Source organism: Capricornis sumatraensis, chromosome 3 (genome assembly GCF_032405125.1).
Source record: "Capricornis sumatraensis isolate serow.1 chromosome 3, serow.2, whole genome shotgun sequence".
Classification (NCBI taxonomy): domain Eukaryota; kingdom Metazoa; phylum Chordata; class Mammalia; order Artiodactyla; family Bovidae; genus Capricornis; species Capricornis sumatraensis.
In genome coordinates, this window is record NC_091071.1 from 69,202,954 (window position 1) to 69,275,042 (window position 72,089).

General features: G+C 36.2%; 1 protein-coding gene across 3 annotated transcripts; it reads right to left on the bottom strand.

Annotated features, from left to right (window-relative positions):
- Window positions 1–761: 761 nt before the first annotated feature.
- On the bottom strand, window positions 762–55,660 carry DYNC1I2 (dynein cytoplasmic 1 intermediate chain 2). 3 transcript variants are annotated; one of them, XM_068968190.1, is made up of 18 exons: window positions 55,550–55,660; window positions 54,099–54,215; window positions 51,801–51,918; window positions 41,605–41,622; window positions 40,887–40,977; window positions 35,204–35,263; window positions 32,703–32,818; window positions 22,251–22,346; window positions 21,862–22,024; window positions 21,657–21,756; window positions 21,043–21,168; window positions 20,010–20,156; window positions 19,545–19,658; window positions 19,108–19,241; window positions 18,068–18,212; window positions 5,540–5,680; window positions 3,570–3,695; window positions 762–2,030 (listed from the first exon to the last, which is right to left on the bottom strand). In XM_068968190.1, exons 2-18 carry the CDS (start codon window positions 54,204–54,206, stop codon window positions 1,917–1,919), a joined length of 1,917 nt encoding a protein of 638 aa, XP_068824291.1. In that variant the 5' UTR covers window positions 54,207–54,215; window positions 55,550–55,660; the 3' UTR covers window positions 762–1,916. The 3 variants fall into 3 exon arrangements, 2 of the variants coding, with proteins under 2 accessions (XP_068824291.1, XP_068824290.1); XM_068968189.1 differs by lacking the exons at window positions 35,204–35,263; window positions 41,605–41,622; XR_011144672.1 differs by lacking the exons at window positions 18,068–18,212; window positions 35,204–35,263; window positions 41,605–41,622 and having other exon boundaries at window positions 1,903–2,030.
- Between the last annotated feature and the right edge of the window lie 16,429 nt (window positions 55,661–72,089).

The following is a 72,089-nucleotide window of genomic DNA, read 5'->3' on the forward strand; positions in this document are numbered from 1 at the left end:
GTTACTAAATATGTAGGCTAAAGTTAAATGGGCAAAGATAAAGGCCTACATTGTATTTTGGGGGAGAGGAAAGAAAGTTATTTCCCAAAAGCAAGAACTCTTTGATGAGAAGTATTTTTTACTAACACTTACCAATTTTATTCTTTCACAATTGGATGCATCAACTTGAGTCCAATGAGCATCTGGGTTTGCCATATCTCGTGATTTCCAACCTTAATCATAATTGTGTCTTCTTTTTTTGTACTCATTTATACAAATGGAGGGCAAGAATACAATAACTATTTTAGAGATTACATGAGTTCTATACTAAGACAGTGTGACCCTGCTAAGATTGAATTTTTGGCTCACAGACATTACTACCATGAGGTAACTTATTTGCTGCTGATATAAAAAATACTCTGGTATACAATAGGAAATTATGGGGTGTAAACCTATGAAAATTGAATATATAAAAATAGAGAGTTGCCTGAAGTAATTACAATCAATAATTTTAGAGGTGGAAGGAAATTTAGAAATCATCTAATCTTAACTCCTAGATAAAAAGTCAGATATAAAACTTGGTTGGCAAAAACCACACTTCTCATGAGTGCCAAAGCTAGAATTTGGGGTTAGTATTCCAGGTGAATTATTCCTCACAGTATACAATACTCATGGTTAAGAATAAATTACTTGGAAATTTATTTCCCAACAGATCTTTGTTAGATTAAGAAAATCAATCCAAACAAAAATGTTCAAAATCTGCTATCTATTCTTCCTTCTTAGTTCATGTTGCTGAATAAATGACAGTTAAACTTTAGAAGGACAAAAGGTCAAGGAACTAGACAACTTAAAGTGAATAAATTCAACATCTGAGCATAATCCTTTTCTCCAGTCCTGAAACAGGTTGATTTCAACACAAATTCTTGGATATTTGCCACTTAACTTTCAGGCTTATAGACCAAGTTGTAACAGACCTCAAGATGTGGAGTTGATTCAATGACAAAAACTTAATTTGAGCACTTTGCTTCATGGCTACTACAACCACAACCACAAAATCAACTTCTCTCAAAGGAGGTTTCAGTCTCAGAGGGCTCACATATCATCTCAATTAGCAAAAACAATAGGCAGCTTTCTGTTTATTCTTTACACCATGTATATCTTAGATGGGAAGAAAAAGGGAGTAAGACAAAAATTAACCTAGAAGAAGTTTTTTCACTTAGACAGATTACCTAGACATCAGCTCATAATGAACTGGGAGATCTACAGTATACTGTATGGTAATTTAAGGCACCAAGCTTTACAGGACTTGAAGTAGCTGCTTACAGCAGGAGCTTAAAGCAAGATGAAGATAGGAAACCTTATAAGAGAGACAGAATTTTATAAAATTTTAATTGCAAGGAGTAAATCAAAATGAAAATTTGAAAAGTTAAAGCGTATTTGTTTTTATTTATAGACACTTATCACAAGAAATGTAAAGAAAAAGAATATCAGAATGGAACTGGATAGTTTTCATGCTATAGCTACGAATAAACAGTGTTCCTACATATTATGGTTAGTGAGCACATTATCAGTATAACAGTGAATGGTGGTTATTTAAAAATATGTAGACCATAATCTGTGCTTTAGAAATAACTGTATATAGTGTTATAAGCTGAAAAGACATCAAAAGAATACCAAATATACACCTGTGTATAAGAATTCAGAAAAGGTTGCATTCTGTAAAGTCAATCAGCTGTATTAAAAATGACACAAATTCAAAACAAGATGCATGTTATATAAAAAAGGATTTTGTAAGACTTGCTTGCTGCCTTAAATCCATAGTTTAATCCACGAAATTTCCTTTTAATTATCATTTAGACAGATGCATGCAAATAGTTCTAGGATCTACTTCGAGTCTTCCCCAAATCCACTAAGGCTACATATTCTCTCTTCAGGAGCTAAGCAGGTATTCGGGTAGCTGCTTCCTCCTCTGCATCCGCTCGGTTTGCATTAATTTCTGCAAGTGTTCGGCCAAACCGTGCCCATTCATCATTTCGGGGGACAGCAATCTGCTGTTAGAAGAAACACAATGCTTTATGTACAATGAAATAAAAGATCATCTTACCCACTATTTTTCAGTGTTTTCAAATAATTTTTCCATTAAAAAGTAATAATTGACTTGAATGTCCCTTCCATAATTACAGCTACTATACCAATAATTTATAACATTTCAAAACAAAAGATAGTGTTTGAGAAGTGTGTTGTGACAGCCTCAGAAATGATTTTGCTATTATCAGCATCTGTGCAAGAGAGAATGACAATGATGCTCTGTAAATATAACTCCTACGCACTATCTCATGGATTTTCTGGTGAGCAGGAATTCCTGAAGAATTTTTACTTCTTGCACATGAGTATGAAGTAACTTTTGAAACATGGTTCATAAAAGGCTGGTTTCTTAAGTATTTTTGTTTGGAGTAAAAGATAATCTTTCTTGATGTATCTTAAACGTTTTGTCAAAAGGTATGCTGCTACTTACCAATTCAGTGACACACCAAGAGTAAAAGGGGAAAGGACGCTTGTGATATATTTCCCTCACTGAAGCAGTTCAATAACCAAAAATTTTTGACAGCTGTTATTATAATATTAGAGGAATCTAGTACGCCATATTAGGGCACAGAGCATTCAGTGTGGCAAATGGATGTGCCTGCTTCTAAATCTACTGTACGAATTTAGACTAGATGGGACAGTGATACCCAGTATTGTAGCTCCCAGACAAATGTACTATTTAAATTACTTGAAATAAAATTGAAAATTCAGTTATTCAATTGTTCTAGCCACATTTTAAGCGTTCAGTAGCTAATGGCTACCATGTTAGATGGTGCAGATACAGAGTAATTCTATCTATGCAGACAATTCAACTGGCTGCTCTAAATGATCCAATTTACCTCTCTCCAGGTGCAGTTGCTAGAGGCTGTGGGATTTCCAGAGAGGATGGAGAATCATAAGGCACAGCAAAAGAAAAGAGTGACTAAGGCACTAGCCAGGGCTAAAACATGAGGAAACCACCCCTGAGCATTGTGCACAGTCAACCCAAACAGTAAAGATGCGAGGGCTGCAACTCATCCTGTTGGGTTCACTCATAACGGCTTTGCAACAAGGCTCAAGGAGTCAAGAATGACATTTCACGTAGTCATTAGATAGCTCTTAAAAGATACTACTTTTTATTTGAGCTACCTGGTCCAAACAAATCTACGAATACAAAAAACAAAATCTTATCTCGATGTCAATTCTGTAAAGCCCCCAAGTCCAACTATGACTAAATTTCTTCTGCTCGAAGAATTTCTAATTTCCAGCAATGCATGCTGGAAAGTACTTTCAACATATGATACTACCCTCAACATTTGTTGCATAGGGACACAGGACATTCAGTTTAGAAAGGAAACTAATCTTAAGAGTTGCTTCTGTAATGAAAAGTAAGTTTTATCTTTATAAACACATGGGTTATTCAATTCATGAACCTCAAAGACTAGATTTAACCACAAAGATACTGTCACTATAGTTCCATGAAAGCTAAATAGATGTGTCAAAATTATAGGCAGTGAGCCCCATACCTCTCCCACATCATATATAACAATCTGTCCTTCAGAATCACCCACGGCAATCTCTCTTCCAGAATGGGTCCATCTTACACGATTAAGAGCAGGATTACCTTCCACAGAAATGCTTGCAGTTGGCACCTAAAGTCATTTAAAATACAGTTCAGTGTTAAAAGTTTCATCAGGATTTCTATAAACATGTAAAATAGTAATTCCTTTTTCTTCCAATCTGGCTAGGTTTTTGAAAACAAAGATGAAAATAGATAAAGAATTTCCCCAACTTTCTTCCTGTTCAGTGATACATTCTGAATGACATTACAGTCAATCCTTGAAAATGGTTTGGGAAAATAACTTAAGTCCTTTCGTAAGAAATCTTCACATGACTGGACACATCATTTTGAGAAATCTTCTCTTTAATAAAGGATTCTTTGTTGTTTTAACTTTTTTAAGAAGTCAAGCCGTTTGAAAACAGATGGCCAAAACCTCATTTAAAGAAACATCTCAGAAGCCCACATAAACAGATTACGGTTCAATTTTAGAGGACAGGAGTTACTTTTGTAGCTTGTGTCTCTGTTAGCTAAAACCTGTGATTTGATCCACAGATTCTACAGTTCATACCAAAGATGCGTATGGGTCAGTCCAAAGCCCTTGTCCCATGAACCATCTGGAGCAAGGCCAGAGGACAGCACCAACACCGTGGCACCACCCCTTGGATATGGCTGTGCCCTCTGCTATGCAGAGGGAAAAGAAATTATCTGCCACTCACAGAGCAAACCTTCAATGTCTGACTCAGAACAGAATCACAATAGTTTTAAATTTTTGAAACCTGATTAAAAATAATCCTTCTATTTGACACAAGTCATCCCCAAATGACTAATTTAACCTTCTAGAATGCCAAAATAGTTTAAGAGAAAAATTATAACTTAGCTTTATTGTGAGTTAAATTATAGAACAGATCCAAATTTAATTGTAACCACAAATGCCTAACATGAAAATCCAAATTAAGAAAATTGGTACCACTCTAGGTAACTAGAAATGTATAATTAAGTCCAGTCATGTATCCAGGACTCAATCTCTTTCCCTAGCAGTATCTGAATGTTGCTCTTCAAACTACTAGAGCAGAAGTTAGCATGATGTTAAAATACTTGTATTTCCAATATATAAATTCCTTGTCTTGTATAATCAACTAACTTACTTAGAGGATTATGATAACATATATTTAGCCACTAGAAATAAGAAGAGATGTGAGAAACAGTGGCTGTGGGAGAAGGCACCAAGAGACTTTCTCCTCAACAACTTTTATTGATAGAACTGCTAATGTTACTTCTTAACCACCACATTGCAATACAGAAACTCTAAGAACACTCTAAGCCTCTGCCTACATTAGTAAAAACAAACATAGTTAAAAATAAATAATAGCTGCAGTTAAATTTCATTCCAAATAAGTCATTTTAGTATAATAATTAGGAAATTTGATTATTTCTATATTAATTTTATAGTAAGAGTAACACTGTTTTAATCTTTCACAGAGCAAGTCATGAAAATACATTTTGTGTCACTCAAGTCAGCCTACAACTAATATTTATTGATAATATATACTTCTACCAAGGCTAAGAGATGATTCAGAAATTCAGAATTAAGGTTAACGTATGTCAACAGCCTGAAACTATCTGCTTTCTAGCCTATGAATGAAAAATATCCCAGTTGCCTTATGAATGAGACTTTGCCAGGACATGAAGAGATGTGACAATGCTTTCAGAAGTAAAAGGAATGCCCCAGTGCTCCTGGCAACAATATTTCTCCCTTCAGTTCTGCACAGCAGGCTGTTTATTATTTAGGGTACAAAGCTTATTTGCTTTCTTTGTGATGAAGCTACAATCACAGAGTCCTTTCACATTCCTTGGGATAAAAGGAATTTCACAAATTATTCAATAAATCTCCAATTTTCTATTTTTCAGTGCAATTTTTGTTATTTTCTTGCTCACCTCTGTGTCATTATTGAGATTCCACAAATCCAGCCTACCCATGCCATCCACACAGGCAAACAGGGCTGGGTGAGTGGGTGACCACATAACATCATAAACATAGTCTGAATTATCTTCAAATGAGTACAAAGGCTTGTTATTCTGAAAGGGAAAAGTTGATTTTTAGCACAGTCAAAATATGACATACATTCAACAAGTATGATAATATTTTATGATACTTAACTCAACCTAGAAAAAGTTCCTATAATCTGTTTCACTATAGAATTACCTGGAGTTATGAAGTACGAATCAACAACTGGATTGCATTTTCTATTTAACGTGTAGACACCATACTGTTTTTAAAAAGGAATAGGATGTGCTTTAAAAACATTTCAATGAGAAGATTCTGGAAAGATGAGAGCAATGGCAGTATGCTTTTTGAATCTCCTCTAAATCTCCCCATAAACCCAGACAAAGCACTGAGGATAGCAAAAACCAAAGATTCATAAACAACATCTACAACAAAATCAGGAGACAAAACTTCAAATGTTAACAGGTGGAAATCTTGGCCAACTATGAGATCTGCACGGCACATCTCTGTGAGAAGAAGTACAGGAAGGCACGAGGGCTTCTCACAGCTGGAGAATAGAACAGAAAAGCCTCACAGTACACAGTGGGTGATCACTGGACAGCATGGGGGTCAGTCTGAGAACAGCAGTAGAGACTGGGAGGGAGTCAACACAATTCCATTTACACACCGAAGGGAGACTCCATTATGATAGAAGTAAGGTCTAATGATGCAGTCTGAGCCCCGAAAAACTCGCAAATTAACAAATCAAAGCTCCCTTTCCAAGACCAAGTCTCACCAAAAAGAAACTGAAGGGAATGGAGTCCAAGTTGTGGAATACAGCACAATAGGGACAAGGGAAAGAGAAGGTTCAGATTAAGGTGGTGGAGAGGAACGGAAAAGATACATTTCAGCAAGTACAAGACACAGAGAGATATATATCCACTTTGCAAAAAACCCAGGAGAGCTTTAACCTAGACTACGAAACTAGAAAGCACTTCCCAGGTAGCTCAGTGGTAAAGAATCCACCTGCCAAGGCAGGAGCACAGGTTCCATCCCTGATTCAGGAAGATCCCCTGGAGAAGGAAATGGCAACCCACTCCAGTATTCTTGCCTGGAAAATCCCACGGACAGAAGAGTCTGGCGGGTTATAGTCCATGGGATCGCAAAGAGTAGGACACAACTGAGCGACTAAACAACATAAAACTAGGAAAGTTATCTATGCCCGTTCCCTCCTCCTTAAACACAGAGAAAAACTCATTTCACTACTAGATAATAAGGAACAAAAAAAAGGATCTCAGTCAAACCTCACACAAAGTTATTGTGACAGATCTTTAACGAGTGTAAGGATGTCATGACAATTAAATGTGAAAAGAACAGTCTTTTCAACAAGTGATGCTGGGACAACTGTATAGACACATGCAGAAGAATGAAGCTGGACCCCTCCTTCCCCACATCAAACCCAGAAATTAACTCAAAAATATCTTAGATCTGAATATAAGAGGTAAAACAGTACGTCTAAATACAAGAGGTAAAAACAGTAAAACTTAGGAGAAAGCACAGGAGTAAGTCATTGTGACTTTGGACTTGTCGATGATTTCTTAGATGAGATAAAAGCACAAATGACAACAAAAAAGTATATATATTGGGGTAAATCAAAATTTAAAACCCTTGTGCTTCAAATAATGCCCTCAAGAAAGTGAAAAGAGAGCCTATACAATGGGCAAAAATATTTGGAAATAATATATCTATAAGTAACTTGTACCTACAACTCTTAACAAAACTTTAATAAAAAGGCAAACAACCCAATTACAACTTGGGCAAAGTTTTAACAGGCATTTCTCCAGAGAAGATCTACAAATACAAATAAGCACTTGAAAAGATGTCCAATATCATTATCCACTATGGGAATGCAAATCAAAACCACAATGGAACATCATTTCATACCACTAGGACGGCTTAAATAAAATCCCCAAACCACTGAATTGTACACTGTAAAATGATGAATCTTATGGTATCTGAATTATATCTCAATAACACCGTTATTTTTTTAAAAAAGAAAAGATAAACTGAATGTTTTTGAAAGTGATAGACAGATGAGATTAACATAGACATACCTGTAACGGCAGGCCCTCAAAAAAACAAATCAAAGCAATATTATAGAATACAAAAATAATAATTTTAGAGAACTCTCCTAAAATAAAAGACAGCCTGAAATTCATATTAGAGTATCTTGTGTATCTACACAATCAATCCTTAAAAAAAAAAAAGAAAAAAAATTTTTATCATTCAGATTTTTAAAGACCAAGTTATGAGTGAGGTAATGAAAAAAAAATAGGATTGTCATCAGACTTTTTGACAATGCTTTTGCCAGAAAACAAGAATAACATATTTAAGGTAATCAAACAATGTAAACTGTAAATTTTATATACAGCCAAACTGGTTTCCCCAGTGGCTCAGTGGTAAAGAACCACCTGCAGTGCGGGAGAAACAGGAGACATGGGTTTGATCCCTGGGTCAGGAAGACCCCCTGGAGGAGGCCATGGCAACACACTACAGTATTTTCGCCTGAAGAATCCCATGGACAGAGGAGCCTGGCGGGCTACAGTGCCTGGGGTCACGAGAATTGGACATGACGGAAGTGATTTAGCAGATAGCACAAACTGACCTTCATAAACAGACTCTTGTGAATACAGGAATAATGCACCCATGAGCACCTCCTGAGGAATCTATTGCAGAAGAAGCTCCCGATCACCAAAAAGAACGAAGAGACGTCAACATAAGGACTGGGGGACACCAAGCTTCTCCTTACAGAATTATAAACAATCTGCAACTATACACAACAGTATGGACAGTACCACAGAATGCAAAATCCAGACTGTGAGAAACTAACAGGACAACCAATCTGGTTTCTTCAACAGCAGTAGCAGCAAGACAACAAGGCAGAGAAGGAAACCCTGTTTTTAAGAGAAGGGCTCAAAGGATGGGTCAATCACAAATAAATGAACCTCATCTGGATTCGGCTTCAAACAAATAAAAGGTAAAAAGAAAAAAAAATGTTTTAATTGAGCACCGATCGCCTATTTGATGAAATTAAGGAATCACTATTCATTTGGGGGGAGGGTACAACAATGATATGGTAGTATTACAGGTTTTTTGTTTTGTATATATAATACTGCATACTATAAGTCATTGTTTAAAATAATCCAGTGGTACAGAGGGAATGTATATAGGAACAGATCAAACAAGGTTGGTCATGTGTTGATAATTTTAGGAGCTAGGTAATGAGCACAACAGTTTAATTATACTCCTCTTTCTGCTTTTGTATTTGGAATTTTCTATAATAAAAAGCTTAAAATTATAAATCTAAAATTTTCCAGGTGTCAAAGTAAATGTCAACTGCAGGATTATCTTAAAAGCCCAAAAAAAAAATGTTTGTAATTAAGAAAATAAAAATTTTAACCGAACTTAAAATTAAGCTAAAAACAGTAAGAGTTTTCTTCCTTTTTAAGATCAGTATTTTCCTATAACTCCCCTCGGCAACAATCAGTATCACAATCATTTGCAGAGCTTTTAAGAAACCCAGATGCAGGGTCCCACCTTCAATGTGCATCATGAGTCCCTCTGGTGTTGCTGCACTAAAGGTTCTGATGCACATCACTGATTAACAAACACCCTGCATAGAAAGAGCAAGGAAAGATTAAAAAAAAAAAGCTTTCTTAAGTGAACAATGCAAAGAAATTGAGCAGAACAATAGAATGGCAAAGACTAGAGATCTCTTCAACAAAACTGGATACCAAGGGAACATTACAAGAAAAGATGGGCACAATAAAGGAGAGAAGTGGCAAGGACCTAACAGAAGCAGAAGAGATTAACAACAGTGGCAAGAATATACAGAAGAACTACACAATAATGTCTTAATGACCCGGATAACCACAATGGTGCGGTCATTCACCTGGAGCCAGACATCTGGGGTGTGAAATCAAGTGGGTCTTAAGAAGCATTACTATGAACAAAGCTAGTGGAGGTGATGGAATTCCAGCTGATTTAAAATCCTAAAAGATGATGCTGTTAAAATGCTGCACTCAATATGCCAGCAGATTTGGAAAACTCAGCAGTGGCCACAGGACTGGAAAAGGTCAGTTTTCATTCCAATCCCAAAGCAAGAAAATGCCAAATAATGCTCAAACTACCATACAATTGTGCTCATTTCACATGCTAGCAAGGTAATGCTCAAAATCTTTCAAGCTAGGCTTCAATTGTACTTGCACTGAGAACTTCCAGATGTATAAGCTGGATGTAGGAAAGGCAGAAGAACCAGAGATCAAACTGCTAACATCCGATGGATCATAGAAAAAGCAAGGGAATTCTAGAAAAAGCATCTACTTTTGCTTCATTTTCTACACTAAAGCCGTTGACTATGTGGATGACAACAAACTGTGAAGATTCTTAACAGATGGAAATACCAGACCACCTTACTGCCTGCTGAGAAACCTGTATACAGGTCAAGCACCAGTTAGAACTGGACATGGAACAATGGAGTGGTTCAAAACTGGGAAAGGAATATGTCAAGGCTTATTTAACTTATATGCAGAATACATCATGTGAAATGCCGGGCTGGATGAATCACAAGCTGGAATCAGACATGCAGATGATGGCAGAAAGTGAAGAGGAATTAAAGAGCCTCTTAATGAGGGTGAAAAAGGAGAGTGAAAAAGCTGGCTTAAAACTCAACATTCAAAAAGTAAGAGTGGGGAAAATGTGGAAAACAGTGAATGATTTTCCTGGGCTCCAAAATCACTGCAGTGACTGCAGCAATGAAACTAAAAGACGCTTGCTCCTTGGAAGAAAAGCTACGACAAACCTAGACAGTGTTTTGCAAAGCAGAGACATCACTTTGCCGACAAAGGTCCATATATACTCAAAGCTATGGTTTTTCCAATAGTCATGTACAGATGTGAGAGTTGGAACATACAGAAGGCTGAGTACCAAACAATTTGATGCTTCTGAATTGTGATGCTGGAGAAGACTCTTGAGAGTCCCTTGGTCAGCAAGGAGATCAAACCAGTCCATCCTAAAGGATAGCAATCCTGAATATTCACTGGAAAGACTGATGAAGCTGAAGCTCCAATACTTGGGGCACCTGATATGAACGCATTGGAAAAGACCCTGATGCTGGGAAAGACTGAAGGCAGGAGAAGGGGGCGACAGAGGATGAGAAGATTGGATGGCATCACCAACTTAATGGACATGAGTTTGCGCAAACTCCGGAAGACAGTAAAGGACAGGGAAGCCTGGCATGCTGCAGTCCATGGGGTTGTAAAGAGCTGGACACAACTTAGCGACGAACAACAAGGTCTATAAATCCTGAGGTGATTGTATACTTCAAGAAAATCCCATTTTTAGGCAATTTTATGGTCTCTCACCAAAGACTTGAAACAGCTGTTCACAGTCATGTGCACATACATGTTCAACTATGTGGCCAAGTATCTCCCTCCTAAGTATATGCCCAACAGAAACATGTGCTTATGTTCACCACAAGACACCTACAACTATGCTCATAGCAACATTATCCATAACCCAACCCCAAACTACAATTAACCCATATACCATCAGCAGCAGAATGGATAAATTTTAGTATATTTACATAAGGGAATACTGTATATCTGAGACAATGAACATCTATCTACAACTACATTCAACAAAATGCAATGACTCTCACAAACATAATGAACAAAAGGGCCAAACACAAATAAGTACATATCATGATTCCATTTTTTATAGAATATGAAAAATTTAATATACTAATTTGATTAAAACCCATAAAAATTATATACAGAGTGAAAAAGAAGACTGTGGAATGTCTCAGGAAATTATTAATAAAATTCTCCATCTAATTCAGACTATGATGCAGCCAGAGGAAAAGAGCAGGATGCATTAAAATTGGGTAAAAGATTATATTAAAAATAAAAATACAATAAATGGCAACATGTTTCCAAATTTATAAAATGTAATTAGAAACCTTTGGTAATTTTTTCAAGTTTAATTTAGAAAACACAGTCATCCAAGGATTAACAATTTTCTGCCTCAAAGAGAAAGAAAGAACACACACAATACCAAAATTCTTCATTAATATATTAATCTTATATATGACACTTCAAATTTAAAATCCCCAATGGATCATTTGAAATACTTTTTAACAGTAATATCTTTTCTTAATTCTATGAGAACTTCTGCCTCAATGGAAGAGAAGCAGCAGAAAAGAGCTGAAGAGGGACACAGGACCCAGACTCTTATTTCAGGGCTTTAAGGCTTTGGAGAAGTCATCTCATCATTGCTGGCCCCTACTTCCTTATTCGCAGAGCAAAAGTTCTGTATCAGTGGTTCTGAACTTTGACTATACATTGTAATCCCCCTAATCCTGGAGGGATTTTCAAAATTATGCTGTTGCCAAGTCTCCTTAGATATTATGATTTAATCAGTCTCAGGTGCCAGGTGAGCACTAAAAGTTTTAAAAATTGCCAAGGTGATTCTAACATGACCAAAACTGAGAGCTACTGAACTAGATGATGTCTAAAGGTCACTGCCGCTCTAAAATTTTTACAAACAAAAGGTCTGCAAATACATTTGCCAAAAAGAATAAATCAAAAGTATTGTTTCTTGAAAAACAGATAGCATTTGAATAATCAAAGGCAGCTCATTGTAGTACATGGTGAAAATAAACACTGAATGGTCAAGAGACAAACCATATATATATATTTTTTAGTTCTTTACAGTTGTGTATTGGGTTAAATGGTGTCCTGCCCACCCCAACCCCCCAACTCCCTGTCAAATTCAAGTCTGTTTGGAACTTGTAAATGTGACATTATTGGAAAAAGGGTCTTTTGCAGACTTAATTAAACTGGGGTTATACTGCTTAGAGTAGGCCCTGAATCTAGCATGACTATTGTCTTAAAAGAAAAGAAAAATCTGGACAGACATGTAGGGAGAGTGCGATGTGACGACAGAGGCAGAAACTGGAGTGATGCAGCTGGAAGCCAAAAAGCACAAGACTGTTGCTGCTGCTGCTGCTGCTAAGTCACCTCAGTCGTGTCCGACTCTGTGCGGCCCCATAGACGGCAGCCTACCAGGCTTCCCCGTCCCTGGGATTCTCCAGGCAAGAACACTGGAGTGGGTTGCCATTTCCTTCTCCAATGCATGTAAGTGAAAAGTGAAAGTGAAGTCACTCAGTTGTGTCCAACTCTGTGCAACCCTGTCCATGGGATTTTCCAGGCCAGAGTACTGGAGTGGGGTGCCATTGCCTTCTCCGACAAGATTGTTAGCAACCCTGAAAACTAGAAAAGAGACAGGGAAAGAGGGATAGATTCTTCCTCAGAGCCTCCAAAAGTAACCAACCTTGCCAACACCTTGATTTCAGACTTCTAGCCTCCTGTGAGAGAATAAATTTCTGTTGTTTTAAGTTCCCCAGTTTGTGACAATCTGATATGGCAGCCCCAGGAAATGAATACAGAAATTCTATATTTTTCTGGGGGCATCTGGGGAGTTCTAGATTAATAACCAAAGAGTCTCTATAGTAAATCCATGAACATAACAGTGAGGTACTCTCCAGAGAAGTGGGAAATAAGTACATCCTCACTTGAATCAAGATGGAAATAAACAGATTCTCATGAAAAAGCAACAATTCCAAGGGCAGAAATACCTTTCTATATAACCTTAAAGAAGATACTAACTTTTTGAAAAGGAATGTATGTATCCATTAAAAGAAATGGGAATATAAAGAAGCACTCTTATAAGAAAACTGAAGAAACACCTAATTCAAGCACTGTCCTGGAGACTCTCTATCAATGGATTCTGAGGGTTACCACCTATGGCAGGGTTCTCTCTATGTGAAGATGAATGAATCAGGCTATCTTTGCTTGATGCCATTAAGCATTCAAATTAAAAAACGTTTTTTGCTCCAATTCCTTGCTCACCAAGCAACCTTTTGATTATAATCTGGCTTCCCATGCGGGTTGTCCAATACAGGAACCAATGAACCGGTCAGGAAAGTAAGAGCTTCTGGGCCTTCTGGTAGTTGTTTCTCATTGTAAATTAATAAATTGACCTTCTCCCACATATCAGTGTCTTAGAGACCTGTGAGTGCTAATTAGCATTCTCTAGCTAATTAACTCTGCTGCTGCTGCTGCTAAGTCGCTTCAGTCATGTCCGACTCTGTGCGACCCCATAGATGGCAGCCCACCAGGCTTCTCCATCCCTGGGATTCTCCAGGCAAGAACACTGGAGTGGGTTGCCATTTCCTTCTCCAATGCATGAAAGTGAAAAGTGAAAGTGAAGTCGCTCAGTTGTGTCTGACTCTTAGCGACCCCATGGACTGCAGCCTACCAGGCTCCTCCATCCATGGGATTTTCCAGGCAAGAGTGGGGTGCCATTGCCTTCTCCGAATCAACTCTAGTAGACTGATAAAACTGAGTTTCTGAATATGCAAAGGACAGGCTGGACACTGGCCAACAGCAAGTTATTACAATAAATGTTGCCCTGGAGGACTGGGTCCTGATGGTCAGTCAGCATTTTCCAAGAAACATCCCAACTTCAGAGCATTTCTTCATTTTAATTTGTCTAATAGGTGCATAGTTGCTATTAGAAGCATTAGTAAAATCTCTTTAACCCTGTTTTAATGCAGATATTTTCCAAGAGTTAAATAGGTTGAAGCTTTTCAAATAACAAGGGAATTTAAGACATCAGAAACTGTGAAACAATTTTACGGTGTATATGGACTATAAAAGTTCAAGAACTACCTATTCTGAGAAATACATTAATGATTTTAACTTTATCACTTTATGGTAAATATGCTCCTGAAAGGCATCAGTTCTGAAATTAGAATATATTGTGCATATATTAATACACTGTGTCCTCCAAATAAATAATTCTTATATTTTAAGAGTAATCTGTAGTAAGTACAGTTAAATGTGGTTGGAATATTAAGCTCATTTATCAGGTCTACCCCTAATCAAGTGCTCATGGAATCCTCAAGTTATCTTCAAGACAACTATTCTATTCCTCCTACCATTTTTCAGGACTGCCAAAGTACTTCTGTTGTGAATTTTCAAATTTGGTATTTTAAAAAGTAAACAGTGTCCTTTAACTATTTTAGAAGCAATATCTTGGTTGGTTTACATTAAACTTCACCAAAATGCGGAAAACTATCTATCTTTATCTTCTTTATTAAAAATAACTGAGTTCAAAAAAGAAAACAATTTGATGATCCAGAACCCTGTCACTGCATTAAAATCCATGACTCTGCAAAAACTAGAAGATGACAGAAGATAGATTACTTGAAACTAAATTTGAGGCAGTACCAAACTCAGATTTCAAGTGATAGACAGATGACTTATAGAAAGGGAGAAAAAGAAAGAATCTTGTTTCGCTGCTGGGGCAGAGTCAGATCTTAAAGGATACAAAGATACAGCAATATCTAATGATTCATTCTTCCAGTTTATGGGGACCCAATTCCTAGAGTCAGAAAACACTTAAAAAGTAGAGGCAAAAAGAAAAACATTTAAAGTCTGTTAAATTTATGAATTTGAAGATACTGGTTTAAAAAGCTTAAAGCTTTTTAAGCTGGAACAATGTTTTTAAGAAGAGATTATCTTAAAATTTTGCCTATTATTCATTATCATTGTATTAGAGAGCAGAGAGGCTCTACCAAGTTTTTAGAGAAGAAATGAAGACCAGTAACACAATTAACCATGAAGTGTAAATCCAAGATCAAAGCAATAATGACTTTGGGAGTCATAATATGGCCAAATAAAAAAATACTTCGCAGATTGTTGCTCTTTCTTCCTTCATAGACTAGAACTATTTGTGTGATGCAGAGTCAGAATAAAAAGGTAATTCTTCTGATACAGTTTTGAGGGTACATGATTTATCTTCTATAAAATCACCCTGTTCTGTGTTGTCCTATTCTTCGGTCACTAACATTGGAGTGGCCGAAGAATAGGGTGGTGGGGGGAAGGGAGAGCCTTGTATTACAGTTGGATGAATAAATGAGCCTTCTATATGAAGCTTAAGAAGGAAGCAATGTCTAGCTCCATTAGCAAAGAAAGAGATATGGCTGGCTGTCATTCTTATTCAGTAGGCAGTTTTATGTTGAAATACAGGAAAATACAAAAACAAAAAATATCAACCACCAATCAATCAGCTGTGTTGTACACAAAAGCAAGCACCAGTCAGTCCACTACCACAGATGTAAGTACTGCTCTTATTTAGGCAAGATGAATTCTTCACTTTCTAGTCCTATTTGGTGGTATATTTAAGAATGGAAGCCTCAAATTTAAAGATAAAAAGGATGGCAAACTGAAGCCCTGAGATACTAAAAATAACAAATCTACAAATAGATAAAAGATTCTTTTCAAATACTGAAAGAGGGTACTGGCCAACAATCTAAGATGTAAGGTATCCAGATATCCAGAAAGCTAGCCACTTAGGTGGCCACCTACAGCGCAGAGAGAAACAATTGGCTTCATCTCTCCAATTCTGCATTTTGCTTTGTTTTTGCTAGCTGGATTATACATTTCTTTGCTTAAAGACATGAGAATCTTCTACCTCTACCTTTCTCCACTGTATAAATCTCATTCAAAAGCAAAAATTCAAGAGCAATCCAGGAAAGAAAACAGATGATACACTAAATGCATTAACACTCTGCCTGATCTCCATGGAGGAGAAAAGGAGGAACTGAATGAACACTGTGAAGTCTCTATCATGCTAGACAGACACTGTGTTAAACAGTTTTTAATACATTTTCCTTCATTAGACTTAAATGCTGTTTTTAATGCCTGCTAATTAATCCCAGAGACATTACTGTGCCAACTAAGGTCCGTCTAGTCAAGACTATGGTTTTTCCTGTGGTCATGTATGGATGTGAGAGTTGGACTGTGAAGAAAGCTGAGCACCAAAGAACTGATGCTTTTGAACTGTGGTGTTGGAGAAGACTCGTGAGAATCCTTTGGATGGCAAGGAGATCCAACTAGTCCATTCTAAAGGAGATCAGTACTGGGTGTTCATTGGAAGGACAGATGCTGAAGCTAAAACTCCAATACTTTGGCCACCTCATGCGAACAGTTGCCTCATTGGAAAAGACTCTGATGCTGGGAAGGATTGGGGGCAGGAGGAGAAAGGGACAACAGAGGATGAGATGGCTGGATGGCATCACTGACTCAATGGACGTGAGTCTGAGTGAGCTCCGGGAGTTGGTGCTGGACAAGGAGGCCTGGCGTGCTGCGATTCATGGGGTCGCGAAGAGTCAGACACGACTGAGCAACTGAACTGAACCGAACTGAATTAATCCCAAACGTGCTTAGTCGCTCAGTCATGTCCAACTCCTTGCAACCCCATGGACTGTAGCCCGTCAGGCTCCTCTGTCCAGAGGGATTCTTCAGGCAAGAATATTGGAGTGGGCTGCCATGCCCTCCTCTAGGGGATCTTCCCAAACTAGGGATAGAACCCAGGTCTCCCGCATTGTAGGCAGATTCTTTACCATCTGAGCCACCAGGGAAGCCCAAGAAAACTGGAGGTGGGGAGCCTATCCCTTTCTCCAGGGGAACTTTCCCACCCAGGAATCAGACCAAGGTCTCCTACATTGCAGGCAGATTCTTTACCAGAAAAGCCAATCCCAAACATGAAAACTTTGAATTTTAAGAGACAGTTTGCTACTTCACTTCCTAGTACACTGAAAGAACGCATCAGGAAAGGACAAGAGTGAGTAGTGAGTTCATCCCTGATTTCCAAGGTCAACATTTGATAAATAAATGATTCCACTATAATAGTGAAGAAAATCTCTTAAAAGCACCAGGTTTTCTCAAAGAAATTGAAGAATCAAAGTTAAGATAAGGCAGATGAAAACATGAAAAAACACAGCTTAAAATTTAACTTAAATAGAATATGATATTCTAAGGATGGAACTTCATCACCAACAATGTAATACTGCAGAAAAGCTAGACAGCAAAGTAAAGGCACTTTGGATTTGCCTTGAGACTTTCAATAATTCAGGGCAAAGTCACATATTTCTGGAATTGCTGGAGGATCAGCTCTGTGAGTCACTGCAGTTCTGAACATCTTCTAAAAGCTCTTCAAAGAGCAAATGCACAGCTTTTGTGCCAGGCTATAGGGGAGCTATATGAGAGTCATGCGAGATCTTCAGAGGCTTTTCCCCCAGCTCAGTTCAGAATAACAATTTCTATGCTTGAAATGCCAGAAGTGGTGGGACAATTGGTCTTGGTTATGAGTGGAGTTATCATACCTGTGAGCATATTTTTTAAAAACTTCAACATCTAGTTTTCACTCATGTTCTGTGTAACTTTCTAGGTTTGATTTATCAGTAAATCATTCCAAGCTATTAGGAGGCTTTTCATCTTTTCCATGTGGTATTAGAGCACCACCTTGTGTCAGAAACCTGAGCACCTGACCAGACATCTGTTTTTAGATACCTTCGTTGTCCAAAGTTTTACTGTCCAGTCAAATGATGAAGTGACAAAAAGATGTGAGAAGTCCACTGCTCCAACAGCTGAATGGCAATGAATGCCAGTAATTGGTCCTTGATGTCCCTCGAACATCTCACTGATTCCAGCTTTGCTATTTCATAAGAGTGAAAACAGGGAAATCTCTTGTAAGTAGACCACTTACAAATATATGTTATAGGTTTACCTATTATTATACTTTGACACAATTTCAACAAACTTAACTCTGTGCTCATAACACATCAAAATAATTATGTTTGAGTGTTACTCTATCCATATTTGATAACACCACTAAAGCAGCAGTAAGTACATTTTGGAACCATAATCATGATGCTATTGATGACAGAACTCAAAAGTCCAATGTGCAAGGTTCTGAGGTGGTGGAACAGAGACAAAGAGATGCTACATGTAAGAGAGAGAACCTAGGTTACTTTTAAAACAAAAGCTTTCAAGTGAAGGTGATCTGTATTTGCGATGAAATCTGAACCCTCAATTTTTTTTTTTTACAGGATGCAATTGATAAGGTACAGCTAGACAATTTCAAAACAGATTGAACAGCAGGAGAAATACTAGTCAATTTAAAATGTGTACGTGACATTACTGTACAATTATCAGGAGAAGTGAACTTTGAGCCAAGAAGGCTCAATGTCCAAATAAATCGAAATAGAAAAACAGTTGAAAATCTTATTTACAACTTTAAAGGCCAGTATGTGGTATATGAGTTTTTGTATTTGTAACTGCGGAATGTTACTTCCTACCACTAACTTTTGTGAGCAAGTCCACATATATGAAAATCACAACATACCACACCCCTCAAAATCTATTGCTAGAACACATTATGATCTAAAATGACCTTTTATTTTTAAAAAGGATTTAATTTTACATACCTGAACTTAAATAACTTTAAGTAGCTCTAGGAGAGATTCCTACTTGAATTAAGAGGCAAATTGTTTTAATGAGATTATTCAAGGGAGAATTTTAAATAATTGCAAATTCCAGTTTAGATTTACCTGCCATGGCGACATGCTGTGTACACAGAACCTTCCTCACTTCCAACAACAAAGTTGTTGACATCTCCAACAGGGAAGGACATAGATGTCACAGCAACTGCCTTTGACTGTTTATGAACCAATTCCATGCTATCCTACACAGAAAAAATTGACATTATTTTGTAAACTTACAATTTTTAAATTTTTAAGAACATTTTCTAATCTTAGTTTGTAAACCTTCTTTTACTATACTGCTTATATAAATTTAATTGATTAAAAGAAGCAGGTTTGAAAATGAAGTATATATATCACAGATCATATTTAATACATGCTTAGATTTATAAACTGTTACTATAATACTATTATAAAACATTTATGAAAAATATATGGATTTATATAGACTTAAAAAAATACCAATACTTGCCTCAAAACTTCAGAGTTTTCCCAGTTTATCCTACCTGTGGATGGGAAAGCATGTCCAGACTCCACGAACAAATTTTTCCATCAGTAGAGATACTAATCAGATTGTGAGCATTCTGTGTTCCAACAACATTTACACAATATACAGGATGCTAAAGAAAGAAATATTAAAGAAATTATTATCTGGAATTATTTTCACCAAAAAGATGAAATAATTTTTACTGTATCATCACAGATATTCTGTTTCATATCCAAACAGTCTCACATCATAAGGGCATTTTTAATGTGAAGTTTGATCCTATTCTGTGGATTAACAATAGATTATTTTAGAAGAGAGATGTTTCTAATAAAATAGATTTCAAAAAAAAAAGAGCCCTCATTCTTAGTTGCTAAATGATGAGGAATTCATACATCAAAGGAAACATATTTTGAGACTATTTTGACAGACACGATTAAGTATTTAATGATGAAGGAAATCTAATGGAAATAACCTCTTTACTTACTGTGTGTGCTGCAGCTGACAGTGGAGTTCTTTGCACTGGAGTTCTTTTATTGCTACGGTTATCCCACAGCACAATTTGGCCTGAATATGTACCACCCACAACCAGATTTGGATGAAATTTTGCAAACGTAGCAGACATAACGGCTGACTGCAAATAAGTAAGATTTTTACATTTAAGGGTCAAATGAAAGAAAAGTGACAAGTTATAAGAATAAATCTATAACCAAAAACATTTTCCCTTTTATTATAAGCTATCAGAGATTAAAACCACCAGTAAATAAATACACTCAAAAATGTCATTTTGTTTAAGAACATAAAGATACAGCTCTAGAATAGTTTTGCTTAAAAGTCGAATGTAATGACTGTTTACAGAAATATTTAAGCAATTTATCCAACAAAGCAAAAACTATTTTATTACAGCATTAAATCAAAAGATAACTGGCTCTACTTTAGCCTTTGACAGAAATCTGACAACAGAGTATAATGCTAGTTTTGATTCAGTTAAGTGTTTTGCAGAATTATTATTAAAAGATTATAACTTATGCAACCAGAAAGGCTGGCAAATTCTAACCTCCCACTAAATCCACTTTAAAAATCTGCATCTGTTTCCTACTTCAAACATATGTTTCTACTTAAAACTATCTAGTTCCAACTCCTCAGGCCATGTATAAGTAATTCAGTGGGCCAACCATCTAATTGTACATTCAGCAAGTAAGTTCCTGAGAAACTCCCTGCAGAAAAGACATTTTATAAAAGATTCCTTTTATACAATCAATCACAATAACAGAAAATCACAACAGCAATGGACTTTAGGTGTGATTAAACATAAGAGACATCAAAAAAGCTAGAAAACACAGATCATGTTGAATAGAGAAATCTTCAGTTTTTTGTTAACATCTGTTTGCAAATATGGGGTGGTTTAGTAAATGCAAATCCAATGAAATCATTCTGTTGACAAGAAAAGAAAAAAGGCACTGTCTAAATTCATTAGTGAATTCTTAAACTGGGAGAAGACTGCTAAAAGACTATCTTACCTGGCAGTGAAACACATACTCTGGAGTCGTTTTTTTGTATTTCATATTCCATACAAGGGCCACACCATCAGGCTCATGAGGAGCATCTTCGTTGTTGTTATAGGAAGCCACCAGTAATTCTGGATACTGCTCGCAAGAATCAAGTGGGGAAAAAATGCTATACATAATAACTGTTTTACATTCCCAGTTACTCAACTGTTTTTATTAAATTATTCTGAAAATGCAAATTCCTAACACTTCATCAAGAAATACATCTCTAGAGTTATTCTGCAACATTAGTAAAACTTTGAATTAGTAAGGTTATTTTAAAGGTTTTAATGTTAAAACATTTTATTAAAATGTGTTGCAATTCTATCCAAAGGACAGAATTAAAATAGGTAAGCAATTAAAATAAGTAAAACTAAGCTGTGGCATAAATAAAACCTTGAGTTTTAAATAGTGTTCCAATCCTTTCTTCCTAAGTACATAAGGCAACCATAATATTAGAGCCATCATCCATTGTTATAATTTACACGAATTTAATTATACAAAGTTTCCATAATTAAAATACAACTACCTGCTTATTGTAATTCAAAAATGGGTAAATATAAACCAATTTTGTTATTGTAATTTACCTGAGATGACCAATCCAAACAACTAACAACCCGATGCTTTGACCAACGTTCGTCAAAAAACTGTCGATTTAATGACAGTTTAGCACCTGCTTGAATCTCTCTACAGAAAAAAAACAAAAACCAAAAACCAACAACTGTGTTATAACTTCCCACTCTTAAAGTAATTAAACACTGCTGACACCATAATTTTAGCAACTATTCTTACCCTTCTTTGTCTTCCAAATCTCTTCCACTGTAGTCAAAGAAGATGTTAATCTGCTCTGAAAGAGCTCTTTCTACAATTCTTGTGGAATGGTCAAAGAAACTTAAAAATTCCTCAGAGTGCAAGATTTGCTGCTTTTCTTCTTCAGTCAGCTCATGAGGAGGAGCTGTAAAACAAATGTTTTTCTAAAGTCTGATATATGCCACTCAGATCATGTCACCTCACCATCACAATTTGGATCAATGAATGCAACTCATTTTTCAAGCAGATTCACCTCTTTGATTTAGAGCATTTTATTCTACTTTAGTGTATAAATAATAAAAAAACAATCTTAACAGGAATCAATAAAATTTTTTAAATTCTTTTTTTAAAAGTTAAGTTCTTTAAGATACCTTTACTATCACTTTCTTCATCTTTCTTTAAAGTTTTCTCTTCCTCAGGTTCAATAGGTGGTTTAGGAGTCACCACATCATCATCTTCTTCTTCATCTGAATAAAAACAAAACAGTAACACAAAAATTATTTTTATGAGAATAACTGAAAGCTCTTGAGGTAATTACTTCAGAAAGTATCACAACTTTTTAGGTAAAAGCACAAGTGAACCACTCATAAGATAGAATGAGTAGAAATAATGTAAATTTTATCAATACGATTTTTAAAAAAGAATTAAGTAGAACTTCTTTATGCATACCTAACATGGTAAGTCAGCAACAGCCATATCAAATTCTGTAGCTACATAAACTGAAATAAGATATATAAGCAACTAGGATGAGTTCCTCATGTAAATCTCTAAAAGCTTGCAAGCATTTATCATTCCAGACAGAACAACATGCAACTCCTACATAGTTTTATGTAGCATGCTGACACATTAATGCTGTAAAATGAAGAAAATCAAATGTCTAAAACAGCCTACAGAGTTGGCTGCTTACTTGTGATCTGAAACCATCAGTGTCTAATGGATCTTCATATGGCATAAAGACGGCTTACATTAACTCTCAGGTTGCTATTTGAGAGGCAGATTTTAAAGCTAATAGCTACGAGACCACATTTTCTATTCTGTCATTTTAAATGCAAGTCTCATTATCTACTGTTATATGATGTGGCAATAAGCACTTAAAATAATGTTTTCTTAACTTGAATAAAAATACACATTGAGACAACAGACAATGTTTATAAGACTTTTAAAAATGACTAACTCTCCTCTTATACAACCAAACCAGGAAATAACTTTAAATTACTTATTTTAAAACGTTATAGAACATACAACTCTGCATACCTTCTCTTTCACTACATACAGAGATGGATTTTTATGAAGATAATGCTTATTTTTATTGCCTAAACAGATGCATCATTTATCTATGAGGGAATGGCAGCAAGCATCTGTGGCAGAGTCCATCTCAAGTAATGAGAGCCTATTCAATAAGGGGACTTTACTTGTTATAGTCATTTCCCCGACCCATGTCCAAAATTATCTAAAACACACTAACATACGACATACACAAAAGAATGGTAGTATGGGAACCAGCTGCCAAGTCATGGTCCCAGCAGCCAGGCCAGCTGACTAGATAGCAACAACCAGATGGCACTGCTGGGATTGTGTCTTTCTGCTACAAGGTGGCAATGGGATGGCATAACATTCTTCCGCTTGACTGCTTCCAATCCTGTCTCTCCCCAATGGCGAGCCTGTGCAATTACCCACACTCCAGGAGGCCTCCAGATAAGCCTTTACCCTGCAAACAAAATGCGGCTTGTAGGCCACACCAGCTGCCAAACCACACACATAGTGTTAGGTTTGGAAAGCTATGAAAATCTTTCTAACTCTATAGTATAAGCAATAAAAATATAACTGTACCTTCAGGAAAGAAAGCTTTAAATGACACTGTATAATGCACACAATGATACAACCTCCAACTTAATCAAAATGATAATGACGTATGCCAATCCTACATTACTTGAAATTGAGCGATTTTTACGTTCTGACAAGTTTACAGAACTAGGATAAATGGCACGAATGATTTCAATATATGCTCATACTTTTGAACCAAATGGTGAAGGTTAAAATTTTTCCTTTCAAGGGCCTCAATCAGCCACAAAGGAAAACAGTAATCACTGTCTTTTCAGCCAGCCCAACCGCATTTGTCAGCCCTTTCTCCGTCAATGCAGCCAGAGCAATCAACCTGCCAAACATTCAGAATGGAAAAACAATCTGAAAATACAGGGTATAATGCACCTGCCAGTGAAAATGGCCATTTCAAGAAAAGCTAGTGATCTCAGTGACCCCGCTGAGGAGGCGGTGGTGCAAAGGGGAAAGAACACGCAAAAGAATTCTTAGTGATCGCCACTCTCTTGCACACTGACACTTCCTTACAAAGCATGCCAATTACAGCTTTTGTGCTACTTAAAAAAATGAAAGCTTTTTTGGGGGCAAAATAATCACACAGAGAAACAGAAAGACAGTACTCCCTTTTAGATGAATTCTCATATACAATGGATTATTAATCTGAGAACAGTGTATCTGGTAACAATTCTATACTGCACTGCTGAAACATTATGATGAAATTCTACCATCAAGTCACCTACCAGTATAATGTAATGAAAATAATTTAATTACACTTAAGCTGACTTTTAGAATAACAAGATATTTACTTTAATTAAAAATTTAGTCTGAAAATATGTATTTTTCCATTTTCTTCTAATACCATCAGTTATCAATTTTGTTGACTAGTAAGTTCACTGTATGTAAATCCTAAAATCAAAGACATGGAATCTGAGTCACCCTGGACAGGTCATCCTGAAGCATTGTGAATTATAAATTACAGCCTCCTATCCACATCATATCTTCCTCCCTCAACTTTGTTGCATTATACGGCTTCTAAGTACCATTTCCAATGACAGGTGTCAAATTCCTGTCATAATGCATATGGTCAGTACTTTAGTGCTAAGTGACCTCATAATCTACACATTTAACAGAAAAGATCATGCTTACAGACACTCTTTTCCTTTTAAAATTTAAAATGTAGATGAAGTATGGCAGACAGGGATCTGGATCTAACTCTGCCTTCTTCATGGCATTTGTCATGCTTATTTGCCCATATAGTTTAGTTGCAGCTGAATGATGACTATAATCTATTTAATACTTGTTTTCAGGATTTTATTTTAGAATGAAGGTACTAACTCTTTCTATTAAAAACTGACTCAAATTAAAATTAAAAACTGATTCAAAAACTCAGATACTTAAGAATCAAGCTTCATTAAATGGCTAACACTAAGAAAAATTCCGAGAACGTTACAAAAATGATCTGCTTTAAAAATATTTTTATTATTAAGCTGATTATCTACACATACCAAATATTTGGCAAAACAATGCCAAACATCAGTATTATTAGACTGTTCTCTGAAACAAATACTCTTATTAAAAATGAATACAACTAGCTACTAAAAAAGTATTAACATGACCAAAAATATAATATTACAATTCTAAAGATTCTCTAAGCTAGTCCCTATTATATGATAAACCGTAATATATTTAAAACTGAAAAACACTACAACAGAGCAGAAAGACTGAAAAATGTGACTGCCATGTCACATCAATTTATTGATGAATATTCATTGCAATATGCTAAGTAGTTAACTCCATGCTTTCTCTGACAGGGAATCTAAGATTATAAACTGAGCAATAAAGAATGCATAAAAGTAGCAGTTACTTTTAAAATGACAAACCTCTTGTCAATGAATGCTAAGATTAGGTTTAATGAACCATTGAATTTTTACTGAGTTAACATCAAAATTGTGATGTATTTTGGTGAGATGGAAAGAAAAGCGGTCTATAAATTAAGCTTCACCTAGAAATAACATGAAAGAATGAAATTCCAGTTGTTGGAATAATCTGTTACAATGGAGTAGGTTAATCAAAGTTAAATCATCTGTGAAATGGGTGGCTTTTGTTAAGCTGAAGGAAGGACTCTTCAGAACAAGTTTTCTCATCTGTATGTCATGCTGCGTTAAAGAGACATCTACAAATAAGCCACAAAGCACACTTTGAATTATTTAAAAATATTGTAACACATAACAAGGAATATGCAAGATCCTAGAAAATACTCACTAAAAACTGATACTCTTTAATCTATCACTTATCACAATTAATTCTTAGCATGAGGTCAAAATCTGTATCATTTGTGCCTTAATGCTATTTAGGAAACAGTTGTCTATAAATTTATTAACTAGTTTCATCATACTGATTTGTACTCTATTTCAAAATAGTTTAATATCTAATGAAGAATTCCTAATTTACAAAGTAGCATAATTACTCACTACAAAGGAAATTGCCAATGAATTCCAAAAGTCAGGAAAAATGTGTTGCACATAAAGACATCATTTAATTTAAAAAATTCTACTTATAAGTAACTTCAAAATGAGACTATTAGAGGGAAATATTTCAATCATAAGTTTAAAATTACATGTTAGACATGAATGATTTTCCTTTAATATTTTCAAAATAATCCTTTCTTTTCTGGTTCAATATCCTTTTGAATCACTTCATTTTGATCCATTTGTCCATAATTTCATATTCTTTACTCTTTAAAAATCAATATTAAGAAAATATTAGGACAAAACTTTAGGAATGTATCAATGGAATTCATTCCTTTTATTTTTTTAAACATCTAGAATCAAATGCAAGGTCATTTGTTTCTTAACAATTTAGATATTTAACAAGGGAAAATTTTAATCAGGAAATATTTTGAATACAGATCTAATGCTAATTTGCGAGATAAATAAAAAGTAATACTTTAATTATACCATTTATTTTAACACAGAATTTGTCTCTCTACATTGTCTCATTTTATGTAAAATTCAAATTTTTATTTAGGCAGTATTGGCATCATTAATACAGATCCTGTTATCTGTGATCTCATAAATATTACATTTTTCTGAGGCCACAATTTTAAATATGCTGATTAAAGTCTTTCAATCATGGTTAAGAACAAATGCTTCAATTTTCAATTATTTTTATATTCTCACAGATTCTTTGAGGGTTAAAACTAACTTATTACATATGTTATTTATTCCAAAAATTTTTTAAAATCCATTTTAGACAAGAATAATATTAACCAGAAGGCCTAACAATTTAGTCTACTTGGGAAGTGTGGATTCCAGATGTTAAGATCATGTAATAAAAAATTAAGAGCTATTTACATATAACATTTTTCTATACATTATATATTCTAATCAACATGTACTTGAGGAAAAATATGATTACTAAGTCAATACCAAAAACCATTATGAAACTCCACACAGATAAGAAAGTAGAATGATATGAGAAACAGCACTCCAACGGAAATCAAGAACCAGGTTCTGACTGTAGCCTGATATTCTTTTATATTGTGACCATAGGGTCATCAATGAACATTCTTGGGTCTCAGTTTCCTCAGGTGTAAACAAGCTGATTAAACTCTGGAATTTCCTCTTTAAAAATCTGTGTCTAAAAATTGCAACAATAACAAAAAATCCATGCTGATGATTTTTGGTGAATAAGAAAAGACAATGCCAAAAGAGAGTTAAAAACTTCTAAAAGATAAGGGAAGAAAGTAACTTTTCCAGGCGTGTATCTATGGGTATTACACTCCTGCCATGAGAAGTTTTTTTTAACCTGCCGGGAGTGAAATTGACTAAGGTCACATGTTCCTAGTCAATTTCATTCACAGTAGGTGCTTTAAGACAGCAAAGCAGCTCAGTTCACAAATGGTACTATCAACTTACAGAGTAAACTTGAAAGCAAGAACATGTGCTTTTCAAAAGAATAAATTCAGCCATTTTTTAAAAAATGAAAGAGAGAGGTAAGTCTAAGACCAATTTTTATCTTCAATTTGATAACTAACATTACTTCTGTACTAATTACACTGCCTACCCAAGTTCAATTTACTGTCTTTTACACTCAAACTGTGAATTTCACAATTTTGTCTCATAGTGAGTTTGGGAATTTATTACATATTCTTAAATGAGAGCCAAGGAGGCTAAGTTTGAGAAGCTCTGTATTAAACCAGTGGAAAAGCAAGAGGTAGAGTTAAGCACAAAGTGTTCTCATTATAAAACTTTTAAGTGTAGGGGTTTTTTACCCCTCTTTCTGTAACTTCCATAAATTGGGAAATGAAACAATGTAAGAGCCCTGGACATGAAAATAATTGTAATGATACAGACAGGAAATCTCATCTTTATAAATAGTTCTAAAGGCTAAGGACAGCCCCATGGTATTACAGTATGTTTCTCATTCTCCTTCACTTATATACCTCAGTAGTAGTGTAGTCTTAGTCGCTTAATGACGTCTGACCCTTTGCGACCCCACCGACAGTAGCCTGCCTGGCTCTTCTGTCCATGGGATTCTCCAGGCAAGAATACCAGAGTGGGTTGCCATTTTCTTTTCCAGAGAATCTTCCCAACTCAGGGATCAAACCTGGGTCTCCTGCTTGGCAGGCAGATTCTTTTTCATCTGAGCTACAGGAGGTCTATATACCTCAACCTTAAACTAAAAAAAAATAATCAAGTAGATAGCATACACTCAATACACTAATAGAATCACTGAATTCTTGTTAGGTTGCAAATGAATAAACATGGATCTTTATAAGATGAATATCTAAGTCAGTCCACAGAGGAAAATTTTAAATAGAGTGGTACATAGGTGTACCCATTAGAAACTGGGCTCAGTTTATGTATCTTGCCACTTTTACCCTCTATTAGTGAAGATAAGAAAAATTCTATTTAACAACATGAAAGATCAAAGCTGTTTATTAATTACTCTGAGCTAATCACTATAAAATATTATCTGATGCAAATTTACCAATAAATAAGTAAGCCATGCTATCTTTTTAATGAAATGTTCTTCAAACTACAGGTCAAAGCCAACAATTTAGTTATGGCCAACAATGAAAAAAATGAAATACAGTAACAGCAGAGAAGGTATTATTTCAGAAAACTTTTGTATCAGTTACAAGACTCCCCTCCCGCTATCCAAAAGTAGAGCAGTCCTTGAAAACTGTCTTAAGCTGAAATGGTGTAAACTGAAGAAGCGATTACTTTAGGACACAGCTTGTTAACATGTGCACAGACTAAATACTGCAGATGCTCAGAGACAGTTTAAAGCTATGGCAGCTTTCTGCTGAGATGCTGAGTGTAGTTTCCAGGGAAGGAGCTTGGGTTTGTCATACTCCCCAAGTGGCATAAGTGAACTTTTGAAATTCGAAGGATGTCTGTACACATCTGTATCTACATTTGTACTAGACTGTAATTAATATAAATTGAATTTCTTACCACAGGTAACTATCATAAAAGAAGGAAAGTGCTGCTTCAGTGACTGCCTAAGAGAGAAAGGATATGTTGGAATCAGCCAAACTTGGTTTAGAATCTTACCCTTAATAAGCTCTCTTTCAGTTTCAGCTTCTTCATATGTAAACAGAATTGGTATTTAACTCTCAAGGTTTTGGTAAGAGGATTAGAAAAGTGTCTTACACGATACCTGATATGTAGTAAGCACTCTGCTGTTACAATTTTCAGTCACCAATTTAAACATGAGGTTTGAAGAACTGTAACAAACAAGTAGCTAAGATAAAATATTTGAGAGATGCTAACAGGTCTAATTTGCTCACAGCATTCACAGGGATACACAGAACACAGAGTAACAGCATATGTTTGTATCTAGGTCATCATGGAATCAGAAAAGGCTATAAGGGAGGATGTATGTTTCATTTATGGATCTAAGAGCAAATAATGATTACAACATGATATAGTCATATTAAAATCAAGAACCGAGACTATACTTTCTCACCCAATTTCATCAATATTGTTAACGTAGTATTAACACTGGAAAATAATATTTTCCCAGCAGTTTCCCAAGAAAAGGCATGGGAAAAAAAAAAAATCTCAAGTAAGTAAATCATTCTCCTAAGTAGGCAAAAGCAATTAATTCCTTCACCAAATATTTACTGAGTTTGTACTCACTACACATCATGCACTCTCCAAACCAGGCATTACAGCAATGAAGAAGAAAACAGTCCCTATTGTGTTATGGAAAATTTGGCAAAAAAGCTGAAGTACGATGGTTGCTAAAAGCCTTGCCCTAAATAGAAGAACCTGTCTGCAATGCAGGAGGCATAAGAAACACAGGTTCAATCCCTGGGTCAGGAAGATCCCCTGGAGGAAGGCATGGAAACCCACTCCAGTATGCTTGCCTGGAGAATTCCATGGACAGAAGAGCCTGGCGGGCTACAGTCCATGGAGTTGCAAAGAGTTGGACACGACCAAAGTGACTTAGCACTCATGCAACTAATTTTCAAGTGAAAAAATACAGTTTATCTTGAACTTCTGGGTAATTAGCCTACTTTACAAATCACAATCTTTAAAATTTTCCCATTAATTTCAAAATAAAAATGGAAAAAAAGCGTTTTTTACAAAACTGCCAGTCATATACTATGTAGCTATACATTCAAATTAGCTCAAAGACATTATTACATGTTCACTTTAAAATTTATATGCATGTCAAGAATAAGCAACTAAAAATGAAAATTTCAGGTAGGATATAAAACCATATGTGTGCTTGTATATGTATACATATATAATTTTTGAAAAAAATGTATCATAGAAAACAGACTGGAAACAAAATATTAACAATGGGTACTACACAGTGGTATCACAGGCATATTTCCTATTCTTTCTGTCTTCTCTAAATTCTCTATGATATACTACAGTAATTAGAAAAATTAGAAAAATTTTTTTAAAAAATGGAATTTTTCATTTAAACGATATATATAATTATAGGTGTGTTACAACAGGCATTACCTAAAATTGCTTCAGAATTGCTTTATATTCTAAAACAATCTAAAATGCATTTCATAAATAAAAGTAAATCTTCATATTATTATTATAAAATTTATTTTTTAAATGAGATACTGTACCCTCATTTTGGCTATTTTGTTTACTTTCTATTTAACATATCTAGCTTTTCTCATTTAACATATCTAATAATATAGCTCCCAAAAGACAGACATTTCAGTACTTTGAACATATTAGTTAGTAAAATAATATTTTCTGGAAATTATAGAATCCTACAGTATCAGTTTTCTCCATACTGGTAGTTCAGCACTATCTTTCCTCTTTTTTTAAAATGGCTTATGCCTCAAACAAATCTGTCATCAAGGAGTTTTTTTCTGGTAAGATGAGGGATTTTGCACATATGAAAGCTATTTTACCAACTGATGGAGCAGCAGGAATGAAAAACATGTATCCATAGAAATGAATATTCACATGGTCAAGTTATAAAAAAACTATTGGACAAAAACTTATTCCAATTTCCTCAAAATTTTTGAGTTTAATTGTATACATGATAATGTCAAGTCCTTTTGGGAATAAGAAGAAAATCAAAGGAAAAGTTTATGATATTTATTTCATGTCCATCCTTAGGGGGCAAGGAAAGGAGAGTTGTTAAAAGTACATGTGATGATCTACTATTAAGTTTAAAAAGTCTACAAAGAGTTATAATGGCTCATTTTCTTTTGAAGTATATATAAGTATGAAAATTTAAAGATTTTCATTGGTAATAAGCTAGGAATTTCAAGGATTCCCTCCACCCCCACTCTTGCTTACTTGTATCTCGGGGTTTTCTGCAATGAATATTAATTTACTTCTCCTTAATGGAGAAATGTGGAAATTTAATTGAAATTTTAGAGATAAATTAACTTAAACATTTGATAAAGTGCTTATGCTTGATATTCTATAATTAAACAATAATAAATTTTTCTGCCTGAGGAGAAAAAAAATGTTCTTTATGTACAGACTGCTAAAAGGATTACAATAGGCCCACAATTCCAAAATATCATCAACTCTAAAATCCGTAATTCTTTTGGTGGTAAACCCTAACATGACCAAAAGTAAAGGTATCTATAATCATTATTTATCTCACTCAGTTTGAATATTCATATCTTTTGCTGTTGAATATTTATGCCCAAGATGCTGCTGGAGTGTTTACATACGGTACATATAGTACTTAACTACTTCTTTGAAATGTAAAAAATTCTGAATCCCTATATATATATATATATACAACTCCATAGGTTTCAGATAAGAAATTGTGAAACTGTATTAGGGATCTTAAGTAAACTTCTTTTATATCAAACATAAATTTATTAGCTTCCCCTGGAAAAACAAGAACTATCATATTAAGTTTATGCTTAAATCATTAGCTATTCAATGAGATTTTTAAAATTAGTCCCCACTGTAAAAATGGTCAGCTCCTTTTGATTTAAGACACAAAAGACTCCACATTCAATATAATGTCTATGTATATTCCTTCTGTTTCACAGAGATTACAGGCTGCTATATAATCAACACAGTAGACCCCTTAGATCATAAAATAGGAAGTTTATGAATTAGGTCTAGATTTGTTCATTAATACAGATAACTGGCAGTATATAGGAATATAGTATGCACCAAAGAAAATAATTTACATTATTTCATTTACTATTGGATATACTCTCATTTTGGGAAGAATTACGTTCATGACACAGAAACAGAATATTCTTATTTTTTGCTTCTAAAGCAGCACATAGCAACAAAATGAGAATGGAAATATTTGTATTTATGCCAACATAATTAAAAACATACATATAGCTTATACTTCTATTAAATTCTACAAGAAAAAGTTTTCAAACTCTAAAGAGCAAATACATAAATATCGAAACCCAAAGCATTATTTTTATAATGTTCCTCTAAGAAAATATGCCAAACAACAAAGGAAAAAAAAGAATTCCCCTTATTTAACATGGGGATTAATGACAATCATATTTAAGGACAGATACTCACCTTCTTTGGGTTGAGCCATTACTGGAGTCTGAGTTTCCTTTGTGTATGTGACAATTTCACGAGGAGGAAAGTCAACTTGTGTAATTTTAGCCATTCCAAGTTTAATAGGTCCTCGTCTGAATAAAGTGAACACAAATACTTTCAAACACTACAAATGATACACTTTAACTACATCAAACCATGTTTTTTGGGAAAAGTAAGAATTAAATATCGTATATCCAACAGTGTAATTTAAACCCCTGTTTTATTCAAGAATATTTAAATAAACAATTAATTGGCTTTATTTTAACAAAAGAATTAGAAGGTAGCAAGAACAAAAGAAATTTCTGAATCATTCAAGGTGTTTATTTTTCACTTTAAAAAAGCAAATAATTTAGTTTCTTAGAACAAATGTGTGGGTAATAACAGAGGAAGAGGATGGGAATTTCAAAGTAGACTGCTGAATATGGTTGGTTATGAGGAATGTTTTTAGCAGGGATATGATTCTGGAATTGTTAAGAGTTAAATATATGGATCTCACTCATAGCACATTTAGTCTCCCTTCACCATTAGAAGACATCAGCTTTAAGAGTGAGAAATAACTTTCTGTTGAAAACAACTTTTTCTACTTGTATTTTGCAGAAATTGAGAAGCATACAGTCAATCTAGATTATAAAATAAAATATTTAAACTTTAAGTCTCTAATCTCTGTGTGATCAATATTGTCCTTGATTCACACATGGACAAACTATTGTGTAGATTATTTTAGATTTAAACTAAAGCTACATATCTTCTGAATATCATGAAATTACTCAAGTCACTCCTATCTTAAATAAGTGAAATACATTATTTTTTGACAAACAGAAGAAGAAAGGTGTGGATAATGAAAATGTACCAAAAGAAAAATTTATTTTATTCTGTATCTGGGGGAATTTTTTACTATAGTAGATGTCTAAATTCTAAACCAAATATAGCACGCTTCCAAACTCCCAAAACTCTCAATAATGAATGTCTCACAAGAATATAAAGCTGGACATTTGAAATATATATACATATATTTGGTAATATAACTTTGTTCTTATATAAACATCCTTTTCAAAATCCTGTACAAAAAAGTTTAATAAAATTACTACATTTAAAGAATTAATTTTCTCTAAGGTCCCAAATGTGGGCCACAAGAGATTTTTCATGTGTTTTCTACCTTTTCATGTGTTTTCTAGCTTAGAGAAAAAAAAGCATAATCAAAGAATTAAATGGAAAAATTTAGTAAGATCTGAAGTAACTTAGCAATCTAAGAACAAAATCTGAAATAAATTTTATATTCTAATTTTCAAGATGTAAACCATATGAAAAATAAATTACTCGTATCTGAAATATAATTTCAGTTATTTTTCATATCTGAAAAAAGTGCTTGAGTCAACAACATTAAGAATAAGTTACTAACCTAAGTACATATAGGGTTTAATAGATAAAAATCACAATACTACAACAAACAAAATAAGATTTAGGGATAGATTTGGGGAGATAATACCTTACTTATCCAAAGCCACTTTTACTGAGAACAAGCAAGCAGTTGAGGGTGGAGGAGCCTCAGGGGCAGCCAACACACAGAGGACTTCCAGCTAACATATAAGAAGCCCATATACTTTTTTTACATGGCCTAATTCAAGGTTTATTTAAGGGCTTCCCAGGTAGCACTAGTGGTAAAGAATCCACTGCCAATGCAAGATACATAAGAGATGTGAGTTTGAGCCCTGAGACATAAGAGATATAGGTTCAATCCCTGGGGTCGGAAAGATCCCCTTGGAGGAGGGCATGGCAAACCATTCCAGTACTGCCTAAAGAATCCCATAGATAGGGGATCCTTGCAGGCTACAGTACAGAGTCGCAAAGAATTGGACACAACTGAAGCAATTTAGCATGCACGTAAGGCTTATTTACTCAGACATAATTTCTAAAGGTATAGGGACATATGTTTTAGAAGCTTCAAACTATCAAGGGAAAAGAGCTATCTGAGTCAGGCACAGTGGCAGAAGTAAACATTTATAGTTTGCACTGGAGACTAGAATAAATAAGTAAATGAATAAATGAATAAATCAACAGCAATCTGGAGCCACAGTGTAGAAACCGACAGCTCTGTTCCTCTCAAAACCTTAAATATCATCAGGAAATTTTAATATAGGAAAATAAATTTTCATGTTGAGTAACCTAGAAAAGATTGCATGTAGAGTATGTATTTTTAAAAGTTTAGGAAGTTTGTAATACGCTGCAGAAAAACTTACAAAAAAATATAGCAATAATAAAAGTAATTTAGACATTTAAAAGTAATTTAGACTTAGGGTACCTATAAAATCAGATATGTATTTCTTTCACTAATGACAGAGGATAAATGAGGTGTCACAGTGAAATATCACTCTTCGTATTATCTGCATGTTAGAAATTTAAGAAAAATAAAATTAGGACAATTTCACAAAGAATCAAATTAACTATAAGAGAGGGAAGGTAATAAATCTATTCAATACCCCAAATCGGAATCTGAGTGAAGCTGAAGAACTGATGGATCTGTATCCCAATGCAGCGTCCTAAATGGTTGTAGGACAACCATGAAGCATTAGCAAAAAAGGCCATAAGTTAGTCAAGCAAATACATTCTATGAATAGCTAAAGTACTGTTCACAATTTAAAACCACATGTTCCGGTTAGTACAAAAAAAACATGAGATATCACTCAAACGCTTTAGTTCATGCAATGCAAACATACAACCTAGAATAGTTTAAAAAAGACAGTATTTTCAGATTGTAAGAAACTAATCTTGCAAAATAAGGAATAAGAACAGACAAAACATCCAACATCCCAAATACATTATTTTTGGATGATAACAAGCTAGGCTATACATATAGTTGAAATTTGAAGTTTCCTAATGAAAAAAGCTTTAGTAAAAACATCTTAGTTAACATATCATAATCTTGCCCAAAGCATTAAATGTGTGCAGGAAATTGTCATATTGGTAAAGGAAATGAGTCAACACATAAGCCTTTTGGTAAGAAAACCAAAGACTATTCCACTGGGATACAAAATAGCTTAAGTTTCCAAAATGTGACCCTTATGTAATTTATGGGTTAAGCACTGCCTTGGGCTTACATGTCATCTGCTTTAGAAAGCAACTAAAGATTTCTGTCTCTAGGAAAAAGCAGACATTTTTTTTTTTGCCAGGAAAAATATTTGATGTTCCAAGAATTTATCTAAACTAACTAAGCTTTTGGAGAATATCAATCCTAAATAAATATTTGGTTGTGTTTAGCCTTGCCTATTGGGTAAACAACTTCCACGGGATCTTTTCCAAAAGATATAAGGAAAATTTGGTCATTACTAGAATAAAAGGTCCTTTCTACACTGGTACTCCTGTAGATTAGCAATATGTAGGATAATTATGAATAGTACTATATGATGCTAGAATCCCTATTAAAAAGTTCAGCACAATACATTCAGTGCTACCATCTTTGTCAAATATATTTGTTTCTCATTTATGCAACAAATTATAACGTACAACTAAAACTACTATAATATTTAAAAAAAAGAAATGAAATCTTTACTTGCCTATAAACTTAACAGTAAAAGCAATCAAATGAACTAGAGAAATGCTTCATTTTAAAAATATAAAGAAAGATTTTGGGATTTAAATGGTAATGTGTGTATACAAAGAAAGAAGAGGCCACAGTGAAGATTTACTTTATACTAAGCAATGAATAGCAACAAACTCAGGCTTTGTTAAACCAGAAGAGGTTCTATGAGATGCTCTCCAAGGAATGTTCTGTACATACCCTTTACATTCTCTAAGAGTTCGAGCTGTTACCAATGACATAGAGCTCCTTGTTAAGGATGTCATTTTGGTCTAAAATAGAGTAAAACTCTACCTCAGAACAGAGCCAGTACTGAAAACATATCGCACAAAGTACGGGATTATATTACAGGCATCTCCAGACATATAAATTAAAATTTTAATATAATCCTGACACATATAATCAAAAGCCCAAGAGATAAACTGATCAAGAATGTAAAAAAGGAATAAGGAGCATGGATTATTCATTGAATAACTGTTATCTAAATCTCAGAGTTAACAGAAGTGACAGAGAAAGTAAACTGGAATCTTAATGATATGCAACTTGCCAATCAGCAAAGTTACAGAAATATCATTTTTCATGGCCTCCTACGTACTTATTCATAAATTACCACCAGGCCGAATAGAAACTTTTGGCATTGAGAAACTGTGATTCAGATGTTTTGATATCATACTTGGTAACGTCTAATGTTTTTTTCCTACTCCCCAAGTGCAGAAATCGTCGACTGTCTTAGCCAGCTAAAGGAGTTGAGTGTATAGGTTTATACATCTCACACATCTTCATGCATTTTGCTGTTTATTTTTTATCATCATGCCAGCTCAATTTATATCCATTCTTTTTCCTTCTCAGACTCTAGCATTCTTTTCAAAAGTCACATATTTTAAAATGGGATTACTTCACTGCCAATATCATCAATTAATCAACAATATTAATTATTTCTCTATTATGGGATCTGGAGATGATTTAAAGGAATTCATAGTTTTCTCGCTGTGTGTACATATATATTAAAAAGTGAAATATTTAGTCCTCTTGAAAATGAACAATTAAAAATTAGTTTGGGTTTTCAAAGGAGATGACATATATATTAAGACTAAAAAGATATCGTCATCTCATTAAAAAAGAATTCATTTTTCTCACCCATTAATCTTATACTCATTCTCTAATAAAAAAACAAATATCCTTTTAAAAAAGTATCTTTGATATTAATTTCTCATTTTGAATTAATTTCTCAAATGCTTTTTTCTCTGCAACCACGCTGTGTGATCTTTCAGTCTTTTAACTTTACTGAGGCTTTCAATAGCTAAGTCAAAGATCTCTCTTGGTAACTGTCACATTGCATTTGAAAATATGTGGATTGTTATAATATATCTTTTGATCATGATTTCTAACATAATTTCACAGTGATAACAGACTTGAGAGCACAGGATTGATTTCAATACCTTTAGACCATGACATTTTTGCATCTTGTTTTATGTCCCTGGATATGTTCCAGTGTCTCCAGGTCTATAGTCTATAGAAACTTGAATAGAATTTGTATCCTGCTGTTGTGTGAAAATTGTATAAATTTTAATTATGTTGAATTGGTTCACAGTGCTTTTCAGGTCTAGTATATCCTTCTACTTTCTGCCTGTTCATTCTACTAATTTTTGAGAGTTTGACATTGCAACTCCAACTAACAATACGTATTTTTAAAAATTGCAGTATAGTGGAACTATATGTAACTTTGTTCTGTATTTTCCAAGTCTCCTGTAAATTTTATCATATTTTCATAATTTAAAAAATAAAAAATAAAAACACGTATCCCTAAAGATACTCAAATACTCGTTTTCTTGTTTTACATCTACAAATCTACACTTTAAACACAATTTAGCACATTATTCTTAGGATTTTTCAATACTGCTGCTGCTGCTTAGTCGCTTCAGTCGTGTCCGACTCTGTGCGACCCCACAGACGGCAGCCCACCAGGCTCCGCTGTCCCTGGGATTCTCCAGGCAAGAACACTGGAGTGGGTTGCCATTGCCTTCTCCAATGCATGAAAGTGAAAAGTGAAAGTGAAGTCGCTCAGTCGTGTCCGACTCTTCGCGACCCCATGGACTGCAGCCTACCAGGCTCCTCCGTCCATGGGATTTTTCAGGCAAGAGTACTGGAGTGGGGTGCCACTGCCTTCTCCATTTTTCAATACAGTGAATACTATATTTAAGTTATGTAAATTAATGAGCATTAAAATCCAAGTTCCATGAAGGCAAGGACCAGGAACATTATTTTCTCTGACAGCCTATAGCACTTAACATTAAATTGGCAATTCAATTAATATGCATTCTAACAAAATAAACATATTTCTTAACAGTTATTTACTTCCTATACCAATTTACAATATTCCAATTGGGTCTAATAGTCTTTAGGTTTTCCAATGAAACTCAGGTGGTCATATTTTAATTTGCATACATGCTACACAGTATTTTTGAAAGCAAACTAGCTGATGCTGGATTACAGTAACCTTTCTATTCCTGTTCAAAATCAAGAACAATGAATTAACACAATACAGTATAGGCATTAAAATATAATGTCAAGTAAGGAAATTTAATAAAATTTTTTGTGTTTTTTACCTTGGGAAATACTTTTACTTTGGTAATGTATTATAAGGGGAAAATAAAACCCTTCTGAAAATGCCCTTTGTTTTACTAGGAAAGGAATACTAACATATTTGTATAAAAATACAGAAGTACAAAAGCATGAAACAAATTTAGCCTTTAAAAATGAATTTAGACTAAATAAATTCAGCCTTTTATCTATAATATATTCTTTTATCATGTCACTTAACGTCCAAAAAGAGTATTGTTTAAATCTGCAGTTTCAGTTCTATAAACAGAACAGGTTTGGAAAGCACATCTCAAATTCAGACTGGTGAGCCTTTTGTGTCTTCTAATTGTTAATGACAACTTGATTATTCAGAAACTGATTAAAGGACTGAGTTTATGGATTAGTTAGCCCCTTTTCTTCTTTTTTTGTCTTGTCTTTTAGATACTCATTACTTGTTTGCAACTTCAATCGAGGTGCCTGGGCACAAAGAAGATAAAACTTCTTAGCTTACTTCTCATTAAAAGGTGTGTTTAGGTTTTCCTGAGGTAGACATTTAACTTCCTAGCCCAAAATAAGGATTCTGAATAAAGATTTTTAACTGGCTATGTTTAGTCTCATTTCAGTTGCCATAAGAAATAAAAATGTAAGATGTTGTTAAATAAAGATTCGGTATTATTGGGAGTGTGACAAAGAGAAATACTTTTCTCAGTATGGTATTCGCAAAGAAGTTGAAATCTTACTGAATGTTTGAACATCAAGTCCCAACATGTATGCAGGATGATAAAACAAATGTGAGATACTGTTTTACAACGAAGATGCAAGTTCAGGAAAACTTGGCAGTGACTTTTTAAAATTGAGGTATAACTGGCATATAATATCAGTTTCAAGTATATAACATAATGATTTAATATTTGTATATATGGTGAAATGATCACAATAAGTCTAGTTAACATCCATTTTACATAGTTACAAAGTTTTTTCTTATGATTTTCTCTTTCTCTTTAAGACCCAATCTCTCAGCAACTTTCAAATATACAACATATTATTGTTAACTACTGGAGAAGGAAATGGCTACCCACTCCAGTATTCTTGCCTGGAAAATCCTATAGACAGAGGAGCCTGGCAGCCTACAGCCCATGGGGTCACAAGAGTCAGACATCATTTAGCGACTAAACCACCATAAGGTGTTTTTTAATATATATATATGAACTGTTAACTACAGTCTCCATGCTGTACATTTATACCTCCATGACTTATTTTATAACTGGAAGTTTGTACCTTTTGACCCCCTTCACCCATTTTGCCTACCCGTTACCTCCCCCACCTCTGGCAAACATCAAAAATTTTTAAAATGAAAATAAAAATGAACCAATCTCTTCTCTGTATCTATGAGCTAGTTTCATTTTTTAAATTTCACTTATAAGTGAGATCATACACTATTTGTCTTTCCCTTTGATTTCTTTCACTTAGCATAATGCCCTCAAGCCAGTAAATACTTTTTAAAATTTTTATTGAAGCCAGTAAACACTCAATGTTTCCTTAGCAATTATTCCTTATTCTTGATATTTTATGTATTATTTTCTACCTAATTAGAATAACTTAATAGAATAGAATTAGGCTGTTTAACCGAATTGTTTATTTTAATTACCAAATAGAAATTAAGCATAAGAGAGACTTTACACTATTTATACCCAAAACGCTCACATAATAACCAATACAATGCTGCTTAAATAGAAAAAATAATTTAATGAATTAACACTTCTATTTTTAATATAAGAAAATCAGCATAAATCAGTTAACTAGTCAGTAGCTAAATTAATCAAGTGTGACAGTAAAATAATGTTTTTAAAAAATTTCCCCCCAATTTACAACAATTTCTGTGTCATTTAGATTTCAAAATGTTACAACTAACTCAACATAACTATCTAGAGTCGCTCTATACCACTGACAGTAACTGGGTAGTAAATGCATTCTGTCATTAAAATATTGAAAGAAAATTACTGTACCTAGATCCCACGGCGCCATCTCCAGAGTCCTGGCTCCCAGCTTCGCTTGGTGTGCTCACAGATTTGGAGGATGGAGACATAGGAGGAGGGACTAAATAGTGAAATAGACAGGTATCCGCTGTTACTACACGCAGAGGTTGCTCAGCTTATGATGTTTCAAAAGTAATTTAATATGAAGTAATTAACAAAAAATAAAAAATAATGGCAAACCAAAAAACGAAAGTACATGAATGAAAATGAACGGTAAAAGAAGAGGAGAAAGACAAAGTTAACAACACATGCTGACAATTCATGCAATTTCTCTGGCAAAATGCATTTGGGCTTTATATTAAAAAAAAAAAAAGGCAAGATTATGAAAGGATGCATTTTCATCTCGGCCAACACCAAATGTGGGTACTAATTTTCAAAGGAAAGCATTCCTTCTCGCCTTTCTAACTTTTTGCTTTTAAGATTTATTTTTTGTCAATCTTTTCTTTCAAAAAAGGATTAATATCTTAAATGATATAATTTTCCCCTCCAAAAATATAAATAAAGAAGAGCCAATTTAGAGAAATGACTACCAGTAAAGGAATGACTCCTTTAAAAGTTCATTAGTTTCCAGCAATTTGGGTGAAAAATGCAAACAGGCCATAAAACAACATGCCTTCTAGACATGATGCATAACATAAAGTGATGCATGCAACTTAAACAAGGCAAGGCTGAATGGTAACTTCCTTACCCCAGTATTCAGAAAAAACTGAAGTGTACAGACAAAGATACAGACACCCAAAATATTCTTAATCCCTTCTTATAGAAAAATATACATTTTTCATAGTATATAAAACAAACAGCAAATGCTCTCCCCTAAACTTGTTACTTTTAACATTAGATACCAAAAGTTGAACATGAGTATTTCATGCTATTACACTTGTAAACTTTTTGATTACCATTTGAGGGAGTATAAGAGGATCATCACTGCCATCTTCTGGTTGAATTTTAGCATAAATGCCCCCAACCGCAAGTATCTTTTTAAAATAATTTTTCAATGTACAATATCAAGTGACTAATACATTTTATGTTGAACTGCAAGCCCTTCTTTTAATAGTTTACTGAAAAGAAGGTTAAGTTCCTAGTTATATAGGAACCAATCGAAAGAAATAGGTACTTAATTAAAAGTCTGTGTTTTTGGAATAGTCACATTCACTGAATCCTTAAAATTATGTTTAAATGTTTACACATGCTTCTGTAAAAACAGTGGGTCTGCAAATCTAACAAAATGAACAAGTATAGTATGATGATTTATATCTTAAACATAGGTACAGAATAGATCAACCTTATTTTTCAATGCTAAATTCTACTGGAAACCCACAGGAAGATTAGAAGGAAAAAAACCAGAGCTAGAATGTTGATTTCCTGAGATACTGTGGTTAATTCTTGCTCAAATTTCAAAAGACCATAAAAACATAATAAAAGGTTTATAATTTTGCAATTAAAATCTCTCAGAAACAAAGCTAAAACCAGACTGCCTTTATATAATTCACATGTGGACAGTACTGTGCTAGGGGCTGCATGTATAACTCAAAGTAGCCAAACATGACTTGTATCTAAAGTACAAGAACTTCAATGTCCCCTAACTTCTCTAACTTTGCCAACAAAGGTCCATCTAGTCAAACCTATGGTTTTTCCAGTAGTCATGTATGGATGTGAGAGTTGGACCATAAAGAAAGCTGAGCATCGAAGAATTGATGCTTTTGAACTGTGGTGTTGGAGAATTCTCTTGAGAGTCCCTTGGACTGCAAGGGGATCAAACCAGTCAATCCTAAAGAAAATCAATCCTGAATATTCATTGGAAGGACTGATGCTGAAGCTGAAGCTCCAATACTTTGGCCACCTGATATAAAGAATTGACTCACTGGAAAAGACCCTGATGCTGGGCAAGATTGAAGGCAGGAAGAGAAGGGTCAACAGAGGATGAGACGGTTGGACGGGATCAACTCAATGGACATGAGTTTGAGCAAACTCAGGGAGTTTGTGATGGACAGGAAAGCCTGGCATGCTGCAGTCCATGGGGTCGCAAAGAGTCAGACACGACTGAGAGACTGAACTGAACTTCTCTTAGGTTAAGTTTTTCCTCATCTTTTTGTCCAACTCTCACTGTGAGGCTTCCCCTTAAGTCCCAACTGATATAGTAATAAAAGTAACATCTCAATGGCACCCTACTCCAGTACTCTTGCCTGGAAAATCCCACGGATGGAGGAGCCTGGTAGGCTGCAGTCCATGGGGTCGCTAAGAGTCAGACACGGCTGAGCGACTTCACTTTCACTCTTTACTTTCATGCATTGGAGAAGGAAATGGCAACCCACTCCAGTGTTCTTGCCTGGAGAATCCCAGGGACGGGGGAGCCTGATGGGCTGCCATCTATGGGGTCGCACAGAGTCGGACATGACTGAAGCGACTTAGCAGCAGCAGCAGCAGCAGCAAGAGTGGTTTGTCTACTGTGCTGTAAGCATAAGCACAAATATGTGTATTGAGTTATAGTGAGGTACTACAATGTTTTCATATTAAAGATTTCCAAAGAAGAAATTTTTAGCTTTTTAAATTACATACTTAACTTTAGGCTTAGGAAAATAATTTTTCTAAGTATATATAAAAGAAAGATTTGAGGAAAAATAGTGATATGAAATTAAAAGACGCTTACTCCTTGGAAGAAAAGTTATGACCAACCTAGATACCATATTGAAAAGCAGAGACACTACCTTGCCAACAAAGGTCTGTCTAGTCAAGGCTATGGTTTTTCCAGTGGTCATGTATGGATGCAAGAGTTGGACTATGAAGAAAGCTGAGCACTGAAGAATTGATGCTTTTGAACTGTGGTACTGGAGAAGACTCTTGAGAGTCCCTTGGACTGCAAGGAGATCCAACCAGTCCATTCTAAAGGAGATCAGTGCTGGGTGTTCTTTGGAAGGAATGATGCTAAAGCTGAAACTCCAGTACTTTGGCCACCTCATGCGAAGAGCTGACTCACTGGAAAAGACTCTGATGCTAGGAGGGATTGGGGGCAGGAGGAGAAGGGGACGACAGATGAGATGGCTGGATGGTATCACTGACTCAATGGACGTGAGTTTGAGTGAACTCTGGGAGATGGTGATGGACAGGGAGGCCTGGCGTGCTGCGATTCATGGGGTCGCAAAGAGTAGGACACAACTGAGCCACTGAACTGAACTGAATTTTGATACATTATAAAATTCTTTTCCAGTTAATGTTTTTTCCCCTTTCTGGTGACTTTAACTCTAATCAATAAGTTCCTCGCCAGTATCTTAACTAGTTAAGACTGTGTTAAAAAAAATGCTACCTCAAATGTTTTATGAAAACAGGTTAAACAGTAATTATACATACATAAGTAAACACATTAAACTAGGCAATTCTCAAATAAAAGTTTCAGAAATAAAAAATAAATCACAGGGGTGATGCAATTAAATTATCACAGATCTTCAGCCAGAAGCAAAATAAATCACAATTTCAAGTTTGTAACCAGACAAAAATCTCTTTCCCAGAACTATTCCTTCAACCAAAAGACAGTTTTCACATCAAATGATAAAGACACTCATTAAGGACTCAAAGTTTTATCTGGCCCACCAAACTCATCTTGCATCTATCTATACCACAGAAGGGACAAATCTAGAAAAAGAAGATGACTATCATTGAAAAAGGAAGAATGTAAACAGGAAAAAAGGGAAAGGAAGCATGATTTGGTGACTACCCTATTTTAACCCAATTAGTCTAGAAAAGTCAAAGAATATAGTAACTGTGCAATAAGGCAATATCACTATACTCCCAGCCTCCAATAAACACCCAAAAATGAATAAACGTGTGCACTCAGGAAGGCTTAAAAAAAAAAAATCAACTAAATAGCTCATAGCCACTCAAATTTCAGCAAAGACTTAATTCTAGAATTCATTTTAAAAAATGGTTTAAGAGTACAGCTTTAGAAATAACATAAGCTTTATTAATTAGCCTTTGCCAAATACCTGAAATATGATTTGCATGATTAGAACAGTGATTCAATCGGATTACCTTCACGGTACAGTTCTGTATATAGTCTAAAATAAGGCTTTAAAAATGGCACAAAATAAAAGATTTAATATTAACATATAAGTGAATCAGATGAATGAATTTAAGTTTCTTAGAAGTTTAGAGCAGAGATATCTAACCCTTTCTTCAAAAACCAAGGAAGAAATGTGAAGTAAACTGAAAGACAAATCTACCCCCATTAACCACACCGATCATGCAAGTAATACTGGAAGGCTGGGACACTGATTCTTTACGACAAAAAGCTAACCAAGAACTAAGAAGGCCTTTCCTACTAGCCTAGAGCTTGGCCTTCCTTCCCAGGACATAAAATTAATACTGCTGCCAACTGGTCTATGAAGAAAACAACTAGAAATTTTAAAACCACAAAGGAAAAAAATAAATAAATAAAACCACAAAGGATCTGGGTATGCACCTAGATTTAGAAACCAGAGTCAACTTTGAGTCAACTGCTGAGAACTATACAGAAGTCACAGACATGAACAAGGATGGTGCACAGCCCAATTATTTTCAAAGGAAGTCTCTAGCAAGAAGGAGCTCTTGCCAGGAAGAACCCAGAAAAGGTGGACAGCCAAAGAAAGTAAATGTAGGGAGTGTTGGCAGACCACAAATGGGAGGAATGAACTTCTGAGATAACCAAACATAGCTCATCTATGATACTTGGTACTCAAAGGCTAAGTTACACAGTAATGCCCTCTTGTGGCTATAAGTGTTTCTAGACTGGAATATTAACATTTAAATAACTGTTAAGTTTTCATACTTTATCTTTTTTGTCTTGAAAAATGATGCTTTAAACTTTAATTTTCTGAAATAGCAATTTCTTCCTTTCCTATGATCCCTTCTTCTGATAGCATTAAATCCCTCCTCTAATCTCCCCTAAATGTTTCCTTTATTCTCTTTAATGTTTCAGAGTACAGGTAAATTTTCTAAAAGAAATTAATAAAATTTTATAGCATTAAAATACCATAAGGAATTGTTAAAATTAAGCTAAACCTGAAAAAAATGACTTGATAACAGAAATTAGTCTATCTAAAAATCAGAATTACTAGTTATTAGATAAATAAGTGCTAGGGAATGTTGTACATGATGACTAGAGCTAACACATACATAACACTGCTGTATGATACATAGGAAACTTTAAGAAAGTAAATCCTAAAACTTCTCATCATTAGGAGAAATTTTTTTCTTTTTCTTTTATCTATATGAGATGATAGATTTTAACCATACCTACTGTAGTAATCCTTTCACTACATATTACATATACACATAAATCAAACCATCATGATGTACACCTTAAACTTGTGGAGTGATGTATCTGTCAATTATTTCTCAATAAAACTGGAAAAATCCGATTTAAAATATTGGAAGTTACAAGAGAGGGAGATAAATGAAGCTATACTTATTTTGACTACCAAACTTCATTTATTCCTAATAAAAAACTGATTATCACAGTATATAAAATCAATATACTATGCCCTACTGATACAGATTCAGGCTACAGAACAACTGACAAAATCTGTTTTCATCTCTTTGTAAGATGGTTAAAACAGTAGTCACACATTCAAAAAGATTCACTTTTTGGGGGGGTGCGGGAGATCAGTGTTTATTAACTCCACATTTGATAAAATATGTCTTGAAAATCGTGCCTAAAATTAACTTTCTTAAGACTGGCCACTTAAATTTCATTAAAAAAAATAATCAAGCCATATTTCTTTTGCGAAATATTCAAATTTCAATTTCCACTATGCATTTTGCTTAAATTTAAACAAGATTTTGTTGTTACTGTTTTTAAAGCAGATGGCTCTTATTAGTCTTACTAGGTGGAAAGACATATGACCTTATAATAATTGAACAATCATTGAAGCATCCAGTCTGCAGTGGACACCGGGGATAAAAAATTAACATGCTATCACTGCTCCCAAGGACCTCTGACAAAAAAACAATCAAATGATCAAATAAATAAGAATCTATCAGCAAAGAGAAGCTAAGAGCAGTCTTATTAGCTGTATCTCTTTAAAAAAACTAATTCTTTTCAGTAGAATTTTTTTTTTTCAAGGGGAAAAAGTCCATTTTAGCTAAAACCAGACTGATGTTTTTAATAAATCCTTTTGAACATTCTAGTGGTGTTTTCATACTTCTATGATTTAAAAATATTTAATACATTTGTAGTGAAAAGAAAAACAATTATCCATCCAGGTTATGACACAGAAACTATTTTTATTGTTACTAGCAAGGAAGTTTGACAGCCAATGCTTTCACCTGTATCCTTTATTCTCCAGGCCTAATTTCAAATAAATACTGGAAAGATCTTTAGATACTTGTGAGAGAACAGAAGGTGGAAAACTACACAACTCACTTAATGAGATTACTATAATCTTTATAATAAAACCAGACGAAATACAGTAAAAGGAAAAAAACTATAGGCCTGACTCTGAGTTATAGATGAATTCCTAAATATTAGTGTTATGTAAGAAAAATATTTTCTCATAACTAAGATGGATTTGTTCCAAAATGTAAGCATGCTTATACATTTGAAAATCTAACAATATAAATTATATTAACATATTAAAAGGCAATAAAAAGCATATGATCATTTCAAAATATGAGGAGATCCATGAGTTTGTCATACATAGTTGGGGCTTTTAAAGAATGTCAAAATTCTTTGTGAATGTGGGCTGGACTTAGTGACTCTCTTCCAATAGACAGGAAATGGCAGAAGCCATGTTCTCTGACTTCCAAGGCTAAGTCATAAAAAGGATAGCTTCTTTCCAGCTCTCTTTCTCTTTGGACTGCTGACACACTGCAGCTAGGTGACATGCTGGAAGGATACTCAAGCAGGTAGTTTTATGGAATGGCCCACATAGATGAGAACTCAAGCCACCCACTAACAACCAAAGCCAACCTGCTGGCCATGTGAGTGAGCAAATCATACGGCTGGTAAAGCAAATGTTCAGGCCCCAATCAAGCCTTCAGATGACTGCAGCTCTGACTGATCTTGACTTCAACCTCATGAGAGACCCCGAGCCAGAACTACCAAGCTAAGCCACTACCAAATTCCTGACTGGCAGAAACTATGAGTGATAATAAACCTTCATTATTATTTTTTTAAAAATCAAACTGATATAAGAACAAAAAACTTGAATAGACTATAACCATTAGAAAAACTGAAATGGTGAATAACTCCTGCTCTCCACTATCCTCTGGGGACAAAAAGCATAATCTCAGATAGTTTTACAGTTGAGTTCTACCAAGTGTTTAAGGAACAGATGATATCTATCTTTTACAACTGCTCCACAAAACAGCAAAAGAGAAAGCTATCCAATTTATTTTAAAACCATAACCATGGTGGCCACGGAACATGAACAGCCAAAGAAAATTACAGGCAAATTTCATTTATAAGCATACATAGAAAAACCCTAAATAACATAACTAAATGGAGAAAAATTAGGTTGGATCCCTACCTTCTACTGTATCAAAAAAATGTGACATAAGTATCTAAAGGTGAAGGCTAAAATAATAAAGAAAATGTAGAATCTATTTGTATTCTCAAAATAGGAAAGGATATCTTTTAAAAGAAGATCAAAAAAGGAGGGGAGGGGTTGTCTATAATAGATCTGATCACTACTAAAAGATTTAAACATATCAAAATGTTCGATCCTTGGTCAGGGATCTAAGATCCCACATGTTCCAGAACAACTAGCCCCGTGCTGCAACTACTGAGCCTATGCGCTCTGGAGCCCGTGTGCCACAACTAGAGAGACTGTGTGCCCCAACTACCGAGCCCAAGCACCAAAACAGAGAGTCCACACGCTGCAAGCAAAGATCCCTCATGACGCAAAGAAGATCCCAGGTGCCGCAACCAAGACCCAACGCGTTCAAATGAATAACTCTTTTAAATGGAGGATTCTGTTTCAATAAAAGATACTACGATGGAAGCAATCTAAAGGTCCACTGACAGAGGACTGGATAAAGAAGATGTGGCACATATACACAATGGGATATTACTCAGCCACAAAAAAGCAAGACAATGACATCTGCAGCAAAACGCATGGACCTAAAGCTGTCATACTGAATGAAGGCAGACAGGAAAACGTATCATATGATATCACTTATATATGGAATCTAAAAAAAAATGGCACAAATGAACTTATACAAAACAGAAATAGAATCACAGATGTAGGAAACAAACTTATGGTTACCAGGGGGAAGAAAGAAGGGATAAACTGGGAGATTTGGACTGACATATACATAATAGTACTGTATAGCACAGGGAACTCTTCTCAGTACTCGAACTATATGTGAAAAGAATCTAAAAAAGAGTGCCATGTGTATAGGCATAACTGATTCACTTTGCTGTACATCTGATACTAACACAACATTTTAAGTCAACTATATTTCAATAAAAAAATTTTTTTAATACTGTAGATAATAAACTAGGAGAAGGTATTTTTTAAAAGACTAAAAGAAAGAAGTCCTCTCTTAAGTATACAAGGAACTCCTACAGCAAAATAAAGAACCCTAATGGTAAATGGACAAAGAACATGAATATGCAATTCAAAGAAGAGAAAATGTGAAAAGTAGATAAATGAAAAAATGGTCACTCTCACTGTAAACAGCTAAATGTGTATTAAAACATTCTGACATACTATTTTACACCCATCAAGTAGACAAAAATTAGAACGTTGGATAATATCAAGTGATGTGGATACAGTGAAACAGTTACTTTCTCACACACTGGTAGCACAAGGATAAACTTAGTTATTCTTCAGAGTGGTAGTAGAACCTGAAAAATGTAAGTCTACAATAACATACCAAGCCAATTCTTCAGCATATATTCCAGAGAAACTCTTCCACAGTCCTTTCAAGGGAAAAGAATATATTCTTTGCAGTGTTGCTTGTGAAAGCAAAGCAAAGAGATAGAAGAAATCACTAGGGAACAGATAAGTAAAATATAGTATATGATAGAATATTATGTATCAGTCAGAAATAAATAACTAGATGTATATGTAAGAACATGGGTAAATCTCAAATACAAACCTGCTTTGAAAAAAAGGAAAAAACAAAGTGAAACACAGAGCACAATACCACTTATGCACATAAATCATATCCACACACAGATATATAAAAACTTGAAAAATTACACGTGCCAGACTGATCAAAAGGATGTATGTTAAAAACCAAGAATCAGTACTTAATGCAAGACTGTGAAGGAGAATGGAATTGGAGATGGGTAACGAAGGAGAAACACACACACAACTGAAGAACATTCAAGAATAGATGATGGAGGTGGGCCATAAATTGAGAAATATGAGAAAGTGAATTTAGTGAAACTAAAGTCTTAAAGAGAATAGAAAAGAAAAAAAAAATCCTATGGGAGAAAACCAAAGCCAAAGGCTCAGAAAAAAATGATCACTTAAAGCCTATACAGCAAACAAGCAACTTGGTTTAGGTTCTAGGGTATTATTTTTTTAACAAGATAAAAGTGTTTTGATTCATTTACTTTAAAAATTGCAACATGCAACATAAGTTTATTAAACAAAAGACATAAAAATTATCAATCTTCAAATTTTATCAATAAGAAAAAGACAAATAAGCTGAAAGGGCTTCCCTGGTAGCTCAGCTGGTAAAGAAACTGCCTGCAATACAGGAGACCCCAGTTTGATTCCTAGGTCAGGAAGATCCCTTGGAAAAGGGATAGGCTATCCACTCCAGTATTCTTGTGCTTCCCTGGTGGCTCAGATGATAAAGAATCTGCCTGCAATGTGAGAGTGCTTTTGAGCCCTGGGTTTGATCCCTGGGTTGGGAAGACTTCCCTGGAGGAAGGCACATCAACCCACTCCAGGATTCTTGCCTGGAAAATCCCCACGGATAGAGGAGCCTGATGGGTTACAGTCTATGAAGTTGCAAAGAGTTGGATACCACTGAGTGACTAAGCACAGCACAGTAAGCTGAAAGAAATAACAATGAAGCCAAACCATGAAAGTAACCAGCTTTTTTCACCTTAAAATTTTTTAGAAATAGCAATTCTAAGAAGACAGGTATAATACTTAGAGACTGTTATGTTACCGTTCACAACTAGGCAAACAGCAGGTACTCCCTTGTTATTTGTCCTCTGGACTAGATGGAATTAGCCCACAAACTAACCCTGAAATTTTAGGTCTCTAAATGACAAAAGCCACATCAAACTAAAATACTATGTAACAGCACCCAGTTCAGAATTATTTTAAGTGAGCATTTAATGTCTGTATGTAACAAGACTGTCCTCAGTACTTTTACTATTTCAGCTTTTTGGTCTAGTACTGTTATAAAAATGAAGAGACCAGAAAAAGAACAAGATTAAGTCAAACTGCTGCCAAAATCAGCTACCAATATTATTTCCCTTATTGGCACTGACAGCAGAAGGTTATAAGCTTCTCCTTCCACTCCTATACCTTTGAACATCAGTACACTTTTAGAACTTTGATTCACTATACCTCTCTTTAACTTATAGAAAGGATTATAGAGTTAAGAAGATTAGGAATCACATTCATCTTCGAGCTTAACACAGTATGGCACAGGAAACTAGTTCAAATGTCTGTCGAAACAAGTTACTGATTTAACAAGAAAAGCCAATTGGTTTATGTTAATAAATACAGTCTTGCAGCTCTTCTGAACAAACAAGATAACTATGTATTAACACATCTGAAAAAAGTCAATTCCAAACAAATTATAAGATTAATGCTTTTTACGAGGCACAAATAAGAAAGATATACAAAATACATTAAATCAACTCACTCATCTCATGTATATCTGAGCTGAGTAAGATCTATGCCTCTCTTTTATTAACAGATATAATCTTATCCTTACCAATGGGGGATTCTGCAGTTAGACCCATGCTTTGAAGCAATGCTTCAGCTTCTCTTCTTTTTTTTTCAAGATCTGATTCTTCTTGCACAGGAGCAACTGCTTCCTTCTTCTGATCAGTCTAAATTTTTTAAGTTAAAACTTAAATTTACATATGGTATGAAACATTTCTATTTGCAAAAGTACGTATGTTTTAAATAACATGCTAACACTGTATACATTTGGAGGTGGGCTTAGTTTTGAATACACATTATAGTCACCAAATGAAAATCATTCTGAGAGTTTTAGTAAAAATCTCCAAATGATATGTACTAAATTGATTCATTTTTATATGTAATCAAGAAGTTCTCACAAAAACATTCTAAACAGGTATGTTCAAAAAGTACAATTTCTAATTAATTTATAATATGAAATTGCTATCCATGGTCAAGAATTGTGGAAATCTCACAAATACATAAATATCACAATGCTATGAAAAAAAAAAATACAGACTATTATTTAAGACATAACAAATTTTAAGTAAATGAACAATTTGATTTGTTGAAAAAGTACAAGTGCCTCAAACTTCTATATGTAGTCTTCATTGTATTTATGCAACTTTATGTAGAGGATGTTTGTCAAAAATTCATCTGGAGAAAGGTTTTATTTTTATTTTTTATCAACTGTTGGTCTTATTTTCATGGTTTGGTAAAATCAAAATTTACTCTTGCATAGCACAAAACATTTTTCATTACTGAAATTTTTACCAACTTTTATTTTAGCCATTTATTGTTTTAGCAAAATCTTCCAGTTATAACCCTCAATATTCTCAGATCAATACTCTCAACATCTCAAGGGAAATTTAAGCCTTAAAGGGAAAAGTCTTATGTATATACCTCAAAAGTCTATTTCAGCTAAGACAACCATTACTCATACAATTATCGGCAGTGAACTTTAGTCATAATATTCTACCATATCATTTTAACTTAAAAGAGTCATCAGAAAATTTCATTAAAATAGCCAAAGAGACTATATTATCAAGTAACCCTGTATCGATATATAACAATTAGATTTACTGTTTAATAGCACTGATTTAATGTCTCTTGTAATGTTTGATAAACTTTAAATTAGATTTAAATCATGTAATAGATATTCTGTACGGCCACTTATGGCCATGCTTAGAAAACAAATACCAAATTTGCCCTCAGTTCTGAAGGGTTTGTGACTACAGGTACTAGTTTGGAATGGTTCTGCCAGTCTTACTCATGCTTCTATCACTTAGTTTTTAATCAAATAGCTAACCTAAAGGCCCAACACTCTTACAGTAATGGATCACAAAAAGGTTCAGAATAAACTAGAAAATTCTTCAATTGTAGGCCTTTACAGAATTACAGCAATGCTGCACATAAATTGTACCTTTGGTTTTTCTTTTTCCTTAAGAGATTCCAAGAAGTCTTGGCTATTATTAAGGCCAGTGGTCCCCAACCTTTCTGGCACCAGGGACAAGTTTTGTTGAAGACATTTTTTCCATGGACAGGGGGTGGACAATGGTTTCAGGATGATTCAAGTGCATTACATTCATTGTGCACTTTATTTCTATTATTATTACATCAGTTCCACTTCAGATCACCAGGCATTAGATCCTGGAGGTTGGGGGCCCCTGATTCAGGCTATCACATAGAAAAACTTCATACTAATGTCACATTAGAAACAAACTATCTAAACACTGGCCATTTAAAACATTGAAGATAAAAATATACAAATATGTCTACACAGGTTTCATAGGGACAAATGTACATTTCAAGACAGGAACAAGCAAAATTATCTCTAGCTCAGGGTCAATGTATGTTTGCCATACATAATAAAATGGTGATGCCAAAAGTCAGATCTAAGTATCTAGCCCACCCTCATGATAGTATCAAACCCACTACCTGGTAAAAATATTTCAATGACCAACTCATGACAAAGGGGAGACAATCAATTAAGTAATCCCTTAATCAATTAATAATCTAGTCTATATTTCTCTTTGCCATTATTTATTCTGACAACTAGCAGTTCTGACTGGTAAAATATTCAGATAAGCTGAAAGTCCAAACTAAGTTATAATGTATATCATGTTTTATCAGTAATTACAAGGCAGATGCCCCTTACTTTATACAGTAAACATATTCCTCGAAGACTAAATATGTATATTGAGCTTTTCACCTAGAGTGCTATATGTGCAGTCACAACTGCTGGAATTTTAACTATTCTGTTATTAAAGGTATAAGCACTTAAAATCCAATTATTTTATATTATCTTTAAAAAAAAAATCAAACATACTTCCTTTTTCTTTCTTTCTTCTTCTTTTCTCTTCTTTTCCTCTCTGATTTGAGCCAACCGCTGCTTCTTACGTTCCAACTCTGCCTTTAATTCACTTTTGTCAGACATGTTTGCAACCTTAAGAAGCATACAATCATTTACAATCATCAGTAAATTGGTAAAAGGAGCACTCTTTCAAAACTCTGTCTTTCAAGAAGAGAATTGTCTTGAAAGGCCATGCAGTTCAAGGTCATCAAACGAGAACATGTACACTCTACTTTTAAAATAAAAGAAGCACATATACTACTAAGACCTGAAAATCATTATAAACAGATGTATATAGGAAATATTCACAGTTGAGCACAGTAATTAGCACTCAGTAAACTCTTTAATGTTCACATGCTCAAATTTAACACAATGTCTCTGGCTCTTAAAACAGAGGACATGGATTGCCATTAAAAGCCAAGCTCTAAGACACAGCAAATCTGCTACCAGTTTTGCATTCACTCCTAGAAATCTGATAAAACCGGCAGTCAGACAGAAAATTCCTATAAATTCTAAAACTACCATGCAATAGTAATACTATGAAGAAGCAAAACACAAATATACCATCAATAACTATCAACTGTACTTAAAGGTAGAGCTTCCCTGGTGGCTCCGGCGGTAACAAATCTGCCTGCAATACAGGAGACCAGGATTCTATCCCTTTGGAAAAGGAAATGGCAACCCACTCCAGTTTTTTGCCTGGAGAATCCCAAGGGCAGAGAAGCCTGGCGGGCTATACAACACACACACACACACACACACACACACACACACACACACACACGCACGCGCACGCACACACACACACACACACACACACACACACACACACGAGAATCCCAAGGGCAGAGAAGCCTGGCGGGCTATACAACACACACACACACACACACACACACTTTAAGTATGCTGGGGTCGCAAAGAGTCGGACATGACTGAACGACTCTAACACACTTTGAGTCAAAGCCCAGCAACAAAGTCTGAATAATTGCATACAGCTGACAGAACCGCTCAACCTGCGAGAGGCCGGAGCCTGCAGGCCTGACACATTCATTCACTTTCTTAAAACTCCAAGAAAGAGAAAGTCTCAGGAATTTTGTGCTACAATCTCCGCGTCTGCGTACTTTCTAACACACACCGGGTGAGCAAGGCGTAAAGGAGTCACTTCTCCCCTGGGTATGGACCAAGAGGGCGCGGCGTCTTGGGGAGGTGGCCTCGAACGAGCCTCAAGGCTTCTCGGGGCCCCTCCGAAGGGTCCAGAGAGAAGGGAGTGGGTTCGTCGAGGCCCCGGCCTTCCTGACTCACCCCGCCTCTCCTTCCCAGGGCCGGGCTGGGCTGGGCTGGGCGGCACTGTCCGCAGGCCAAGCCGCCCTTAGGGGCGCGACGCGAGACACAGCAGACAGAAGGAGACGGAAGGGCAGTCCACCCACCTGTTCGGTGGCGGGATGGGGAAGAGTCCGCCTGCCAGCAACTTCCCGGTAACGTCCCTCTCCTTCGCCCGCAACAGCAACAGCCGCCGCCACTAGCTCCGCGGCTTCCCCCAGCACACAAAGAGGGATGGGCGGCGGCTGCTACGGCGAGAGCTTAGAGACAAACGGCTTCGCCCCAGCCAAGGCGCTCCCAGAAAGCAAGGCAAGGCCCCAGCTGCGGGGAGGGGCAGCCTCTCTACCACTTACCTGGGTAAAGCAGTAGCCAAGAGATGAGACAAAGACTCCACCCAAGGACCAGAAGCGTTTCCCCTTTGCAGAAACTGGAAGACTTAGCCTAATAGCCTCGGGCCGGCTAAGAAAACGCCACCCTCGCCGGATTGGCTCCAAAGAGAACTACAAGCCCCAGCTGTGAGGGAAATCGGCATTCGGCGAGCAATGCTCTCTGGGGGTTATAGTCAACGGTAGTCGCAAAGCATGCTGGGATGTGTAGTGTTTCCTAGTCTTTGGCGTTCGCTTTGAGGCCTTCCGTCAAGATTCCAGAGACAAGCTTCCAGCTGTTCTCTTTAATGTAGTCTCCTTGTTTGGTCAGTGCTCACAATGTTGTATGTGTTATATCTTAAGATATTTGATTCCACATTGGCCTAATTTTAAAAAGTGGTGAACCTATGTATTACACTGCACATTTGGTGAACATTTCTAAAAAATTTATACCAGTATTAGAAAAAAACACCTTATAGAGGTTTAAGCAAAATCTATAATACAAAATCTAAATTTTGAAAATGTAGTGTAACCTTACTGTCAAAAAATGTGAGAAATTGTCTTTAATTATAAAAAGATTTGTGAATCTTTACTCAGTTTTCACAAGCATTCATGGTTGTAAACTTGATTAGCTGGATTATTGCAGTTATGAAAATTAACAATAAAACCTCTGATTGCTATATTTCCTCTTTAATTTCTTCATGTACACATGGAATGTCTATTTGAGTCTGTAAATAAAATGATTACTGTTGCAATCAATGAATCAATAGAATATGATGTACTCTTTTCCAGCCAGGGACCTAGAAATAGAGGAATAAATCAAGAAGAGAAAATTTGTGTACTAGAAGGTAGTACCTGAAGGAACTATCTAGGATGCAATATGGAGAGAAAAAAAAAAAGGTAAGAAAGATTTAGAAACGTGGAGGATAGGAGGAGTAGGTCTAACAAACATCTCATGAAATTTTAGATGAGAAGGAGAGAGAGAGTAGAGTAGAGGCAATTTCAGATGAAAATACAGTTTTCCATAACTAGTGAAAATCACCAATTCACAGATTCAAGAATTCTGGTTAGTTGCAAACAGGATAAATGAAAAGAAATCCACAATTTGATACAGCTGAATGTAACTGTAAAAAACAAACAAAAAAATAAATCCTGAAATAACAAAAATTTCCATTAACTGATGAATGGATAAAATTGTAATACATTCATACTGTGGAATACTATTCAGCAACCAAGAGGAATGAACTACTCATATATGAAATGGCATGAATGAATCTTGAAAACATCATGCTAAGTGAAAGAAGCCAGACATAAATGGCTATGTACTGATCTCATATTTGTGAAAACCTAGACAAAGCAGAATCCTAAACAATGACAAAAAGCAAGCCAGGGGTTGCCTGGGTTGGGCTGGAGAGAGTAACTGTCAGGGAGTCAAAAGGAAACTTCTGGAATCGTGAAGTATTCTGTTACTGTGGCTTGGTAGTATATTTTGCAATCAGAAAGTGTGAGACCTCCAACACTGTTCTTTTTTGAGATTGTTTTAGCTATTTGGAGACCCTTGAAGTTCCATATGAATTTTAGGATGGTTATCTTTATTCCTGCAAAAAAAAGGCTGAATGGATTTTAGGGATGGATTGTGTTGAATCTATATACTGCTTTAGGGAGTACTACTGCCATTCTTCGGAGAAGCCAATGGCACCGCACTCTTGCCTGGAAAATCCCATGGATGGAGGAGCCTGGAAGGCTGCAGTCCATGGTGTCGCTGAGGGTCGGACACGACTGAGCAACTTCACTTTCACTTTTCACTTTCATGCACTGGAGAAGGAAATGGCAACCCACTCCAGTGTTCTTGCCTGGAGAATCCCAGGGATGGGGGAGCCTGGTGGGCTGCCATCTCTGGGGTCACACAGAGTCGGACATGACTGAAGTGACTTAGCAGGAGCAGCAACAACTGCCATTCTTTCTTTTTAAAACCTTTAACCAGACTCATTAAGAAAAAGAGGGAGGGGGCTCAAAACAATACAACTAGAAGCAAAAAAGGAGGAGTTACACTGGATACCACAGAAATTCAAAGGATCACAAGAGACTGTTACAAGCAACTCTATGCCAATAGAATGGACAACCTAGAAGAAATGGACAAATTATTAGAAAGGTCCATTCTTCCAAGAATGAATCAGGAAGAAATAGAAAATACGAACAGACCAATCACAAATACTGAAATTGAAACTATAATTTTAAAACTTCCAACAAACAAAAATCTAAGACCAGATGGCTTCATAGGTTAATTCTCTCAAACATTTAGTGGAGCGTTAACACCTAACCTTCTGAAACTCTTCCAAAAAAATCCAGAGGAAAGAACACTCCCAAACTCACTCTTATGAAGCCACTATCACCCTGATACCAAAACCATACAAAGATATAACACACACACAAAAAGAAAGAAATTTACAGGCCAATATCACTGACAAACATGGATGTAAACATTCTCAACAAAATACCAGCAAGTAGAATCCAACAATATACTAAAAGGATCATATACCACAATCAAGCAGAATTTATCCCAGGAATGAAAGGACTTTTCAATATCCACGAATCAATCAGTGTAATACACCACATCAACAAACTGAAGAATAAAAACCATATGATCATCACAGTAGATGCAGAAAAAACTTCTGACAAAATTCAACACTCATTTATAATAAGAACTCTCCAGAGAGTACTGCTGTCTTAGTATCTTCCAGTCTGTGACCTTTCAAAGTCTTCTGTGACCATAGAATATCTTAGTCCTTCTTTAATTTCTTTCAATACATTTTTCTTATTTTTGGTTTCATTGGTTTTGGTTTTTAATATACAGGTTTTGGCCTCCTTGGTTAAATTTTATTTAATTATTGAATTCTTTTTTATGCTCTTGTAAATATGTTGAATTTTTAATTTCCTTTTTGGGTTGTTCATTGCTAGAGTATAAAATATAGCGGAGCTTTGTGTGTTCATCTTGCATCCTAAAACTTTGCTGGATTCATTTATTTGCTCTAACAACTTTTTTTGTAGATTCTTTAGGATTTTCTGTTTACTATGAGGTTATGTCACCTGTGAATAGAGGTAGTTTTACTTCTTTCCAATTTACACATATTTTATTTATTTATTTTTTTGCCTAATTTAATTGGCTAGAATTTCTGGTACAATGTTGAATAAAGTGATGACAGACAGCACACTTGCCTTGTTCCCTAAGGAGAAAAACTTACAGCCTTGAAATTACTTCTTTTTTTTAAAAGGTCAGAATATCTCCTCCTTTCATTGGAAGAGTAACCAAGATTATTTCATGGAGTCTGGTCTCTCTTAAGACCACGGGAAACCCCTCAGCTGTTATTTGGCCCTACTCACACAGGAACCTATGTCAGCTCTGGACTGGAAGAACTGATGACTCCAGCTTTCAGGCACTGAGCTGAAAGAGGTGTGGGAAATACCTAGATGTAGTTTGTAATTTCCATCTACTTAATAGGGAATAGAGACTGTGTGAAACCCTTTAATTAGTTTCTATCTCCTAGTGTCATGAAATTTCTATCTCAGTGATTAAAGAATCACTGTCCAAACGGGGATGCATATCTGTTTTTCAAATTCTAAAAATCTGATTAAGTAAGTAAAGGTATATATAGCCTTAGAATGCAGTACCATAAAACTTTTGAGATCAGTGTGGTAGTTCTCTATATGCTAATGGAAAATGACCTTCATTATAATTTACAATTGAAAAAAGGAAGGTACAACCCACGGCTGATTCATGTCAATGTATGGCAAAAGCCACCACAATATTGTAAAGTAATTAGCCTTCAATTAAAATAACTAATTTAAAAATAAAAAATAAAATCTAAAAATAAAGTAAGGTACAGACTCTCCAGAATGAAAACCACAGTCACAGAAAGTTAACCAAAATGGATTACAGACTTGTGTAACTCATTGAAGTTATGAGCCATGCTGTGCAGGGCCATCCAAGATGTGCAGGTCATGGTGGAGAGTTCTGGCAAAATGTGGTCTACTGGTGAAGGAAAAGGCAAACCACTTCAGTATTCTTGCCTTGAGAACCCCATGAACCGTATGAAAAGGCAAAAAGATATGATACCAGAAGATGAGTCCCTTAGGTCAATAGGTATCCAATATGTTACTGGGAAACAGTAGAGAAATAGCTCTAAAAAGAATGAAGAGTTTGGACCAAAACAGAAATCACACCCAGTTGTGGATGTGTCTGGTTGTGATAGTAAAGTCCAATACTGTAAGAACAATATTGCATAGGAACCTGAAGTGTTAGGTCCATGAATCAAGGTAAATTGGACGTGGCCAAGCAAGAGATGGCAAGAGTGAACACTGACATTTTAGGAATCAGTCAACTAAAATGGACAGGAATGGGTGAATTTAATTTGGATGACAATTATATCTACTACTGTGGGCAACAGTCCCTTAGAAGAAATGGAGTAGCGCTCATAGTCAACAAGAGAGTCTGAAATGCAGTGCTTGGGTACAATCTCAAAAATGACAAAATGATCTTGGTTCATTTCCAAGGCAAACCATTCAACATCAGAGTAATCCAAGTCTATACCCCAAACACTGATGCCAAAAAAGCTTATGTTGAATGGTTCCATGAAGATGTACAAGAACTTCTAGAACCAACACCAAAAAAGGGATGTCCTTTTCATCATAGGGGATTGGAATACAAAAATAAGATGTCAAGAGATCCCTGGAATAACAGTCAAACTTGGCCTTAGAGTACAAAATGAAGCAAGGCAAAGGCTAGCAGAGTTTTGCCAAGAGAATGCACTAGCAACAACCTCTTCCAACAACACAAGAGATGTCTCTACACAAGGACATCACCAGTTGGTCAATACCAAAATCAGATTGATTATATTCTTTGCAGCCAAAGATGGAGCAGCTCTATATATCGGCAAAAACAAGACCTGGAGCTGACTGTGGCTCAGATCATGAGCTCCTTATTGCAAAATTCAGACTTACATCGAAGAAAGTGGGGAAATGATCTAAATCAAATCTCTTATGATTATACAGTGGAGGTGATGAATGGATTCAAGGGATTAGATCTGGTAGACAGAGTGCCTAAAGAACTATGGACAGGGGTGTGTAACGTTGATCAGGAGGTGGTGACCAAAACCATCCCAAAGAAAAAGAGATGCAGAAAGGCAAAATGGTTGTCTGAGGAGCCCCTACAAATAGCTGAGAAAAGAAGAGAAGTTAAAGGCAAAGGCAAAGGCAAAGGCAAAGAAAGATATACCCATTTGAATGCTGAGTTCCAAAGAATAGCAAGGAGAGATAAGAAAGCCTTCCTCAGGGATCAATGCAAATAAATAGAGGGATACAATAGAATGGGAAAGACTAGAGATCTCTTCAAGAAAATTAGAGATACCAAGGGAACATTTCATCCAAAGAGGGCCACAATAAAGGACAGAAACAACAAGGACTAACAAAAGCAGAAGATAAGAAGAAGAGGTGGTAAGAATACACAGAAGGACTATACAAAAAATGTCTTAATAACCTGGATAACCATGATGGTGTGTTCACTCACCTAGAGCCAGAAATCCTGGAGTGTGAAGTCAAGTGGGCCTTAGGAAGCATTACTATGAACAACTAGTGGAGATGATCAAATTCCAGCTGAGCTATTTAAAATCCTAAAAGATGATGCCGTTAAAATGCTGCATTCAATATGTCAGCAAATTTGGGAAACTCAGCAATAGCCACAGCCTGGAAAAGGTCAGTTTTCATTCCAATCCTAAAGAAAGGCAATGCCAAAGAATGCCCAAACTACTGCACAATTGCACTCATTTCACATACTATCAAAATAATGCTCAAAATCTTTCAAGCTAGGCTTCAACAATACGTGAACTGAGAATTTCACATTCTTGAGCTGAGCACAAGCTGGATTTAGACAATGTAGAGGAATCAGAGACCAAATTCCCAGCATCTGTTGGATCATAGAAAAAGCAAGGGAATTCCAGAAAAACATCTACTTCTGCTTCATTGACTATACTAAAGCCTTTGATTGTGTGTATCACAACAAACTGTGGAAAATTCTTAAGGAGATAGGAATACCAGACCATGTTAGCTGTCTCTAGAGAAACGTATCTACACATTAGAAAGCAACAGTTAGAACTGGACATAGAACAACGAACAGTTTCAAAATTGGGAAAAGAATACATCAAGGCTATATATTGTCATCCTGCTTATTTAACTTATATGCAGAGTACATCACGCAAGCTGGAATTCAGATTGCCAAGAGAAATATCAACAACTTCAGATATGCAAATGATACCACTCTAAGATGGCAGAAAGTAAATAGGAACTAAACAGCCTCTTGATGAAGGTGAAAGAGGAGAGTGAAAAAGCTGGCTTGAAACTCAAAATTCAAAAAAGTTAAGATCACGGTACCTGGTCTCATCACTTCACCGCAAATAGATGGGGAAAAAGTGGAAACAGTAGCAGATTTTATATTTTGGGGCTCCAAAAATCACTGGAGACTGTGACTATAGCCACAAAATTAAAAGATGCTTGCTCCTTGGAAGAAAAGCTATGACCAACCTAGACAGCATATTAAAAAACAGAGAGATCACTTTGCCAACAAAGCTTTGTAGAGTCAAAGCTATGGTTTTTCCAGTGGTCATGTACAGATGTGAGAGTTGGATCATAGGGAAGGCTGAGTGCTGAAGAATTGATGCTTTTGAATTGTAGTGTTGGAGAAGACTCTTGAGAGTCCCTTGGACTGCAAGGAGATCAAACCAGTCAATCCTAAAGGAAATCAATCCTGAATATTCACTGGAAGGACTGATACCGAAGCTGAAGCTCCAATATTTTAGCCACCTGATGCGAAAAGCTGACTCATTGGAAAAGACCCCTATGCTGGGAAAGGTTGAGGGCAGGAGGAGAAGGGGACAACAGAGGATGAGATGGTTGGATAGTATCACTAATTCAATGGACATGAGTTTGAGCAAACTCCGGGAAATGGTGAGCAAGCCTGGCTTGTGGCAGTCCATGGGTCCGCAAAGAGTTGGACATGACTTAGGAACTGAACAATAACAAAACACAGAATAATTTGTGTAGAATTAAAATTCTGAAAGAGATGGGAATACCAGACCACCTAACATGCCTCTTAAGAAATCTGTACACAGGTCAGGAAGCAACAGTTAGAACTGGACATGGAACAACAGACTGGTTCCAAATAGGAAAAGGAGTATGTCAAGGCTGTATATGGTCACCCTGCTTATTTAACTTCTATGCAGAGTACATCATGAGAAACGCTGGACTGGAAGAAACACAAGCTGGAATCAAGATTGCCGGGAGAAATATATCAATAACCTCAGATATGCAGATGACACCACCCTTATGGCAGAAAGTGAAGAGGAGCTAAAAAGCCTCTTGATGAAAGTGAAAGAGGAGAGTGAAAAAGTTGGCTTAAAGCTCAACATTCAGAAAACGAAGATCATGGCATCTGGTCCCATCACTTCATGGGAAATAGACGGGGAAACAGTGGAAACAGTGTCAGACTTTATTTTGGGGGGCTCCAAAATCACTGCAGATGGTGACTGCAGCCATGAAATGAAAAGACCCTTACTCCTTGGAAGGAAAGTTATGACCAACCTAGATAGCATATTCAAAAGCAGAGACATTACTTTGCCAACTAAGGTCCATCTAGTCAAGGCTATGGTTTTTCCTCTGGTCATGTATGGATGTGAGAGTTGGACTGTGAAGAAGGCTGAGCGCTGAAGAATTGATGCTTTTGAACTGTGGTGTTGGAGAAGACTCTTGAGAGTCCCTTGGACTGCAAGGAGATCCAACCAGTCCATTCTGAAGGAGATCAGTCCTGGGATTTCTTTGGAGGGAATGATGCTAAAGCTGAAACTCCAGTACTTTGTCCACCTCATGGGAAGAGTTGACTCATTGGAAAAGACTCTGATGCTGGGAGGGATTGGGGGCAGGAGGAGAAGGGGACGACCAAGGATGAGATGGCTGGATGGCATCACCGACTCGATGGACGTGAGTTTGAGTGAACTCTGGGAGATGGTGATGAACAGGGAGGCCTGGCGTGCTGCGATTCATGGGGTCGCAAAGAGTTGGACATGACTGAGAGACTGAACTGAACTGAACTGAATCCATTTTTATAAAAAAGAAACATCCATGTGTGTGTTATTTTTGCAAGGATACACAAGAAGTGAGTAATAATGAATGTCTAGAAAAGAGGGTTCAGAGAAAACGATGGCACCCCACTCCAGTACTCTTGCCTGGAAAACCCCATGGATGGAGGAGCCTGATAGGCTGCAGTCCATGGGGTCGCTAAGAGTCGGACACGACTGAGAGACTTCACTTTCACCTTTCATTTTCATGCATTGGAGAAGGAAATGGCAACCCACTCCAGTGTTCTTGCCTGGAGAATCCCAGGGACAGGGGAGCCTGGTGGGCTGCTTTCTGTGGGGTCACACAGAGTACGACATGACTGATGTGACTTAGCAGCAACAGCAGAAAAGAGGGTTAGATATCTAGGGTAAAATGATTCTGTGGCCCATTTGAATTTTTTAAAAAAAGTGACATGTGACAACAACTCCCAAAAAAACCCACACGAGTTTTTATTTCTTTTCATTTCATTTTTAACACTTAAATCTTATCAGTGTTGATTAAAAAGATTGTAATGGCTGAGAAAAGATCAGTACTCCAGATATTATTTAGTTCAAACTACCATGCCATTCCTGATTCTTAAATTGGCATGACTGAGGAGGAATCAGGCAAGCATTAGTACTGAAGGAGTTTTTTATTTTAGGGGGAAAGCTGAGAAGCTTGCATTTTAAAACCTCCTAGAATGGTTTGTAAGAGAATGTAAAATAGATAAAGATTGCATTTGTTGAACACATTCATATCTACAGTTACACTTGAACTCAATATGCCAACACATAGAAAATTTTAGAAAAGTAACATATTGAACATACTTTCAGGATTTCATTTATATGAAAGTTTAAAGCAAGAAAGACTAATCTTATGATATAAATCAGAATACCAGCTATGAGTATGGGGATATTGCCTTGAAGAAGAAATGGTGAGGTTTGTGGGGTGCTGGTAATGTTCCATATTGTGGTATGGGAGGATTACACAAATTTATATATGAAAAATTCATTGTATAATTATACACTGTAAAATTGTATGAATTTTATGGATTTATATAATTTGAAAAGAAATTCTACCTTAAGTACGGTCCTCTTTACCGTAGATAAACTATATTCAATCAGTTAAATTCGGTCGCTCAGTCGTATCCGACTCTTTGCGACCCCATGCATCGCAGCACGCCAGGCCTCCCTGTCCATCACCAACTCCCGGAGTGCACTCAAACTCAAGTCCGTCAAGTCAGTGATGCCATCCAGCCATCTTATCCTCGGTCGTCCCCTTCTTCTCCTGCCCCCAATCCCTCCCAGCATCAGAGTCTTTTCCAATGAGTCAACTCTTCCCATGAGGTGGCCAAAGTACTGGAGTTTCAGCTTTAGCATCATTCCTTCCAAAGAAATCCCAGGGCTGATCTCCTTCAGAATGGACTGGTTGGATCTCCTTGCAGTCCAAGGGACTCTCAAGAGTCTTCTCCAACACCACAATTCAAAAGCATCAATTCTTTGGTGCTCAGCCTTCTTCACAGTCCAACTCTCACATCCATATATGACCAGAGGAAAAACCGTAGCCTTGACTAGATGGACCTTAGTCGGCAAAGTAATGTCTCTGCTTTTGAATATGCTATCTAGGTTGGTCATAACTTTCCTTCCAAGGAGTAAGGGTCTTTTCATTTCATGGCTGCAGTCACCATCTGCAGTGATTTTGGAGCCCCCCAAAATAAAGTCTGACACTGTTTCCACTGTTTCCCCGTCTATTTCCCATGAAGTGATGGGACCAGATGCCATGATCTTCGTTTTCTGAATGTTGAGCTTTAAGCCAACTTTTTCACTCTCCTCTTTCACTTTCATCAAGAGGCTTTTTAGCTCCTCTTCACTTTCTGCCATAAGGGTGGTGTCATCTGCATATCTGAGGTTATTGATATATTTCTCCCGGCAATCTTGATTCCAGCTTGTGTTTCTTCCAGTCCAGCGTTTCTCATGATGTACTCTGCATAGAAGTTAAATAAGCAGGGTGACCATATACAGCCTTGACGTACTCCTTTTCCTATTTGGAACCAGTCTGTTGTTCCATGTCCAGTTCTAACTGTTGCTTCCTCACCTGCATACAGATTTCTCAAGAGGCAGGTCAGGTGGTCTGGTATTCCCATCTCTTTCAGAATTTTCCAGAGTTTATTGTGATCCACACAGTCAAAGGCTTTGGCATAGTCAATAGAGCAGAAATAAATGTTTTTCTGGAACTCTCTTGCTTTTTCCATGACCCAGCGGATGTTGGCAGTTTGATCTCTGGTTCCTCTGCCTTTTCTAAAACCAGCTTGAACATCAGGGAGTTCACGGTTCACGTATTGCTGAAGCCTGGCTTGGAGAATTTTGAGCATTACTTTACTAGCATGTGAGATGAGTGCTCTTGTGCGGTAGTTTGAGCATTCTTTTGCATTGCCTTTCTTCGGAATTGGAATGAAAATTGACCTTGTCCAGTCCTGTGGCCACTGCCAAGTTTTCCAAATGTGCTGGCATATTGAGTGCAGCACTTTCACAGCATCATCTTTCAGGATTTGAAATAGCTCAACTGGAATTCCATCACCTCCACTAGCTTTGTTTGTAGTGATGCTTTTTAAGGCCCACTTGACTTCACATTCCAAGATGTCTGGTGAAGAATAGAGTAGCAAATTAAACTGTTGCAGTTAAACTTACAAACCATCAGAAAGATGTAACACCCAAATCAGAAGAGGAAGGAATTAGAAAGGGTTAAAAAGGCATCACCCCAGTGATCCAGGTATCACTAAATATTCAGGGGACTCCAGTCTTCCCCAGATAGTCGACTCTAGTGTTTATCACCTTGTGGTATGCACCCTCATCATACAAAGTTTATGAAATGATGTAAAAAAGAAAGACCAACATTAGTGATACACAAAACTTTCTGATAATTATACTTTTATTATTTTTCTGTAAATGTCACTTGCTTGATTATAACTCTGCTAAAATGAAATAAACTTAATATATACATTCCTGTGAGTTTTTTAGCAGGCTAAGAATGTATTTCCTGGGATCTTCTCATAAATGTTGCATCTCTTTTCTTTTTTCCTCATGTTATTCATAGATCCTATAAGATTTCATTTTGGTTGTGTTCCTGATGTTTCCACCATCCTTCCTTTGTGCTTTGAGACTGCTCATCTTTTTTTTTTTGAGACTGCTCAACTTTTTCGTGTTAACGATTCCTTCCAAGTCACTTGAGTTTTTAATATTTCTAAATATTTCCACTTCACCTTCAGGAAATGTATCTGACCTTGTCTTTTAGAAACATTGCACAACTGTTTTCTTCCAACTTTGAGATCTATCTTAACTTTCCCATTTCCTCTCATGCCTAAGGGAAGCTCTTTAAGAAACTAACTGCCTGTCAGGGAAGTGTTTATGAGCTGACCAGCAAATCCCTCCTCATAATTTAACAGCACTACTTTTCTATTATCCTTATTATTGTTCTAGTGTGTATTTTTCCCTTTGGCGTGTTTGCTGCATTGTTAACTTAATATAGGTTTTTTTTTTCCCATTATTTTCTCTACTTGTCTTGATGCACATATTTTCTCTCTTAGTGTCAAAATAAGGTGATGGTGAATTATGAGTCCCTTCTGAGCTGAGGACACTTTTGTAATCTGGTAACCTTTGGCAGGAAGTACATATCCTAGTGAATGATGGAGCTCTTAAGACTGATTCACCATAGAGCATTACAGAAAATAGGCTGAGGGTTCAAAAATTCCAGGCAAGTTTCTTCCCCTCAGCGTGGTGTATATACTGTGCTCTCACTTTTCTACCCCCTATTATGTGGTTAAGAGAGAGGAGATAATGATGGCTTCTTAAAGTTACCTATAATGCACTCAAAACTCTGTTAGGTGTAATGGTTTTAAAAGGTAGAATGAAAACACAGCTAGGAGATCAACACAAAAGGAATAATTTTCTGATAGAGACAGCAAGGCTTGTGTGCCTCTTGATACACACCTGCAACTTCCATTAACTGTAACGGGAATTATGAGTGCCACATTAAAGGAGTGTATACCCCCATCCCAAATGTGGTAAGGAGAAGCCTTTCTCCCCCAGAACTTCTATGGATCCAGTTTCTTGTGGTAGAACCAAATCTTGTTATCACTACGTATTCAGTATGTTATCTTTCTAATGTAGGGGTGGAAAACAACAATCACTAATTGTCCATTGACTCAGTGGACATGAGTTTGAGCAAACTCAGGGAGATGGTGAAGGACAGGGAAGCCTGGCATGCTGCAGTCCATGGGGTTGCAAAGAGTCAGACACGACTTAGTGACTGAACGATAACAACCACAATAATATACTTAAACAACCGTCAACCCTATGTAAAGACCAAATCAGACCCAGATTGATTAATTTTCAGGTTAGAAGCATTGATCTATAATATCCCTCTTTGAGTAAATATTTATTCAACATTTGACCTTACTGACTAGACAAATTTCAGGGTGGTTAACATAGAAATGAGCTTCTAATTATATAGAACTGTTGATTAATGACGTGTACAGATTTGTATAATGGGAAAAGAACTTTGGGTTCCTCAGTGATCTTTTTAGCTATACATGAATATAGAAATCTTGGTCATTGACAGGTGCTGAGCTTCATATGTATATATCTCTCACTAACCCCCAAGCTCCCAAAGCATGCGTCCAACTCCCCACTGGATATATCCTGGAGATCTACAGGTACGTCAAATTGAGCATGTCTGAAACTGACAAGTTATCTTTCCCAGCAAGACTGCTCCTCCCCGTTCACCATCTCACTGAATGGAAACCACAAATCCTTCGGTCATTCCAGCCACAGTCCTGCAAAACCATCCTTTCACCTCCCACATCTATCACTGTTGATTCCATTCCCTAAATATTTTCTGGAGGCAGCAGAAAGACATCTGTGGTGCTGAGCAGGCAGGCTGTAGCAAGCGTGACTCTGCTGCTGCTGCTAAGTCGCTTCAGTCGTGTCCGACTCTGTGCGACCCCAGAGACGGCAGCCCACCAGGCTCCCCTGTCCCTGGGATTCTCCAGACAAGAACACTGGAGTGGGTTGCCATTTCCTTCTCAAATGCATGAAAGTGAAAAGTGAAAGTGAAGTCACTCAGTCGTGTCCAACTAGTAGCGACCCCATGGACTGCAGCCTACTGGGCTCCTCTGTCCATGGGATTTTCCAGGCAAGAGTACTGGAGTGGGGTGCCATTGCCTTCTCCAAGCGTGACTCTAGCTAGCATCAGATCCAGGCAGATGGTCCTCACACTTCCCAGGACATGTGGCAGCAGGAAATAAGAATCCAGGCACAGTGACCAACAGGGCTAAGGTTCAACTTCAACAGCCCTGGGCTCAGAGAACTAATAGATTGGTGAGAGAAGCCAGGGGTGGAGACACAAAATAGGGGTTCCCAGGGTTGGAATGGTAGGCGGGGACTAGGTCACAGATGGTCTGAAGAAAGAGTCAGTTGCTAGAAGACACAAGGTGAGAACTGAATCAGCATTAAGGGTGACCTCAGGCAGAGCCACAGAGCAGTAGATCCCATGGTCCTTTTGTTTCCCTGATCTTGAAGCCAGTTAATCTCAGAGAAGCTGAAATGGGAATAAAGGAGCAGGTGGAGTTAGATCAGCTTTGGACTTCTAGGACATTGGGGACAGTGGGCATCACATCAGCTGTCACTGGGTGCTTTTTAAAACTGTCTCACTAACATCTCCCTCATTGTTTTAACTTACTGTCTAAGAAGCTTTTCTCTGAACAATTGCACAATATCAAAGGAATAATAATATTTGCGCCATTGATTTCACTGTTCTCAAGTGTATTCCAGACTATCAAGTTACCAAAGTAAAGACAGTAAATTGCAGATCAGGCCTCCGTCTTGCTTGGCATCAGTGCTTCCCTGGCTCTGAGAACCGCGCCTAGCCCATGGTGAACGCTCAAGAAATAGTCATTGAATTTTGAATGAATTACAATGATATTATATTGGTGTTTATCACTTTGGGCCTTATAGATTTACAATTCTAATAGTTCAAGACTCACAAAATCCTTTGTTATAAAGGCAAGTGAAAAAAATATATGTTTGTAAATAGAGTATGGTATCAATCACTTATAAACAATTACGTAGGGAAAAAACTAGAGGGAAACTCACCAAAATGGTAAGAGTGAATGCCTCTGTGTGGCGAGACAACAGGGCCCAGATGAGGAGTTGGTAAAGCAGAGTTGGATGGTCCTAGAGGGAAAAGTTTTCATTGACTGGGTGGGTATATAAATAAAACCACTCAGGGAGAACCAAACTTTCTCAGAAAGCATGACATCCTCTATGCAAAGGCCAAAGGGAGTGTGACATCAGAGAACATCACATCGTTAGCAGCTTTTAGACAGTTAAGGCTGAGAAAGTCCAGCCCTGCAGAGAGAACTTGATGCTGAGACAGTGTTTGTCAAATTGTGTCCCACAGAACCCAGAATTCAATATGTAATAATATTTAGGAAAACTGTAAGTCTCTGATTCGGATTTCTTCAATGTTTACATCACTAAGATAGCAACGATCATCCATTCACCCTAGTTTCAAGTGTATGTTTTTATCCAAAGTGTGCTCTTCAATTAACTTTATTAGTAAATGTTGAGTGTTATAAAGCTGACTGCATAAAATATATCTGTGCTGATAAAGTGTTAGTCACTCAGTTGTGTCCAACTCTGCGGCCCCATGTACTGTAGCCTACCAGGCTCCTCTGTCCAAACAGGCAAAAATTTTGGAGACAAGAATACTGGAGTGAGTTGCCATTTCCTTCTCCAATGCTGAGAAAACATTGGTCTTATCTTTTTCCGTATTGGGCTTTGAGTTTTATGAGAAAATTTTATTGGGGAAAAAAAGTTTCTACTGCTTAAAAACAAAAGTGGAAACTACTGCCTTTAGGTTCCACAGTCCCCATCTGGAAGCTGCCCACTGTGCAAAATGGAGGAAGCTGCATCAGGACCCACATTACAAATGCTAGGGAGTTTTATCTTGATGGCAACAGAATCACTGATGCATTTGTAAGCAGAGGGGTTACATGTTCTAATTTTAAGACATATCTTTGGTAGCTGTTTGAAGATGGACAGGTGGGCAAACCAAGAACAGAGGCAGGGAGATCAGTTAGTAATTTAAGTGAGAAATGATGAGATGAAAGAGGACAATGGGAGAACTGGGAATAGAGTTGAGAAATATTTACAAGATAGAAACAGTAAGATTCCAGGGCATAGTACACACGAGAACTCTGAGCAGTATTATAATCTGGTTCATTTAATGAGTTTAGGAGCAAAGTGATATTCTATGAACACAATTTGAATATAAAAGCAATCAAATGTAGAAATTTGTGTACTAATTTACTTTTATTGAACAAAAAGCATAGTCAGTAGACTAAGAGATGATGCATTCAAATTAGAATAAGTCAAGGAGAATGCATTTACCAAAGGGACCATAACTTCCCCAGATATGAGGGGCTAGGGAAGAACCTAACCAGTCCTGAATAATCATTGAAATCAGTCCTGAATATTCACTGGAAGGACTGATGCTGAAGCCAAAACTCTAATACTTTGGCCATCTGATGCGAAGAACTGACTCATTAGAAAGGATCCTGACGCTGGGAAAGATTGAAGACAAGAGAAGGAAATGACAGAGGATGAGATGGTTGGATGGCATCACCGACTCGATGGACATAGTTTGAGCAAGCTCCGGGTGTTGGTGATGGACAGAAAATCCTGGTGTGCTTCAGTCCATGGGGTTGCAAAGAGTCGGACACGACTGAGCGAATGAACTGAACTGAGGGCAGAACGATGAGTGATACTCAGGAACCAGCGTGGAACTCAAAGCTGCAGAGCTGTCACCAGTCCTGAAGCTTGAAGGAGGAGAGGAAGGAGAATGACGGAATTCCGAGAGGAGAGAAGAGTCTAGGGTGTGAATTGACTTGAGAGGAGCAGTGACCTTCTAGCCAGGAACCCAGGCAGTTAAGTGTATCTTACAGGGAAGCCACTAGGGGATTATGTGTCTGGATGTCGCTCTCACTCTACTCTTCCTGGGGCTGTCTGTTAGCCAAACCCACTCAGAAGCCAGAGAGCACAGGAGGTGATCTAGGCAGCTCAGCCTCCTGAAGCAGAAAGAA

What these genes read in the sequence shown, in the direction of transcription:
- DYNC1I2 (XM_068968190.1), bottom strand. Translation starts at nt 54,206, where the DNA reads ATGTCTGACAAAAGTGAATTAAAGGCAGAGTTGGAACGTAAGAAGCAG. An exon ending in CACTCAGATTCCGATTTGGG is followed by an intron (nt 32,819 to 35,203) that starts GTATTGAATAGA and finishes CACTTTATTCAG; the next exon opens with ACGAGGACCTATTAAACTTG. An exon ending in TTATATATGATGTGGGAGAG is followed by an intron (nt 2,031 to 3,569) that starts GTATGGGGCTCA and finishes TTCTTCTAACAG; the next exon opens with CAGATTGCTGTCCCCCGAAA.